The sequence below is a fragment of the Physella acuta genome, unplaced genomic scaffold, assembly GCF_028476545.2.
Source record: "Physella acuta isolate Inbredline_101_S28 unplaced genomic scaffold, ASM2847654v3 ptg001156l, whole genome shotgun sequence".
Lineage (NCBI taxonomy): Eukaryota > Metazoa > Mollusca > Gastropoda > Physidae > Physella > Physella acuta.
The window spans coordinates 14-72,102 of NW_026732673.1; the positions used below are offsets into that span (position 1 = coordinate 14).

Below are 72,089 nucleotides of genomic sequence, written 5' to 3' on the forward strand. Positions count from 1 at the left end.
CAATGTTGTCACAAAAATTGTAGCCAGTTTATTGGCATCTTCAATCATGTGTCCAAAACGCTTTGAACGACCCCCCCCCCCCCCTTCGCTTCCACCAGCGGTTTAATGAAACTAAAGAGCAGTCATTTTTGTTTATATATATATATATATATATATATATATATATATATATATATATATATATATATATATATATATATATATATATATATATATATATATATTTATATATAAGGCATGACTAGCTACTAGTCACATTTCTTTAAACACATTACCCATACAACAGCGCATACAGCCTTTTGTTTTGCACTGACCCTTTAGCGTGTCCACTATAGGGCAATTATCACAAAACATATCTTTTTTAAAACTTCGGAATAAAAATATAAGAGTAAGTGCATGCCACTTTGTCACAACACGTGTTTATGTAAGGGGGGGGGGGGTGGTCGGTCAACCTCAATGTTGCTAAACGGTAAAGTCCTTGACAGATGAGGCTCGATTGCTTTGGACAGCAACTTATGTAGGAGATATAACTCCAAGAAAAACCGCTGCAAATGCACGAAGAAAAACAAGCTGAAATCGGAGTAAACGGCCTATAGCGCGCTAAACAGGTTGACAAAAATACTTCACTGTGGTAAAGGAAATCCAGTTCAACGAAGAGGAAGAATAAAGATTGTTGCTGGTTTGGTTCGATGTTAGTTTCAGTTTTGGATTGAAATCTCGTGTGAATTTGGTGAAGACCACAATGACTCGATAATAATTATGTTATGTACCTCTTGGCTCGAAATAGCGTTCAGAGTTTCGTTCAGGATTCTCTTCAGGTGTGGGGGATGGGGGCAGAGCGCTCCAGATCTCTCACGGCCCTCCCTCTCACCCCCCTTCCCCCGAACGAAATAGAATTTAGTTCGCCCCAGCCGATCATACACTATTCTCAACGACACTGTCGTTGAGTGGCTTATCAACAGTGTCGGTATATAATAACGCTATAGATTTTTTCTCATTTGATTCTGTCGTTGAGACTCTAATTATAGTTATAAACTGTAAAAACTAGCTAACGGAATAAAACCATTTCGATTAATTAATCGCTTAAAATATTTAATATAAGAAAAATTAAACAACCATTCATTTTACAGAGCTAATAATAATTAATATTATAAAAATGCATCTTCTGTCTTTAAAATTGAAAATTAAATTATTTTTAGCAATATAAATTAATACAGTGGATTGCTGAATTTAATTGTGATCATAGTTATGATTAATTTTAGAGATTATATGATTAATTTATACACAATTAGAATTACAGAATATTGATTATTCGGTATAGAAAACATTAGGGTAGAGATTACTAAATGATATAATATAGGATTATGTAATATAGAATATATTAGTATATTATTATAGAATCTAGGCTATACAACAAGTAATACATGATATGATTGCAAAATAGAAAAAATACATAATATAAAGGCCCATTTTGTAATCGAATTTAAGACTCATTTCGTTTACAATATGTTATTACAAATATAAAATTGTAGAATACGTAATAGCTATTTTTATCGAATTTATACATAGAATGTGCTATATAATCTTAAGAACATGATTATGTAGTGGCGTTGGTACAAGGTGTGCCAAGGGGCTATACCCCCCGATTTATATATATATATATATATATATATATATATATATATATATATATATATATATATATATATATACATATTTACTGTACTCAGGTAGTACCCCTAACCAGAGGAGTCACAAGGTAGGGCGGGGCTGAGGACTGCGCAAGGTGGCAAAATTTCGGGGGTGACACCATGGCGAAAAATAGCAAAATATATAGAAGAAGTATGCATTTTGACAGTTCAATAAATGACTAATGAGAGTTAACTGTACTAATAACTGACTGCAGATTAAAAAAAATATACAATTAACTGTGCACGTTTAAAAACTATCACCCAGGGGGGGGGGGGTGAGGGGAGATGACACAAACGGCAAAATGTACAGGTGAATACATGCTTGTTGAATTTTTGGATAACAGATTTGCTAAGCGACGACCGGAGAGAGGCTGATACCAAAATCTAATAATTTATGATGAAAACGATGCTTTTTTTCACATGAATTAATAGGTGGATTAAGTGCAAAATTTGACGCCATTGGGGAAAATGGGAAGTCACCAAATGTAGCTATATATATATATATATATATATATATATATATATATATATATATATATATATATATATATATATATATATATATATATATGCATATGTAGAATCATATATATATATTTCTCTCTATGTATATATATAATGAAGTTTTGCTTGTTTGTTTGTGGGTTTGTTTATGTCCTCTATGCAGCACTACATCTTTCATCCTATGGCCATGCAACTTAAGTTAAGAATACCACTGGATATATTTCACAAGCACGCAGTGTTTCTTCCAGACTTTTTTCTCCGGGGGGGCACTTGAAATCTTCGGGGGGGGCGGTAAACTTTCTTCGGGGGGGCGGACACTGTTAAAAGTATATATTTTCTATATAAATTATATAAATTTCATTTCGTTCGGGGGGGGGGGCGGTAAAAATTTTTCGGGGGGGCTTCGCCCCCCCGAAGAGATGCCTGGAAGAAACTCTGCAAGCACGGTGCCCCAGCAGTGCGCGAATAGATTCTTCCCTATATAGGGTATATATACGAAAAAGTAGATTGCGGTTTAATCCCGTTTATCCGCTCGCCATAAAACTTCAGGGGAGGTTTCAGTAAGAAATTCTTTTTTTTTATTTTAACAGGGCGGCGCTCCTGGAGGGTGCAATTTTTCTCTACACAGTTTGTAAAAAACAAAACGGATGCTGTTTGACATCGTTCATCTGAGTGCCGTTAAACTTTCGAGAGTTAATGAAAACACTCACGAGAAGGTTTCTGCGAAAACAAAAATTAAAATTTGTTATGGGCGTTTCCCTGGAGGGTGCGATTTTTGTTAAGAAACGGCTTGGCGCCCGAAAATCCAGTGCGGCGATATTAAAACTTGAGCCTTCTGCATGGGGGCTAAGGTAAAAAAGCAACAACAGGCGCAGCCGCCGGCGCCCCGGATATTACGTAACCCGAAGCGCCCCGTGCTACCATGTGAACACTATGACGCCTACGTTCGTTTTTTTTTTAATGTAAACACTAAAGACACGATGATCAACAATAATTGTTGACTATATGGAATCAGGCGCGTCTGCCGGCGCCCCGGCAGGATGCGATTTGGCGCCCTGGGATATCCTAAGGTTGTGTTAAAGAGCACTCTACAATATTGACTCTGTGGCACACGACATTCGATGACAATTCGTTTGACCCGGTGCACCCCTGGCTTCGGGAGGAACACTATGAGTTTTAAAAGAGCGCCCTTTTGTCTACTGCACCACTGGCGTGTGGTCTAGCGCATCTGTGTGGGTCCCTCATAAACAGTATTGCGCATACGTTCGTTTTAAAGAGTGCGATACATTATGGATACAATGGGCTACTGTGTGCGGTAGAATTTGCGCCTCAACAACTATGATGAAAGCAATATAACACCGGCTTTGATTACATTTAAATTATTTAGATTTAGAAATCAATGTCAAGCGTAAAAAAATACGTGATTGCTAATGTAATTATGGAATCCTCTTAAAATATTGCGTCAGTCTGTCTTCTGAGACCGCAGCAACGCGCGGGACGGGTACGCTGGTTTAATATAAATTTCTTCTAAATAAATAATTCTCTTCATGGATACCATAGAAAACACCAAGCGGTAAGCGCCCCTAGCAGCCCCCTCTCTTTCTCTCTATCCCTACCACCCCGATCCCTACATGGTCTGGTGAGCTGTGGTTCAAGCTAAATATTTACAATCGTAGAGCCGGGTTTAGTGACAGCTATTTGGGGCAGATAATTTAGTTTGAAACGATTTTAAACTTAGTGGAGGTAACTCAGAGGGGGCTGCTTTCATTGGGGGGGGGGTGTAGGTTTTGTGGGAAAGGAGGGTGGGGAGGGGGATGTTATCGTCCTTAACGAGCTACTGATAGTGTTTTAAAGCAAATATTTTCAGTGGCAGCATTGTTACTGTCGAATTCACAAATTATGAATTACTGAAAAGTAGAACAAGTGAACGCCAAATAAAGATGTGCATAATAGTGCGCAACATTATTAGTACTTTATAAACTTACGTGCGTTTTTTGAGAAATCGGAAATAGCGTAAATTAGTACTTCCTGTCAACGGAAATTACTCAAAATTTGACAGAAGGCAGAGAATTAGATCTTTTACTTACATGTGAAATTTCATTTATATATCTGAAATAGTACTCAAGTTATAGGCTTTTGAAAAATTCAAAGTAGAAAAAGTACCACTTTCGGTTATCGGAAATCGCTCAAAAGTTTATACGGATCTACGATTTTGATAAAATACTTATATATGAAATTTCATCAACCTAGCTGTAACGGTACTCAAGTAATCGTGTTTACACACACACACACACACAGACACACAGACATACGGACAAGATTGCAAAATTATGTTTTTCTGTATCAGTGAGGTGTAAAACGTCGAGATTTGTAAAAAAAAAATCTCGATTTTTTTTGCACGATTACAAGACTTTCTCTATACTTCGTATATACGAGAAAGTAAAAATGCAGTTTCAGGGGAACGGCGGAGGGGGTTATGTGTTGAGGTGTGGTGTTTTTAAAGAGAGTGGTGGTGGGGGGGGGGGGGGGAGCGAAGATCTGGCTTTTTGTGAAAATGTGTTACAATTAGAGAAGGGGGGTTGGGTGCAAAATCGTCTGAAGAGTGAGTCGTCGTTAATGGGTGACCACTTTATGATTGTATATTGACGTCACCATCATTTTGGGCTGTGGCTTTATGTGACGATATGTAACGAGAAAAAAGAGGGTTGAGTTAATGGCGTAGCATTTATTTTGCATTTTTTAAGGATACAAATAATAAAAACACTGCTTATTTTGTTTTACATGTGTGACGACATTTCGTTAAACCAAATGTATTGAATAGTAGGACTTACAGATTATTAGTTCTCCCCCCCCCCCTGAAGCAATTATCCCCTGTCATTTACCCCCCGCCAAGGAGGACATCCCCCCCCCCCCTCACGGACACACCTCTTAAGGTACAGCTGGGGTTAGGAATAGGGTTATGGTTAGGGTTACGGCTAGGGTTAGGGTTAGCGTTAGGGCTAGGGTTAGAGTTAGGGTTAGCGTTCTGGCCAAGATTAGGATTATGGTTAGGGTTACGGCTAGGGTTAGCGTTAAGGCTAGGGTTAGAGTTAGGGCTAGAGTTAGAGTTTGGGCTAGGGCTAGCGTTCGTGCTAAGGTTAGGGTTATGGTTAGAGTTAGGGTTAGCGTTCGGGCTAAGGTTAGGGTTAGCGTTCGGGCTAAGGTTAGGGTTAGGTTCAGAATTAGAGTTAGTGTTATGGTCAGGGTTAGGATTAAGGCTAGGATTAGGGTTAGTGTTATGTCAAGGTTAGGCTGAGACCTAAGTCTAGAGTTGGTTTTGGTTATGTGTTGAGTTTTAGGCTGAGGTGAATGCTTAGGGTTTGGTAATTTTTTTATCGATTAGGAATAAGGAAATACATAGGTATAGAGTTTGAGTTAGGATCATAACTTGAGGCCGGGGGGGGGGGGGGGATTCTCCAGGGGGGTTATTGACAAGGGGTAATTGCCCCGGGGGGTAAATACGGGAGGGGGGTAATTGACGGGGTGGGGGTAATGTCATGTAGCCAGGTCCACTATTAGAAAGCCAAGATTCCAAACTTTGTAGCCTTATGTATAGGTAATCTAATCTCATACAAGTTCTTGAAAGCAACATCAAAGACGAGAAATAAGAATAGCCATCGTTGTCGGCTTATTTAACAGGGAAGCCTTAATCTAAATCAATCAACGACAATGTCTTTAAGACAATAAACCTTAACTTTGCTTGAAATAACAATATCGTTCTTCATTCAGTCAAACTCAACATTATGGCTTCACTGAACTTTGTCATTGAAATGCATGTGTAGTTTGAAATGTGTGTCTGTTAAAATTGTACAGTTGATACCGAATATATCCAGCCTTTTTCTTCTTCGTTCAGTTGCTTTTCTTTCTGGATTTCTTTTCTTATCTTTTGTCAATCCAAGAACAAGTGTTGTATCCCCAAGATAGGTTGCTATCCCCAACTATAGAGCCTCATCTACACGGGAGATTGAACTCAGGACTTCTCGGTTTAGCAACCACAAACTTTACAAGTTCTTGATTTTGGTATTGGCGTGTCAGTTTTCTTCTTTATTTAGTCGACATCTAAAGTTAAACAAAAACAGTTGCCTACCTCAGCAAAAGTCAATGTAGGCCAATTATGGCCAGTGTAGCAATTAGCAACATCAAAGTTGATTTGGATTCCATGCAACACTCATTCCATACTTCTCTAGTGTGGAGGTCTTTATTATTAATATTATCCTGTTTGTTTGATACTTTTCTTTGACTTAATAATAATAAACATAGGCACTTTTTGCCTGGAGTACAAACTGGGTCACAGTATTCTCTGGTAAACAATTAAGTTATTTTCCAAATATGTGCTCAGCTAATAGAAACAGCTTTCCTAGATTGTTTTATTTTTATTTATTTTTTGTTTTTTTTTAAAGGGCTTCAACTGTTTTAATGTCAAATTGTGCTGGGAATACTATAACTACATACTACACTTTTCAGCTTTCAATCACTCGCATCTTGTACACAGTAAGAAAACCAAATACATCAAATTTTGCTAAATAATTTATTTATGCATATAAAGCCAAAAATGAATATATCAGGATTATTGCAATTAACGCCATTTGCAGATTCTTGTTTAACTATGGTAGATGGAAGTATTAGTTGCCTTTCACATCACTTTTCACTTCCTGAAACAAAACAAAATGATTTTCTTAAAAATCCATCTGAAATAATAACATTAGCAAAAAAAAAATCTTTAGTTTAATACATAAAAACAAAACAAGAAAAAAGTGATTGAATGGGATAAATCATGGCATAGATATCTATAAAGTTTTGCTTTAGTGATAAAGGGGTAAAAATTTAAGGTCTTTTAAGTGAAACATAAGCTAGAGAAATAAACTATTTGGCCTAATTTAAATAATTTAATTCCTTTCTCCCAAAACACTACATGTATCCCTAAAAAAAGGAAAACTTAAAATGTATCAATATTTACCTTGTGTATAAACTCTTCTGTACATCTACTGTATCAGCTTGACGCTCATTAGGTATGCCTAGTTCCTGTTGAGCAGTTAAGACAAATTAAGTAAATAATTCAAATTTGTAAGACAAACCACTAAATGATAATGTAAGATATATATATATATATATATATATATATATATATATATATATATATATATATATATATATATATATATATATATATCCTGCTTGCAAATCAGCATATTTTGCAAAAAAAATATTTAAAAAGATATAGAATTATTTATAAAAATACATATTGTATCAATCATCACAAATGACTTGGTCTTACTAGGTAAAATATTTTTTAAATACAATATTTATACAAATAAAAATCTATCTCAATCAACTGTCATGTTCAAAATAAACCAAAGTAAACTTGTGATAACTTACCTGTTTCAAGTTTGAGAGGATTCACCCAGTTCTGGCCACTGAAGCAGATTAGATGATTGTATTGTAACACTTGTGATATACTGATTGCAAATTTTTTCAGTTTTAGTCCTGGAGATCCATGTTGTAGGCATAGACTGTTAAACCTGGATAGTAATATTATAGAAGTAAATTATATCTAGTATAAGTATAATATAAATATTTAAAAAATAAATGACACTAAATTATATTTATCATCATTGGAAATAAAAGTGGTAGAATTAAGTTATAAAAAAAACAAATTATAAAATTTAAAGCAGCTTATTAATAATTGTCATACCTTTTCCTGCTTTTATGTCAAATGTAAGAGGTAATAGAGAATAAACATCTTGTGTCATTTAGTATGCTGTAGTCTTATTACTGGTAAAAATGAAATCTTCCCTTTTTGGGTGAACCTGTAAAAGAGAAATTACAACATGGATAAAAACAATGAATTTCATATCTAATCCTCAACTAGTTATCACCCCAATCCTAACCTCATTTTTTAAAACCAATTTCTAAATATGTTTCAGAACAAATTTATGTTAAGTCTACCTATTTTAATGTTCAGAATACTAATAGTTATCAGAACTACCTCCAGTTGAAATTCAAGATACCTTTATATAAAGTTATTAGGCTGCTACATCTGAAAACTAAGGTCAATGCAAAGACTTCCAAATTAACGATAAGTAGGCTTGTATAGATATTGTATATAATTACTAGCCCAATAGTATTACTCTACGACCAATGTATAGGGCAATGTATCAGACCTAATTCCTATAATTAGGCCTACTAATTATTAAATAATTAATAGATCTAACCGTAGGATAATTACAATTATGGGCCTTAGCTGACATAGAGAGCTGAATACTTAACAAAACACTTTTAAAAATTATGGTAAGCTAAGTGAGTTGAATTATTTTATTTAGATAGGCCTAGGCTATAATATACTCTATAGTGATAACCGCAGAGTAGCATATAATCATAATTTAAAATTAAATCTATACGCAACATTAAGCCTCTGCCTTGTTGCCTAATTAAAAACTAAAGCCTATTAAGCCTTTTCCTAATAAGCCTTTGGCCTAATTTAATAACTTAGCCTAGGCCTATATAATATATAAATAAGCTAAACTACTTGTAAGACCTAATAGACTAATGACTAAGAGAGTGCAGGCCCCTATCCGATATTATATAATATATGCTCTCAATATCATAATATCGAACACTGATTACATTAATTTACATAAGGCTATAACATCTTAACTCTAATGGCTAATACTATTTCTACTAATAAAATAGGCTTGGTCTAGTTTTAACTTATGACAATTATAATATTTTTAGTAGATGGCTGAGCCTTAAATTTAAATACTAAAATAGATTTAGCCTACTATCATACTACTCTGCCTATTGTTGGTCTAATTAATAATTTATTTTTCATTTAGAATTTTAGATCTCCAATACATAACTGGCCTAGGTCCTAAATAAATTATTTTTATTTTATTGAGCCCTTAATGTATAAGATATGATCTGTTTTTTTTTATAAAAATAAGCCTATACAATACACACATGACATTTTTGTTCATTGCTCATGATTCTCAGTCTGAACTAGTGATTTATCTAATATCTAGTACTACTTTAGGCCTATTTAATTATTTATTAGTAGGCTGAATAAAATCTAAGCTATCCTTTATTACTATATTGGCCTATATTATAGGCCTATTATTCTATAATTAATTTATGTTTTCTTTCAATACATAGTAGATCCTGTGGTACCTCAACATTCTAGTGCCTCGACATACGAGATTTTTAAAATATGCGCAGTTGAGTGAGTAATCGCTTTGAGTTACAAGCAAAATTTGAGATACCATATTCTGTGGCTTTCACAGTTCATGGAAAAGAAATACCCCCCAAAAGATGCAAATGATTATTCATCGCAGCTATTTAATTTTAATAATATGCGTCTTACTCATATTTGCAGCATTATGAAAGGGAGAAAGAAATTAACTTCCTGAACAAGTTTTATTTTAAGCTACCAGCACATAAAGGTGACTTAAATAAAGCAGGGCAAAAAAAGAAAAAAAAGCTGTCACGAAAATTAGAGAATCTAGGTCTTACTTAAGCTAACGTAGACGTAATAATTTTATTTAGTATTAGTATTTAGGCCTTACGTTTAAGTCTTAAGCGCCAAGTGCAACAATGCTCAGTGAATTTTAGCCATGGTCCATTGAGTTTAGGAATAATGTATAGGCCTAATGTGTAGCTTTAGTAATTTTTAGACCTAAGCCTAAGCTTGTACATACAGATCTAGATCTACAAACAATTTGAAATAGAAGAGATTTAAAATTGAATAGATCCAAAAGGACAGCTATGCCACGGAAATGATTATCTTTCTATTCTAGATCTAGAATCTATTAGATCTAGATCTCTAGTGCTACTGAAAAATTACTAGATCTAGATTCTAGAATCTAGATCTAGATCTAGATCTAGATCTAGAAATCTAGCTAGATATCTATTATCTAGATCTATCATTTACTTACGAGGCACTAGGCATACTTTTAACTTTTCTCTCTAGTCAATAATGTAGATTTCTAGATTCTAGATCTAAATTTAAATCTAGATCTTGCAGATTTACGTAGGTTATACATCAGTGTAAATCGTTGATCAAGTAGATCTAGATCTAGAGGATCTAGAGATCTAGATCTGGACTAGCTCTCGTCAAAACAAAATGGCTGGAATCTTCAGCTACATTTCTCGTTTCGTTTCTTTTTTTTAACCATAAAATATAGAGTCTTCGGAGTTAAGAGTTTTTTATTAATTCTCTACGACAGTCTCATTTGAGAACGAATGGAAGGGTCTTATTCTCATCAACACTGTTGGAGAGAAACTCAACGTTTTTGTCGTTGAGACAATACGCATGGGGTGTTCGCCCTGTCCCCGAAAATGTCATGAAGGAAATAAGCTGATTCTGCATTTAAATCCTCTTTTATGTAGGAAATGCGATTTGTTTCCCACTGCTTCACACATGTTAATGAGCTGGATATAATGCTCGGCCAGAGGCGTAGCGAGACGGGGAGACGACATAATATGTCCCCGGGCGCCTACCTTAGGGGGCGCCAAAATGGGTTGGAAAAATAAATTGAAAGGTTGAGGGGAGGTGCAAATGGAAATCTTGAGTGGGGGGGGGGGGGTGCAAATCGAAAAAGTTTGAGGGGGGGAGGGTGCAAATCGAAATCTGGAGAGGGGGGTGCAAATCGAAAGTTTGTCCCCGGGTGCCGGGAGGGGTCGCTACGCCTCTGTGCTCGGCTTTTTACAATCCCTGGTAAAACAGCCCTTCCTACCTTATAAATCGGCCTTATTGGATATGGGAGGCAGTAGTATACACTTTCACCTAGGACTGATGTTGGCTATTCTTTATCATCAGATTACGCCCCCCCCCCCCCCCCGTAGAAGAGTTAGTAATCTCCTGGCGTATATTTACCTATTTCTTTTAGAGTTGTTTGTATGGTGCTTATATCGTGATTCCTACAAACAGAGCATGTGACGGAGTGGTCTAGCGGTAGAGAGCTGGACTTCTAACTCGTCAGTCTCGTGTTCTAATCCGAGTTCAAGTCAATAGGCCCCGCAGAGTCCATCCAACTCAGATGGGTACCTAACTCACGTTAGGGAAAGTAACGGCGGCTGGGCATAGCATATCTCTACTTCACTTGCCCTGAAAAGGGAACTTAACTTTAACAAACAGAGCACATATATATAAACGACTGTATCGTGATTCCTACAGAGCACATACATAGTACGAAGTAATGACGCTAGTTGATTTTTTAAAGAAATGCTTTAGCTTTTTAATACAACTTGAAAGAGTATATCTATAATATAAGCGGGCTGAGCGTGTGTCAGTCCTTCCTTCCTTCTGTCATCGCTATAGCTTTTGGAACCATAAAAGTAAACATTCGCACCATGCTGTGCTTTTCAGTGCACCGCAGTGTCTTATTATAAGTATTAGAGTAGGGTTTGTTTATATAGCGGCATAGAGCTATTTTATAATTGCCACGGTTTTTACTCTTTCGCATAACGTCAAGAAAATATTAAATACACGCAAACTGCAAAAACGTATTAAAAAGATTAATGTCAAATATCATTTTCGTTTAGGTTCCCAGAAAAAGTGGATACATTTCCATAAAAGTAGGTCGAAAAAACTAATTAATTCAACTTTTTTTTTTGTGGTAATTTTTTCAAGGGAGGTAATTTGAAAATATATTTAACTCAACAATAATTTAAGTTAATCTTTTTTTTTATTACTACCGCATTGATTAGTCTATGTTAAGGTTCATAATTAAAAGAGAAAAATGTTAAGATTATTTATACTATTTTCTAATTAGTCTATGATTTCTCAAAATCACTATTTTTTGTTTTTGTTTTTTGGTGTTAACAGATGGTGAAATTTTATAATTATAGTATAGATAATAGAGAATGCTGGAAAGACTCTCTCTAGGCGCGGACGCCTGGGAAAAGCGTGTTTTTCGGTGGTAATTCTAATTACATTGCCAATGTGTTTTCTTAGAACCATAAAAGTAAACACCACTTGCCGTACATTCATTTGCATCGCATTGTTTTATTGTAAGTTATGGAGTAGGATCTATTTATGTGACTTAAATTTTTAATGTTGGAAAGGCTGTCTTTGGGCGCGGACGCCTAAAAAAGCGTGTTGTTTGGTGGTGATTCTAATGTTGTGGTTGTGTTGTTGTTTTTTTTTTTGGTTGTGTTGTGGTTGTGTTGTGGTTGTTTTTTGGTTGTGTTGTGGTTGTTTTTTGGTTGTGTTGTGGTTGTGTTGTGGTTGTGTTGTGGTTGATTTTTGGTTGTGTTGTGGTGGTTTTGTGGTTGCGTTGTGGCTGTGTTGTGGTTGTGTTTTTGTTGTGGTTGTGGTTGTGTTGTAGTTGTGGTTGTGTTGTGGTTGTGTTGTGGTTGTGTTGTGGCTGTGTTGTGGTTGTGTTGAAGTTGTGGTTGTGTTGTGGTTGTGTTGTAGTTTTGTTGTGGTTGTGGTTGTGTTGTGGTTGTATTGTGGTTGTGTTGTAGTTTTGTTGTGGTTGTGTTGTGGTTGTGTTGTGGTTTTGTTGTGGTTGTGTTGTGGTTGTGTTGTGGTTGTGTTGTGGTTGTGTTGTGGTTGTGTTGTGGTTGTGTTGTGGTTGTGTTGTGTTTGTGGTTGTGTTTTTTGTGTTTGTGTTGTTTTTGTTTGTTTTGTTCTTTTCCAAAGTTGGTACATTTAAAAAAGATTTACCGTGGCGGAGCACGGGATGCAGCTAGTATATATATATATATATATATATATATATATATATATATATATATATATATATATATATATATATATATATATATCTGTAGTCTAAGTACGGTCGTTCGATATTGTATGGAAATTTCAAAATCATTTTTTTTTTTTGCATTGCTGTTTTTTTTTAGCCCCGTCTATTTCGTTCACATACATGTCGAGCCCACGAGCGTAAAATAGAATACATAAATCGAAAAGTTTGAAGAACATCAGCCAACACCACAACACCAAAGACCAGACACAGACACGAGATACAGATGACCTGGCCGAGAGTTTGGGAACTTGGGCTCGTGTTGTCCATGGAGTTTTTTCTTTGTAAAGTCGCTGTCAGATTGGTCTTTGGGACGTTGAGGCGTTCTTTTATTTGTACTGTGAGGGTTTCTTTAGTTTGTACATTCAATGTAATATTGGGCGTTGTCTGTTTATTTGCACATGTACAACGACATTGTTTTATTTCTGAGTTGACGGCAGCAAAAAGGTTGGTGTCTTCTGCGGGCAGTTGAGTTTCTGAAGATGGTGTTTGTGTTGTTGTTGTTGTTTGTCGTGCATCATTTGGCGTTGTCAATTTAGTTGATTCAAGTTGACTAGAAGGCGTGGTCATCAGCTGGCTAACAGGAGTAGGCGTGGTCATCAAATGACTGACAGGAGTAGGCGTGATTATTGGCTGGTCGACAGGTGTAGGCGTGGTCATCAGCTGGCTGAAAGGAGTAGATGTAGTGATCAGATAGCTGACAGTTGTAGGCGTAGTCATAAGTTGGCTGACTGGAGTAGACGTGGTAATTGGCTGGCTTACAAGAGGGGGCGTGGTCATCAACTGACTGGCAGAAGTAGGCGTGGTAATTAGCTTGCTAACATGAATAGACGTGGTCATCAGCTGACTTACAGAAGTAGGCGTGGTTATAAGCTTGCTGACAGTAGTAGGCGTGGTCATCAACTGGCTGACATAAGTAGGCGTGGTTAGCTTGCTGACAGGAGTAGACGTTGTCACCAGTTGACTTACAGAAAAAGGCTTGCTTATCAACTGGCTGTAAAGAGGAGGCGTGGTCAACAACTGGCTGATAAATGTAGGTGTGGTCATCAGCTGACTGACAGGTGGAGGCGTAGTTATCAACTGACTATAAAGGATATGTGAGCTCATTAACTGGGTGCCAGTGGTGGGCGTGGTGATACTCTTAGCTACAGGTGTAGTTACAGTAGTCACATTGATCATATGTGAAGTCGTACTACTCGACAATAGATTACTGACATGACTGGGCGTGGTCATTGACAAACTAGCATAGTGTGTTGACCAAGCGTTATGCTCTGATGGTGGTTGACTCGTGATGTCTGACCCAATTTCATCCATCGAATTCGTTTCAGTAAACGTTGATTTAATGTTATACACAGGAACGGTTTTCATTTCTTCATTCACCACAGAGGCAGTTGATATTGATTCAACTTCATTCACCAGAGATGTTGATGTTGACTCAACTTCATCCACCAAATATGTTGCTTTTGAGTTTGACTCAACTTCATCCACCACAGGGGCAGTTGATATTGAATCAAGTTCATCCACCACAGAGGCAGTTAATGTTGACTTAACTTCATTCACCAAATATGTTGCTGTTGAGTTTGACTCAACTTCAGCCACCACAGAGGCAGTAGATGTCGACTCAACTTCATCCACCAAATATGTTGCTGTTGAGTTTGACCCAACTTCATCCATCACAGAGGCAGTTGATGTTGACTTAACATCATCCATCAAATATGTTGCTGTTGAGTTTGACTCAACTTCATCCACCACAGAGGCAGTTGATGTTGACTCAACTGCATCCACCAAATATGTTGCTGTTGAGTTTGACTCAACTTCATCCACCAAATGTGTTGCTGTTGAGTTTGACTCAACTTCATCCACCAAATATGTTGCTGTTGAGTTTGATTCAACTTCATCTACCATAGAGGCAGTTAATGTTGGCTCAACTTCATTCACCAATGATGTTGCTGTTGATGTTGACCCAACTTCATTCACCAAAGATGTTGCTGTTGATGTTGATTCAATTTTATCCACTACAGAGGTAGTAGATGTTAATCCTACTTCAGTCAACACAGATGTTGCAGTTGATGTTGACTCGGCTTCATTCACCAAAGATGCAGAAGATATTGAATAAACGTAATACATTGAAGATACCGTAGGCAATTCAGGTAATGTTGACTCGATTGGAATTACTGACTGTGATTCAGAAGATGTTGGCCAAACATTATACTCTGAAGTTTTCACAATAGACAATGATCCAGCTTCAAATTCTGAAGGTAATTCAGTAAAAGTTAAGACTATCTTTGTTAAGTTTTCCCAAACTTCATACACTGAAGATTCCTCCGATAATGTTGACGTGACCTCCAAGGTATCGGATGGGACATTGTTGTCTGTAGACGCCACAGAAGCTGAACTCTCGCAGATGGCGTTGTTTGTCACGCTTGATACAGAGTTTTGGCGAGCCTGCTATAAAATAACAGGGTGTAAATTTAACTGTGTGAAAGTTAACGATGCTGATGGTCACACCCTCAGTGGCGTAGCGAGGTCACCCGGTGCGGCACTTAATGGTGTCACCCCCCCCCCCCCCAGAGGCGTTGCGACCCCTTAAACTTTCGATTTGCACCCCCCCCCCCCCGCCCCTCAAGTTTTTTATTTGCACCCCCCCCCCCCACCCTCAAACTTTCGATTTACACCCCCCTCAAGTTTTTCTCTATATATTTTGCTATTTTTTGCCTTGGTGTCACCCCCCTAAATGGTGTCACCCGGTGCGGTCCGCACCCCCCGCCCCCCCCCCCCCCTCGCTACGCCCCTGCACACCCTACTCTCACGCAAGCTGCAAGAAATTTAGGGGGAAAAAAGGATGCGTTGTGGGCCACCTCACAGCGCGTTAGTCCTACAGCAACCCATCTAGGAGAGAAAACTCTAAAATCAAGCAACTGTTTCCTTGTTGTTTGTTCTTGGTCGGACAAAGGCTATGGAAGCAAATCCAGAAAGAAAAGCAGGCTGAAGTCGGAGTCTACGGCCTCTATAGCGCTTAAGAAGTTGACACGTAATACTTAATCGAAATACCCTCTAACATTTTAATTAAGAACGAAGAAGAAGAAGACAGAAGCGAAAAGTCCAAAACGCCATGCATATTGGACCCGTAGTTGTCCAAGAGACAAGAACCGAACACTATCACTAACCAAACGCTCTAACAACCGACCACACCTTCTCTTTTAACTGCACGTAAAACAGCACAATATATACTCACCAACTCGCCAAATCCCAGAGGAATAGCGTTGCCAATATTAATCATCACATGAGCAGAGACAAAACCACCAAACAGGCATCCGTTGTTCTGTATGGTGTGGCGGGTCAGGTCAGGCAAAGGGACATCTAATGATTGAAATTGGCGATCGCTTTCATACTCCCACTTTGTTACGTTAACTGGTTCCCCGTCAAGCTAATTTGGAGGAAATAAAATGTAGCGTCAGTTCTGGAACATCAACGCTTTAGTTTGTGTAAAGTGTAAACGTTGCTGCAGAAAGCAGTGTTAAGCGTAAAGTTTTGTTTAATAAAGTAAATACTGGCAGCATTGGGGGGGGTGGTGGTGTGGCCTAACAGTAAAGCGCTAGACTGATAATCCGAAAGTCTCGCGTTCGAATCCGGGTTCAAATCAGTAAAACGTCCCTGACTCCACCCAGCTCTGATGGGCGCCTTACCCACGTTAGGGGAAAAAAGGCGGCTGGGCATAGTGCTGACCACACTATCCCTTCATATGTCGTGGTCAATAAATCAGATGAACTCTACTTCAACTGCGCCAAGTGTCATGATGACATTGGATTGTTTGTTTCAAGAGGAACACTGTGGAGTAAAACTATGCAATGTCATTGGAGATTGCTTTGGGGATTTTCTCTACGATCTCTAAACACATGAAACTCACCAAAAAACTCCTCCAAGCAACAATTCCTGTAAGTGACCAATGTCCTAGTTAACTCACCAAATACTCCGAGCAACAATTCCTGTAAGTGACCAATGTCCTAGTAAACTCACCAAATACTCCGAGCAACAATTCCTGTAAGTGACCAATGTCCTAGTTAACTCACCAAAAACTCCGAGCAACAATTCCTGTAAGTGACCAGTGTCCTAGTTAACTCACCAAATACTCCGAGCAACAATTCCTGTAAGTGACCAATGTCCTAGTAAACTCACCAAATACTCCGAGCAACAATTCCTGTAAGTGACCAATGTCCTAGTAAACTCACCAAATACTCCGAGCAACAATTCCTGTAAGTGACCAATGTCCTAGTAAACTCACCAAAAACTCCGAGCAATAATTCCTGTAAGTGACCAATGTCCTAGTAAACTCACCAAATACTCCGAGCAACAATTCCTGTAAGTGACCACTGTCCTAGTAAACTTACCAAAAAACTCCTCCGAGCTACAATTCCTGTAAGTGACCAATGTCCTAGTAAACTCACCAAATACTCCGAGCAACAATTCCTGTAAGTGACCACTGTCCTAGTAAATTCACCAAAAAACTCCTCCGAGCTACAATTCCTGTAAGTGACCAATGTCCTAGTAAACTCACCAAATACTCCGAGCAACAATTCCTGTAAGTGACCAATGTCCTAGTAAACTCACCAAATACTCCGAGCAACAATTCCTGTAAGTGACCAATGTCCTAGTAAACTCACCAAAAACTCCGAGCAACAATTCCTGTAAGTGACCAGTGTCCTAGTTAACTCACCAAAAAGTCCGAGCTACAATTCCTGTAAGTGACCAATGTCCTAGTAAACTCACCAAATACTCCGAGCAACAATTCCTGTAAGTGACCAATGTCCTAGTAAACTCACCAAATACTCCGAGCAACAATTCCTGTAAGTGACCAATGTCCTAGTAAACTCACCAAAAACTCCGAGCTACAATTCCTGTAAGTGACCAATGTCCTAGTAAACTCACCAAATACTCCGAGCAACAATTCCTGTAAGTGACCAGTGTCCTAGTAAACTCACCAAAAACTCCGAGCAACAATTCCTGTAAGTGACCAATGTCCTAGTAAACTCACCAAAAACTGTAAGTGACCACTGTCCTAGTAAACTCACCAAAAACTCCGAGCAACAATTCCTATAAGTGACCAATGTCCTAGTAAACTCACCAAAAACTCCGAGCAACAATTCCTGTAAGTGACCAGTGTCCTAGTTAACTCACCAAAAAGTCCGAGCTACAATTCCTGTAAGTGACCAATGTCCTAGTAAACTCACCAAAAACTCCGAGCAACAATTCCTGTAAGTGACCAGTGTCCTAGTTAACTCACCAAAAAGTCCGAGCTACAATTCCTGTAAGTGACCAGTGTCCTAGTTAACTCACCAAAAACTCCGAGCAACAATTCCTATAAGTGACCACTGTCCTAGTAAATTCACCAAAAACTCCGAGCAACAATTCCTATAAGTGACCACTGTCCTAGTAAATTCACCAAAAACTCCGAGCAACAATTCCTATAAGTGACCAATGTCCTAGTAAATTCACCAAAAACTCCGAGCAACAATTCCTGTAAGTGACCAGTGTCGCGACCAACGTTTCCCCACCAGTAGAGACGTAAGCCAGAGTGTAGCTCATGGACCAGCTGTCTACTGGATGTATCAGGACAAACGCTCCGTCAAAGTCTAAACCGTGAAGAATTGAAATAGCCTTTTCATCTTTTCATAAACAAAAAATACTTCCTAGGTTTAAGATTTGAATTTTACAAGCTTTTAACGAAAATTTTACGAATGTCATTCAAACGACAAATGCTTACCTACACTCCCCTTTGACAAAAGGACTACAAGAATCTGTTTATCAGAAGATATAACGACAACCGTCCCAGTTTTGAGTTCATACTCTACAAAAAATGCGTTCAGTGTTTGTAGTTTGAGAAGTGACGTGTCAAAGGTCAGGTCGGTCTTTTGTTCCGTGAAGACAATCTTAACGATGGAATTTAAATTACTCATTGGGTAGGTGCCGATGACAAAACTTGTACCGTAGGAATCTGATGGTACCATTTGTTCCACAACTTGGTCCTTGAATGCAAATTTGATTAACATTACTAATATCTACAGCAACATTGAGAAAAGGTAATTTCAGTATAGAGAGGTAATCTTCAGTATATATATAGAGAGTGATTCTAATTTAAAACAGACTCTAGTGCGAACAATATTTTTAAATAGAATACCTAGATTACATTTATTACAAACAATTGACACAAAAGCAAATAAACAAAACAAATACAATATATTTACTAAATTGATATTATGGGGACATTCACAACTAAATAAATAAATACTCTTAATTGAATTCTTTTTAGAGACTTGCACGCAATTTAATATATAAAATAAACCGGGAGTGATCTCCCCTAAACTTTCTCGAATATTCTTATATAACTTGGAATATAGACATGATTTTTAATTACTTAAACTTTTAAAAATAGAATAGAATCTCATAGAAAAAAGAATTGCGCACCAAGCGAAAGCCAAAACAAAATGTGCATAATAGTGCGCAATATAATTAGTCTAATATATAAAGCTCAATTCTGTATGTAATAAGTTTGTTTTTCGTTGACATACTTCTATGGATTTAAGTGTTAGATAATTAAAGTCCTTATGGTCTAAATTTATGAGTTAAAAAATTAATATTGAAAGTTTTGGGAAATAATTTTCATTTATCATACTGAAAGTAATAATTTTCGGCATGTTCATTAAACACAAGTTTTAAAAAAATATCATCTTTTACAAAAATTCTAATTATGTCTTTATTTAGTCCTATAGCACTTACTTCCCTTTGATAAATTAGGAAAACACAATTACTTCCCTTTATAAAACCATTGCATTAGTGGAAAAGAATTTACTTTTTATTACTTTGTTTTGGTGTTGGGAAAAAAATAATTACATAATTAGCGGGGATTGATCAAGTGCAAATATTGTAGGTATTTTACGGATAAGCTTGGAGTATTATAATTGTTCATTAAATTGAAACAGGCGCGTTCGTTTAAGTGAGTGCAAAAGACCATGAATAAGTTGGGGTACTATAGTCGTTTATTAAGCTAAAACAGGCGATTCCGCCCCGGGCTAGACTGTGAGCACTTCGCGTTTATGTTCGCGTTAGTGTTTTCTTTGTGTTTAGGTTGGGTTTGCGTTAGTGGTTGCGGATTGATTTGGTTCGTTTTTGTTCTTTCTTTTTTCGTTTTTGTTTGTGTATTTTTAGCGCAATTTCCATTCTGGAGAATTGCGTTTATTAACTCGTCATTTCTGGGAATGGATGGATGAATGAATGTATGAATGTATGGATGTATGGATGAATGTGTGTCCGGGCTTTAAGTCGTATCTCCTCCTCAACGAAGCAATATCGATGACTAGGTACAAAAGCAATTATGTTTAGCAAGTTACGAGGATGAACATAGGCCATAAAAATTACGGGTTTCTTTCATGTATTTCCCGGAAAAGCCAAAAAACCTCGAAGAAATTCAGTTTTTGGCCCATATCTCTGCAACCAGACCACTTAGCGACGTGAAACATGTATCAATCGATTCCTGCCATAATTTAGAACAATATTGCCGAAGAAAGTTTTCAAAAATATCCTTTCGTTCGGTCACAAATAAATTTTGAATTAATTAAAATTTTGAACCGAATTAGTAGGCATTTTTTCCAACCACACCACACGCGTCATCACGTTCAATAGCTGCGCCATCGCGTTCCATGGCTGCGCCATCACGTTCAGTAGGCGCGCAATGGTTTTTAGTCATGTAACTCTATTGTAAATAAAACATGTAAAATACTGAAAAAAATTAATAAAAAACGTTTTAATAACTAACCAATGGTTTTACTAACCCTGCTCTTGATTTACGCTACGACAGAGCTATTTTTAGATAACATAAGGAAATTGCGCTAAAATTGTCACTAGACTTTTTAATTACCTTGTTTTGGGTTTGTATTTGTGTTTTTGGTTGGTTTTGCGTTTTGATTTGGTTTGTTTTCGTTTGCTTTTTCGTTGTTTTTTGTGTGTTGTTATTGGTTGGTATTGGTGTTTGTGGTTGTGGTTGGGTTTGTTGTTAGGTTTTTGTTTTCGTTTGTATTTCTAATTGTGTTAGCGTTATGTTAGCGTTATGTTTGCGTTTTGTTGTTTTGGTTTTTGTTGGTTGTGGTTTGGGTGGGCAATGCCGGGTTTATGATGATTACTAAACACACAGGTGATGGTCTTTAACAGAAAGGTTTTTCACAGAAGCCAGAGCAGGGCCTGGCCGGGACGGCTAGTACTTTATAAATTTACATGCGTTTTGTGAGAAATTTGACAGAAGGTAGAGAATTAGATCTTTTACTTACATGTGAAATTTCATTGATCTATCTGAAATAGTACTCAAGTTATAGGCTTTTGAAAATTTCAAAGTAGAAAAAGTACCTCTTCCGGTTATCGGAAATCACTCAATAGTTGATCAGGATCTACGGTTTTGACAAAATACTTATATATGAAATTTCATCAACCTAGCTGTAACGGTACTCAAGTTATCGTGTTTACACACAGACAGACACACAGAAAGACACACAGACAGACACACAGACATACGGACAAGATTGCAAAATTATGTTTTTCCGTATCAGTGAGGTGTAAAACGTCGAGATTTGTAAAAATCTCATTTTTTTGCACGATTACAATACTTTCTCTATACTTCGTATATACGAGAAAGTAAAAACATGTTTCTTATGAGAACTACTATAGTAATCACACCATCTTCAAAAATCCTCCTACCTTCACAAAAAAATCAAGCTAATATATATATATATATATATATATATATATATATATATATATATATATATATATATATATATATATATATATATATATATATATATATATATATATATATATATTCTGTTACGACCCCCTTCTCTAATCCTTTCGAATTAGTCAGGGAATCGTAAACAAGAAGAAGAAAATAAAAAATTAAATAAACGCCAACTTCAGTGATCTCTATTTATTTCCACAAATTACAACACTTAAAGTTAACCCGCCACCAAAGTACAACAATCAGAAATATACACAACTAGCTAAAACAACTACAGTCCTTAGTACGACTACCCTACTTGTCCCTAACTGTCTAGCCTAGCCTAGGTCTAATACATGTCGTGGCTTTCCACTAGCTCACAGAGACGACCCATGTCCGTCTCCTCTAGACCTAGCTATCCGAGACGAGTCCGTCCGTCTCCGAGTGTGTGCCCGAGTGTCTGACTCGTGAGTTCTGAGTTCTGACTTCTGTCCCCCAGTCTACCCCTCCTTAAATAACGGTCTCCTTTCTTTGTCTTCTCCATCCAGCCTAACCTAATTCGTACGTCGCCACAGTTCTGTGGTATCTAATTAAAAGGTCAGACCCTACTGATAACTTCCTAGATTTTTCTCCAATCCGCCCGCCATACTGTCTCCCCTAGGCTGTCACCAGTAATTAGAATCTAACACAATTATCGTCACCCCTACCCCTCAGGTAGAGATCCCCTGGGATCGTAACAATATATATATATATATATATATATATATATATATATATATATATATATATATATATATATATATATATATATATATAATTACTACCTCGATGGCAATTTTATTTTATTTAGTTACCTGTGTAATAGGCTTAATAGATTATTGCTAAACGTTTATTATCGGTACCGTTACCTGTGTGCTAGAGTTGACAACTGTGAAAGATCCCCCAGCTACAACAGCAACAACACCATCAGCTACAACAACACTCCCCGACATGTCAACAGTAGACCCTAGAACCTGCATGCTGCTGAACGCTGAGATATCAAATTTACATTTGTGTTCGAGATCATTTATATATGTTTTATATTGTATAAAAGAATGTTTTTAAAGGGCACTGTCTGTAGGTATAAATGGTTCGATATATATTTATCTCCCCACGAATAAAAATCTACATTTGTTCATTATGTTTTCATGTTTGGCACACATAAACATCCACGGATTATAATTATACATGGTGTTTTTAAAATAAATCACTGTTTTGGATATTTACGTTGTTTAATAATTTATACCATTAAGGGGAAAATATCACACAGACTAAGGGAGAAAAAAAACATTCGAGCAAAAAAAAAAAAAAAAAAACCTAAAAAACTATCAAACATACGTCAAAAATTTACAGTTGTAATAACGATTTTACAGCATGTTATTTTAGGTTAATGTATAAAGCAAAATATTCAGAAAAAAAATATATTTCTTAAATTTTTCTTACTCTTTTTATAAAAAAAATGTAACGCATTAGCCAGTGTTTTTAAATTTGGCGTAGAGTATCCGCACGTTATAACTAACCGCCAGAACTACAACCATAATAAGCTAATGCTAATTGAGGTTTTTATTAATTTAAAAAAAAAAATGAAAAAAAAAAACTATTAATTTTTTATTTTAAAAAAAATTGAAATTTTTAAAAAGGTTCACCTTTTGGTCATACATAGATCTAGATCCGATTTTAAAATTTCTAAACATTTTCCAATTTCATCACAATTTCTTTCTTTTAATTTTGGGTATAGTTTAAATTGTTTATAAAGTTTCTTAACAATTATCAGAAACTCTGTATTTAGCAAAACTGCGATTGTAACACTAAAATGAGAAACATATTTTTTAAAATATATTTGTTACTCTTTTATAAACAATTTATAAACTTTAGGTATTTGGAATTTGGCATAAAGCTTTCGAATATCATTATCAACCATTTGAATTTTTAAGAAACTTTTAAATTTAAAGCAAAATATCATTTCTTTTACGAGTCAGATTTTTAAAATCCGAAAATTTTCAATTTTAATTATGATAAAATGGGGCGGGGGGGGGGGGGGGGGGGGGTGGAGACAATGGAAATGGCGGGTTTGATGGGGTATCTTTTACCCTTACCTGTAAGATGTTGCGTAATGACGTCACCGTGTCCATACATCCTGGTGCCGAAACTAACTTCAGGTTTCGAGGCACTCGAATACTTTACCAAGGCCAAGGTCACTCGGACTGTGACCCCGGCGTGAGCCGTCACGACCACGATGAAACAGTCGTTGGTCTGGCAGTAGGTGATCACGTGATATCGTGTGGAGAGTTGAGTCAGGGGCAGGACCAGAAAGGTTCCACGGGATTTGGTCTTAGAACTGAAATGTAAGTAACATTGTCATCAAATAAACAAATATAACAACAGATTTTCAAAAAATTCTTTAAACTATCAAACATTATGAAACGGGACGGAGTGGCCTAGCTGGACTGCTAACCCAAGTTCAAGTCAGTAGAAACTGCCTGAGTCCACCCAACTCTGATGGGTACCTAATTCATGTTAGGGTAAGTAAAGGCGGCTGGGCATTGTGCTGACCACACTATTTCTTCACATGCCGAGGTCACAGAAACAAGTGAACTCTACTTCACTTGCCCCGTCGACCATCAGGTCTGAAAGGGAACTTTACGTACTTATATTATGAAACATGTCGTAACATGTCGTATAAAAACATCTTTATAATGACTTTTAAACAACTAAAAACATACCTTTACTTGTTATATTATACATTTACTTTTACTAAGGTTTTGTCAACGCATTACCAATCGTGTATTTTTTTTTTTAGACGCGGCTTTTTTTTCTGGTAGAGCTTTTTGAGGTTAACAAGAGAAGAAATAAGCAAAGAGACAAACGAACGGGCGGACATAGTATGGCTTATTTTAATAATAATTAAAAAGAAGAAATCGGGTTTTAATTTGTTTAGTACAAACATTGTTTAAATGGACTTTATTGGCACCCCTATTAGAATATTTAAAGAAAGGAAATAAGTCATGGAAGTGGTTTGAACATTTGCCAATATATTTCTTATAATAACACATGCAGTTTGTTTTTTTTCCTTTCTCGTATATACGAAGTATAGAGAAAGTATTGTAATCGTGCACAAAAATCACTTGAAATTTTAACAATTTTCACCGTATTACACCTCAGTCCTTCATCACATCCGAAGTATAGAGGACTTATTTTAATCGGGCAAAAATTATCAATCCAGATGTATCAAAATTAAGAGGTTTTGTGTGTAATCCAGTCTGAAAAACTGGGCTTTGCAACTCTGTCCGTATGTCTGTGTGTCTGTGTGTGTGTGTGTGTGTCCGTGTGTAAACACGATTACTTGAGTACCGTTACAGCTAGGTTGATGAAATTTCATATATAAGTATTTTATCAAAATCGTAGATCCGTATCAACTTTTGAGCGATTTCCGATAACCGGAAGTGGTACTTTTTCTACTTTGAATTTTTAAAAAGCCTATAACTTGAGTATTATTTCACATAGATAAATGAAATTTCACATGTAAGTAAAAGATCTAATTCTCTACCTTCTGTTAAATTTTGAGTAATTTCCGTTGACCGGAAGTAGTAATTTACGCTACTTCCGATTTCTCAAAAAAATAATGTAAATTTTAAAAGTACTAATAATATTGCGCACTATTAAACACTCATTTATTTAGCGTTCACTTGGTGTGCAATTCATTTGTCTACGAGATTTTATTCTATTTTTAAAACTTTAAGTATTTAAAATTGATTAAAAATCATGTCTATAGCCCGAGTTCCCATCCCCTGTTGTTTTATATAAGAATATTCGAGAAAGTTTAGGGGAGATCACTCCCGGTTTATTCTTCTAAGTAACAGCCTGTGTTAGTTACTGTAGAACAATCACTGCTGAGGTAGATTTTTTTTTTACAAAATCACTATCAAACTGCAAGAAAAAAAACTATTTTTGGACTGATTTTGGACCCTCTAATTGGCAAGCCCACCTCCCCCCACCCACCCCCACCCCACCCCGCCGCATTGCAGGGTCTGACGCTATGGTAGTTCCTTCCCTTTTTCCGTTATCTTTTGAGTAGCAATATGCGTGTTCTTCTTTTAGCTAAGGGATTTTATAAAAATAGAAATAGTATATAAAACGATTTTTGTTTATTAATAAACTGATTTTAAGATTTATTCATTTATATTAACACCGTAATTTTATTACAATCTTTAGTAACCCTTAAACCTTGTAAAGTCCCTGTATGTAACATTATTGAAGAAAACAAACCTGAAAACAAGTTCTGTAGCAGACACAACTATGTCGCCGTCAGCTTTCACGTACACGGTGCTGTTGGACACACCAGATGCTGACAACATCAGACTATAAGGTAAACTGTGGACAGACAAGTTGACAACATCAGACTATAAGGTAAACTGTGGACAGACAAGTTGACAACATCAGACTATAAGGTAAACTGTGGACAGACAAGTTGAAAACATCAGACTATAAGGTAAACTGTGGACAGACAAGTTGACAACATCAGACTATAAGGTAAACTGTGGACAGACAAGTTGACAACATCAGACTATAAGGTAAACTGTGGACAGACAAGTTGACAACATCAGACTATAAGGTAAACTGTGGACAGACAAGTTGACAACATCAGACTATAAGGTAAACTGTGGACAGACAAGTTGACAACATCAGACTATAAGGTAAACTGTGGACAGACAAGTTGACAACATCAGACTATAAGGTAAACTGTGGACAGACAAGTTGACAACATCAGACTATAAGGTAAACTGTGGACAGACAAGTTGACAACATCAGACTATAAGGTAAACTGTGGACAGACAAGTTGACAACATCAGACTATAAGGTAAACTGTGGACAGACAAGTTGACAACATCAGACTATAAGGTAAACTGTGGACTGACAAGTTACATCAGACTTTAAGGTAAACTGTGGACAGACAAGTTACATCAGACTATAAGGTAAACTGTGGACAGACAAGTTGACAACATCAGACTATAAGGTAAACTGTGGACAGACAAGTTACATCAGACTATAAGGTAAACTGTGGACAGACAAGTTGACAACATCAGACTATAAGGTAAACTGTGGACAGACAAGCTAACAAAATCAGATTTTACAAGTTCTTATCTACTTAGGGATATGTAAATTTTAAACACAAAAATATGTGAAGAAGAATGAATTCAACACTTACTCTATCACCATAAACTCCGATAACGGTCCACATATTTTGTAGTCGGTGGCTGGCAAAATATTTTCAGCTTGTGGGGCGGATACTGGAAATATAAACAAAAATAATTACAACAAGCGCACTATTTTTTTCATTATTAGAATAATTAAAATTCTCTTAAAACATAGATCAGATATAATGTAAAAACAGATTCAAAATAAAATATTCAGAATGCGATATTATCTCATATCAACACAGTGTCTACAATAAAATAGAGGTGTCTGCCGTTAGTATCATGCCGTGCCATTAAGCATAATTTAAACACAACCATCATGAATCTGTTTAACCAGTTAACCTTAACCATAATCACAACAAGTCTGTTAAACCAGTTAACCTTAACCATAACCAGCACCAGTTTGTTAAACCAGTTAACCTTAACCATAACCAGCACCAGTCTGTTAAACCAGTTAACCTTAACCATAACCAGCACCAGTCTGTTAAACCTAACCTGTGAAGGTCACCAACTGATCTCCCACACAGACCACCGTCAAACTTGTTGTGTTGTAGTTGAATTGAGATTTTGGGAAGGCCAACACGAATTCTCTCCCCTCATTGAGGGCACACTCTGGAGATTAAATTAATGCAGTAAAATAATTAGGACTTCAAGTCATTAACATACATCGTATGTCGGTGTAATGACTATAATACATAATCACGGCGTATGTCAGTGTAATAACTATAATACATGATCACGATTACCGAATTTTCTGAGTAAATACATTGTTTTGTTTTTGTTTATCATAATTTATATATAGTAAACTTCCCTTTTAAGCCTTACGGCCCAAGGGACATGTGAAGTAGAGTTCACCTGTGTATGTGATCTCGGCATATGAAAGGATAGTGCTCATCCACCTTTACTTTCCCTAACGTGAGTTAGATACCCCTCCGAGCTTGGTAGATTCGGGGACGTTCTGGTGATTCAAAGCCGGATTCGAACTCGACACTTTCGAGACTAGCAGTCTAGCGCTCTACTGCTAGGCCGCACCGTCCCCTACACAATTTATGAAAAGTATTTCAATTTTTCGTTAAATATGCGGTTTAATTTTCAGTCTTTCTGAGATTTTAGAGTAGGCGAATTTCAAAATCTTCGCGGTCACTGGCTATGTCTGACTTCATGTATGGATACGAGGCATGAACCCTCAAAGCAGACTTCCAAAGAAGAATCTAGCCCTGAAAATGAAATGTTTATGCAGACTACTAGGGCAGAGGCGTAGCGACCCTTCCCGGCGCCCAGGGACAAACTTTCAATTTGGCGCCCCCCCCCCCCCCCCCTATATATTTTTTATAATGCAAAACTGTAGCTAAAATGAACTTTTAATTTTTTTAAACCCATTTTAACGCCCCCTATGGTCGGCGCATGGGGACATATGTACCACCGCCCCCCCCCTCGCTACGCCTCTGGTTACTAGGGATTTCATACCGAGATCACGTAACTAATGACGGAGTCTGTGAAAGGATCACTAACGCGATTGGTGCCTTTGAGCATAGTCAAAACAAGAAACTGTGATGGTGCAGGTCTATCCAATACAATAATGCAAGGCTTTGTACCAGGCTGGGGAGGGGGGGGGGGGGGTGGAGGAGAAAGGGAAGCCAAAGACGTCAGTGGATGGAAGACATCAAAGATTGGACAGGGCTGTCTGTTGCAGAACTAACTCACAGCAGCAGAGTACCGAGACCCGGAGTTTCTTCCAGGCATATTTTTTTTCGGGGGGGGGGGGGGGGGGGCTCTGCCTACCGCTCCCCCGAACGAAATGGAATTTATATAGAAAACATATACTTTTACCAGTGGTCGACCCCCCGGAAAATGTTGTCCGCCCCCCCCCCCCCGAAAATGTCAAATGCCTCCGGAGAAAAAAAGTCTGGAAGAAACACTGCCGAGACAGATGACGGAAAATCATGAGAAAAATATGTGCAGTGCCCACACTACCACAGTAAAAAGGTTGAGGGATAATTGGTTGAAGTTCAAACTTTTTTTTCTCTACGCTCGTCTTTAGATATTGATGAAAATTGATTTTAAACATCCGCGCACCATAGTAGCTTCTGATGGGGGGGGGGGGTGGGGAGATGCCGTGTCTGTCTCGTAGCGATGCATGTAAAGTAGGCTTGGCATGGTGCTGATGTCCTGATCTATTTATATCTCTGCCGTGACAGAAACAGAATTTCTCTACTTCATCCGCTGTGTAAAGCATCTCAAATAGTAGGCCTACTCTTAAAACTACAAATATATACATATCTAAATAAACCGGGAGTGATCTCCCCTAAACTTTCTCGAATATTCTTATATAAAACAAAAGGGGATGGGAACTCGGGATATAGACATGATTTTTAATCCATTTTAAATACTTAAACTTTTAAAAATAGAACAAAATCTCGTAGAAAAAAGAAATGCACACCAAGTGAACGCTAAATAAAATGCGCATAATAGTGTGGAATATTATTAGTACTTTTATATCAATTTACATTCGTTTTTTAAGAAATCGGAAATAGCGTAAATTACTAATACCGGTCAACGGAAATTACTCAAAATTTGACAGAAGGTAGAGAATTAGATCTTTTACTTACAATTGAAATTTCATTTATCTATCTGAAATAGTACTCAAGTTATAGGCTTTTGAATAATTCAAAGTAGAAAAAGTTTCACTTCCGGTTATCGGAAATCGCTCAAAAATTGATACGCATCTACGATTTTGATATCATACTTATATATGAAATTTCATCAACCTAGCTTTAACGGCACTCAAGTTATTGTCTTTACAGACACACAGACACACAGACACACACAGACATACGGACACTATTGCAAAACTATGTTTTTCCGACTCAGGGAGATGTAAAACGTCGAGATCTGCAAAAATCTCTTTTTTTTGCACGATTACAAGACTTTCTCTATATTTTGTACATACGAGAAAGTAAAAATACAAATAAAGCTAAAAGTCTTATTTCAATTTTATTTTTAGCGCAATTTCCATTCTGGAGAACTGCGTTTATTAACCCGTCATTTCTGGATGTATGAATGGATGAATGGATGTGTGTCCGCAGCTTTAAGTCGTATCTCCTCCTCAACGAAGCAATATCGATGACTAGTTCCACAAGCAATTATGTTAAGCAAGTTACAAGGATGAGCATAGGCCATAAAAATTCCGGGTTTCTTTCATGGATTTCCCGGAAAAAATTCAGTTTTTGGCCCATATCTCGGCAACCAGACCACTTAGCGACTTGAAACATGTACCAATCGGTTCCTGCCATAATTTAGAACAATATTACCGAAGAAAGTTTTCAAAAATATCCTTTCGTTCGGTCCCAAACATTTTTTGAATTAATTAAAATTTGGACCGAATTAGTAGGCATGTTTATCCAACCACACCACACGCGTCATCACGTTCAATAGCTGCGCCATCAGGTTCAATGGCTGCGACATCACGTTCGGTAGCTAGGCGCGCAATGGTTTTTAGTCATGTAACTCTATTGTAAATAAAACATGTAAAATACTGAAAAAAAATTTAATAAAAAACGTTTTAATAACTAACCAATGGTTTTACTAACCCTGCTCTTGATTTACGCTACGACAGAGCTATTTTTAGATAACATAAGGAAATTGCGCTTAAATGTCACTAGACTTTTTAATTAACTTGTTTTATCATCGAGACGCTATTTTTTTTCCTTATAGCATACTTTCTATTTATTTTTCCCACGATATTACTAAAAGATTTATTCTACCGTGTATAGGTTCATCATCATCTTTTCCCGTTCGTGCCCAAGATATGTGAGGCAAAGGTAGTAGAGTTCATCTGTTTCAATGATCTCGGCATACAAGGGAATACCGTGTTGGCACTCTATACCCAACCGCCAGCTATCCGATCCCAAACACGAGCCGGGTACCCATTAGTGCTGGGTGGACTCCAAACTCGGGATTCGATCTTTCGTGTTTAAGCCAAACTTCCTCAAATATTTTTTTAAAATCTATTATATTATTTTAATAAGCGATTCGATTTGCATGTTAAAGGATGGGATATATTTTTCCCAATAAAATAAAATCGTTTTACCTGTATAAGCCACAGCCAGAAGTATCAGCCAACACACCTGCATTGTAAACATCAACACTGAAACCAGTAGGTTTGTTAGATTCAGATCATTCTGGCACATTTAAGTTTAACCCTTCCCAATAACCTAGTGAGTTTAGAGCTTAACTATTCCAACGCAATCATCCAGCACATTGGAATAAAAAAAATTTCTGTGTTCAAAACGTATTTTTAACAGCGCATTGTATCACCAACAGCACAAACCCATTGTTGTGAACTGTGGTCTTTAGAAATAACAACCGATAGTTAGCAACTAGCCCGTGACAAACTGTTAGATAAATACTGCAAGTCTTCTGTGATCTGAGTATTTGTTGTCATGAATAATATACCGGACTTGCTTATACGTGAAAAACTTAAATAAATAAAGACTTAACATTTTTAAGCATGGGCCTTCACTCGGCAACCACCAGAGCAGAGAGTTGTCCACTCTTAGATCTTAAGTAAAGCTTTCGGCGTTCTCTGTGAATTAATGAATTAAAAAATCGGAAACAAAAGAAACGTTGGAATTAGAACTACAATTGAACGTTAACTACACTCTTCAAATAGCCTTAAAAGTTCCCTTTCAAACCTGACGGTCCATAGGGCAAGTGAAGTAGAGTTCACTTGTTTCTGTGATCTCGGCATATAGCTTTGGTGCAGTTTTTTGTTGTGGAACGACGTAAACGATATTTTTTTTTCCTTTTCTTAAAGGCATTTAAGAAAAAAAACTAGCTTGTTTTGCCCGTTGATGAAAAAAATGTACGAATGGCTCTTAGCAACTGTAAATTGATCGTGTAATATAGTTAGCCTAGAGGTACTTGAATCTAATTAACATTTAACTGCTATATTATTAATTTAGTTTGGTGTATTGAACACCATAAAATATAAAGCTTTTTTTAAAATATGGTTTCACTTCATTTTTTAGGGTAATGTTTGTCAGATCATTCGTTTTAAGGTTGTATGTTCTTAATTGAATTTTGATAGACTTTCGTTAGCCAACGCTAGAGATTTGTTAGGCTATGGATAGAAACTCCTTTACTTCTAATTTTTCAACACTTTGAGCAATTTATGTATAAACTCAGTTTAAAAAAAAGAAATCTTTATAATTTTGTAAATCGGACTTAATTTATAAAGAAACATTAAAATAAACTATATATATATATATATATATATATATATATATATATATATATATATATATATATATATATATATATATATATATATATATATGTACTTATATATATTTATATATGTACTTATATATATACATATATATATGTATATATATACACACACACATATATATATATATATATATATATATATATATATATATATATATATATATATATATATATATATATATATATATATATATATACATATATATATATATATATATATATATGTGTGTATATATATACATATATATATGTATATATATAAGTACATATATATATATATAAGTACATATATATATATATATATATATATGTATATATATAAGTACATATATATATATATAAGTACATATATATATATATATATATATATATATATATATATATATATATATATATATACCAACACGAGCCATTAGGTGTACGTTTATGTGAGGCAATTTTTACTTTGAGGATTCATGTGGGGGCACTCTCATCTCCCTAATTCCCCCTTGCCTAAATCACTCTTCCCACCCCCTCCCCCTACATGTTTTTCTTTACCTCAGTCACTGCTTCCGGTTATTTAATCTCTCAGTTAGTCGTTGAGGCCTGTGCTCTTCAATTCCAACGACACCTGAGAACAGCATTCTTCTTAAAAAATATTTGACCAACAAAGAGTGAAAAGAACGTAACTAACGTTTACGAATGAAGTCAAGATTAGCCGCCCCTTTTTTACGATTATGACGCTTTTCGTCTCCATAAAACTTGGTTACGCTTGTATGAAAACGATATCCTTTTCGGCATATAGAATAAAAGTGTTGACATATTCTTGTTATTCAAAAGCGGGTTAAGAAACTAAGGGAAGGGGGTAGGAGTAGTGGTAAAGTCGGCTAAAGCCACGTGATATTACGTATGGCCGAGTGCATAATTTATGTATTCAACAGTCACGCAATCAGAACACCTTGGGGGTGCAGTTATGCCAGTGTGGCTTTTATGCTCTAGTGTTGGTTTCTGGCTAAGGTTTAGCTTCTAGCCAGAGCAACGACGGCCTAACATTACCAGGTTTTGAAAAGAGCTCTGACGTGTAGAAAATGAAAGCCATGATGTTGGTTTATTCAGCCGTACTTAAGAAGCAGCGAGGCACTAGTTCGATGTTTCCTGTTTTATAAATTAATTTTCTAGAGTTTCCTGTCCCCCACACACACAATTCTGTAATTTCTCCCCACACATTTCTGTAGTTTCCAGTCTCCCCACACAATTCTGTTTTTTCCCCTCACCCAATTCTGTAGTTTCTCCCCACACAATGCAATAGTTTCCTGTCTCCCCCCCCCATACAATTATGTAATTTTCCCCCACACAGTTCTGTAATTTCTCCCCACACAGTTCTGTAATTTCTCCCCACACAATTCTGTAGCTTCTCCTCACACAATTCTGTAGTTTCCTGTCTCCCCACACTATTCTGTACTTTCTCCCCACACAGTTCTGTAATTTCTCCCCACACAATTCTGTAATTTCTCCCCACACAATTCTGTAGCTTTCTGTCTCCCCACACAATTCTGTAGTTTCCTGTATCCCCACACAATTCTGTAATTTCTCCCCACACAATTCTGTAATTTCTCCCCACACAATTCTGTAGCTTTCTGTCTCCCCACACAATTCTATAGTTTCCTGTATCCCCACACAATTCTGTAATTTCTCCCCACACAATTCTGTAGTTTCCTGTCTCCCCACACAATTCTTTAGTATCTCCCCCCACAATTCTGTAGTTTTCTGTCTCCCCACACAATTCTGTAATTTCTCCCCACACAATTCTGTAGTTTCCTGTCTCCCCACACAATTCTGTTATTTCTCCCCACACAATTCTGTAGTTCCCTGTCTCCACACTCATTTTGTAGTATCTCCCCCCACAATTCTGTAGTTTCCTGTCTTCCCACACAATTATGTAGTTTCTCCCCACACAATTCTGTAGTATCTCCCCCCACAATTCTGTAGTTTCCTGTCTTCCCACACAATTCTATAGTTTCCTGTCTTCCCACACAATTATGTAGTTTCTCCCCACACAATTCTGTAGTATCTCCCCACACAATTCTGTAGTTTCATGTCTCCCCACACAACTCTCTAGTTTCCTGTCTTCACACACAATTCTGTAGTTTCTCCCCACACAATTTTGTAGTTTCTCCTCACACAATTATGTAGTTTCCTGTCCCCCACACAATTCTGTATTTTGCTGTCTCCCCACACAATTCTGTAGTTTCCTGTCTTCCCATACAATTCTGTAGTTTCCTGTCTCCCCACACAATTCTGTAGTTTCCTGTCTCCCCACACAATTCTGTAGTTTCCTGTCTCCCCACACAATTCTTTTGTTTCTCCCCACACAATTCTGTAGTTTCCTGTATCCCCACACAATTCTCTAGTTTCCTGTCTCCCCACACAATTCTGTAGTTTCCTGTCTCCCCACACAATTCTGTTGTTTCTTGTCCCCTCACAAATTCTGTAGTTTCCTGTCTCCTCACACAATTCTGTACGTTCTCCCCACACAATTCTGTAGTTTCCTGTCTCCTCACAAATTCTGTAGTTTCCTGTCTCCTCACAAATTCTGTAGTTTCCTGTCTCCTCACACAATTCTTTTGTTTCTTCCCACACAATTCTTTTGTTTCTTCCCACACAATTCTGTAGTTTCCTACCGTCTCAAACTTTTTCTGTGACATTTCCTGCCTGCCTACACAAATCACTCTACTACACACCAATCAGTCAATTTCACGCACAATGGTCCATTTCAGTTGATGTGTAATAAGTTGAATACAATCAATTCAGGGCGTGGGGGGGGGGGGGGGGCGGACACGGGTAAAAGTAAATATTTACTATAACAATTCAATCTCGTTCGAGAAAGGGTGCAGTAGACGTGTTTAGGGGTAGACCGTACCACCGCCTACACCCCCCTCCCAACCACGTAAGAGATGCCTGAAAGAAGCACCGTGTTTGGTACAGGGGAAGATAAAGAAAAATGTGTTATACAAGAATGCGTATAACAATAATACAGGGGGGGGGATAATTAAAACCGGATTAGCCCCAGCTTTAGCGAGATTAGAATTAACACTACGGATTAGTATTGAACGGCTGAAGGTGCTGGGTTATTGTGTGAGAGACGGTGTGAGGGGGGGGGGGTCTGGAGGGGGTCGAGGTCGGGATAAGAAAAAAATACGATTTGAAGTAATCACCGGGTGAAATGAGAGGTGGGGCGTAAGACCGAAGTCTTGTATTCAGAAAACATTGAGTTATGTGTATTGTACGCTTGTATGAAATGAGAGGTGGGGCGTAAGGCTTAGGTCTTGTATTAAGATTAAGTTATGTGTCTTGTGTGAATTGCGAGGTGAGACGTAAGGCTGAGGTCTGGTGTTCAGAAAGCGTTGCGTTCTGTGTCTTGTGAGACGTGATGTGCGACCAGGGTCTGGGTAAAAACAAACCAAGCGTAACCGGCTAGGCAACTGTAACCTGATACGTCATCTCCCCCCCCTCCCTACACACCCACCACTCCCTTGAAAAAGGTTTCTAACACAATATTTGATTTGCCAGTTCGGTCAATATTGAAAACCAGCCTAAACCTAGAACCCTAGGTCTTAAGTGTGGTTTTTTTCATACTTGTAGAGACAAGTTTTTTTTTTTTATGTTGACTCTGCTAAATCTTACTCGGTTTTTAGCGATCTTTACAAGAAAGCAATATTGACATTACCTGTCAATAGATTTACGGGTGCATTGACTGCATATGTCAAGGGTTTTTTTTTTCAATACAGGAACACTCTACTTCTGTTTGACCTTAGAAATGCCAGACGTCACATGATTGCTGCTAACTCTTTAGCGCTCCGGGTTGCCATCCAGGTTTGGGTGTTGATCGAACTTGAGTTCACTCAGTTTTACTGGGGTACCTGTCTCGAGTTGGGGAATTTAATTAAAGGGAGCTGCATTTTTTCTTCTTCTTCGTTTTTAATTGTGATATTGAGAGAATTTAAAACTATTCGGTACAACTTGTGAACATGTTATCCGGGATGTAGTTATGTTACCCGCTGACTCCGATTTCAGCCTGCTTTTCTTTATGGGATTATCCCCATAGCCGTTGTCTAGCCAGGAACAAACTACAAGGCAGCAGTTGTTAATTTTTGAAGTTTTCTTTCCTGGGTGGGTCGCAGTCCCCATCTAACGAGCCTCATCTACCCGGGGTTCAAACTCGGGACCTCTGGAGTTAGCACTCTTACGCTCTCTCACCCGCTGTTCCTATCTTCCGTCCTAACTGATTATAAGTATAACGTGACAAGAACATGTTCCTGGATACAAGTTCAAGTCTCAGTGTATATGGAACATGTTCAAGTCCTAGTGTATGGGGGATATGTTCTAATGAAAGATTTACAAGTTTCGATGTATATAAAACATGTCGCAGTTTCAGCATTAAGAGGAACCTTCCTGTCATAGTGTATAAGGCACATGTTCCAAAATAAAAAACATGTGCCCGTCGCTTTGTATATAAAATATGTTCCGATCTTCACTAGCAATTTAACTGTGTTCTCTACGGCTCCAGATACATTCCCAGTAATATTTAACCTGTAAGCTAAAAAACCGAATTGAAATCATATACCCAACCGCTTGATTCAAAACTATAAAAAAAAACAACCTTCATATGTATGAACGAACGTCAACATAGATAGAAGGACGGTCGATGTCTAGGGTCGCCATGTACCGTGACAACACAGGTCTGAATAGGAAAAGAAATAGATATCTCAAGGAACGTCGCAATAGCCGGAATGTTGTTTTTTCACAGCCTTCTACATTGGCGTAACCCTGGGTATGCCTGTCATCCTAGCCGTTTAGGCTAGGCGTTGCTTCGGCTCTATTTCGACATGTCTAAATTTTAAACGTCATCTCAAATTACTAATTACGTTTCTAAAATAGAAGTGCATAAAGCTACGCCCAAAACACGTACAGGTGGTTTTAAAACTAACCTACACATAGCCTGCCATTCCTCGATAACAAAATTCGATACGCAAGTATGTCAGATTTTTAAAAATAATATTCTTAGGAGTCATCGATTCTTGGCCTACATGAAATATTTGAAAAAAATCAGTCCGGTGGAAGTGATAGTGATATATTTTAGGAAATCGGAAAAGTAAAATACCACTTCCAAACACTGGTAATCACTCAAAATTTTAACAAATCAAGACAATAAGATCGTATACCAATCATTCTAGATAGCAGGAATTCAGTGAATCAAAATTTATGAAAAACAAAAGTATCGCTCTATACCACCCAAAACTATTCACAAAAATATTTTTTTAAAAAGTTTTATGAAAATTTATTATTCCAACAACGTATCCAAACAACAAAGATCTTTTGGCCAAGGTGGTTGCGTTTCTCTTTTACTTAACGCCCTGTATTATATGACTACTTTAACTTTTAACTATTCAAAACCTGTTTAAAAATAACTTTGCAATGAGCTATTTAAAAGTAAACAGCCGCGAGACTCAGAGAATGCACACCTTTTCGCACTGCTGGACGCACCGTTCAAAACTGATGCAATACTAATGTTTACTAGACCGTCAAGCAAGTTGTCAGTATCAGTCTTTATTTATTTATTTATTTTCTCACTTGTTTAAAAAAAAACTTAGTCAAAGATATATAGCAAGTTATCTTTTATCTAATTGTTTATATCGTTTCTTTACTGACGCCCGAGTTAATTTATTGTTGACATGGATCAAAACGTGTTTTTGTCGATTTCAGCCGTAAGAAAAAAAAAACTAAAACCGGAAAAACATAAAATCTTTAACATTTAAAGAATCAATTAAACAGCAGCTGCAAAGGGAAAAAAATACTTTGAAAATACGTTTCAGTAAACAAATAAATTCATTTCATTGTAAAATTTTGGCAATATTTTAAGTATTTTTGTATCAAAATGTTTTTGAATTATCGCCTCAGCTACAGCTAATATTATAATTATAAAAATATTACTTCGCCTCATTTCTCCTATAGTTTTATGCTAGCATTTTGCAGAGCAAGATATTTTGGTTTATCTCTTTTCCCAATATTTTTTTTTACTTGCTATTTTTTTTTCTTTTATTGCGTTTTGTTAACGACAATACTAGAGAAGTCAAAGACGTCTAATGTTGTGTAAAGTCTGACAAAAACCAAACAATATCGTGTTCATAACCGCATACCTTTCAATAAAATGTTTACTTTTGGGGTGCTTTTTATTTCCTTCTTGATAACGTGAACTTTTTTCTCCCTTTCTCCCTTGAAAGAATTTGTTTTAACCCAATTTAGGTGAAAGGTCACTTATTGTGCCCCTACCCCCTACTACGCTGATTTTCCGCCGCCGATGTTAGTTACATATTTGCAGTGTGTATTCGTCTAAATCTTCCTAAAATTGCAATATAACACAAATTAAATGTATTTTTTATTATAACATAATTTTTTTTAAAAATCTTTGACGGGTTAGTTGAAATTACATACAACACACTGGGAAGTGTGGAAAGGCACAGGGGATTGATAAGAATGTCAGATTCTTTTTTGCTTCGGCGGGCACACGTTTCCGGGAGGTACTTGAAATTTCCGGGGGCTGGGGGGGGGGGGGGAAGGTAGGGTGAAACTTCAGAGGAATGGGATAAAGACGGTTAATAAAAGTATACATTTATTTTTAATTAATTTTTTTCTTTCTTATTTTATCCTCGGTTGGTTTACGTATTCCGCCGGTGGGGTGTTACCAACCCCCCCCCCCCCCATGAAATTCACGAAGGAAACACTAAATGACGTTATTTACATAAGACATATACAGTTTGGGGTTATAACCTTACAGACTACATGATCTTTCTGGACGAGATTGTTGGTGGTTAACCAAATGTTAAAAGCATACGTTGTGTATTAATTAGGAATAATTATGAGCATGGACCGAAGCAGAAGTGGTTTCCCCGAACGGCCGCCTGCTATGAAGAGTCAATATTAAGAAATCCATAACGAACACCCGCGATAGCGTTATGTAAGACTGGAATAATTGAATTTTTTTTTGGCAATGTTAATCTGAAAATCAACTCTGCCCCTTCCACCCTCCCCCTCCCTTACCCAATAATAACCCGCCTTCTTCCAATTCCCCCCCTCCCTACCCAATAATAACCCGCCCTCTTCCAATCCCCCCTCCCTACCCAATAATAACTCGCCCTTTTCCAATCCCCCCTCCCTTACCCAATAATAACCCGCCCTCTTCCACCCTCCTCCACCCCACCCATTTTGAAATGGCGCAGCAACGCATTCTAAAACAGAGTACGACGGGCTGGTGTCCCTTTGTTCTACGCGTGCAGTTGGTTATCGGGAATGCAGTTGGTGTGTGTGGAGAGGAGGGGGGGGGGACACGGACGGATTGTTACCCGCTATCGTTCAATTCGGCCTACTTTCTAAAATATTTATCTGGCTAACGATTGACACTAGAACGCGGTTTTAGAGATATTTTTTTTTTCTCTTTCTCTCTCGTTTTCAAGCAAGCCGTGCTTGTGTTACCGTTAGTCTCGATAGCAGAATATTGATTTAGGGTGTTTTTTTTTCACTACTTGGAAGTGAACTGCGTACATGAGATAGCAGGACTTGGTGAAACCGGCTGTGTTGTGATGGGATGTATTTTTCTCTGAGCAGAGTGTTGACCGTCAAAACGATGTCCAAGGGGTTGAGTGTCAAAGTCGGTGGGATTGTGATTGTGGTGTCTATGTTCGTGCTGGGTTTGATGTGGAATTTATCGAGACCAAAGCCGAGGGAGCTGTATAACAATCTGATTGTGGATACGGATCAGGGTAGGTGGATTGTGATTTTTTTTTGGGGGGGGGGGGGATTAGCGAATGTTGTATAGGTTGTTATAAAAAATTGGTGTTGGATGTTTTAAATGTTGAGAGAGAACTGATTGTTGAATGTTGTAAACGTCGTAGAACAGGGTGTTGAATTTTGTTAATGTTGTTATAGAAACAAAATGGTGAATGTTGTAAATGTTGATACAGAAAAGAAAGTTGAATGATTTTAATGTTGGCATAGAAAAGAGTGTTGAATGATGTAGATGTCGATAGAACGAAGAAAAATTGTTGAATGTAGTTAATGTTTATAGAGAAAAGAGAGTTGAATTTTGTACTTTTTAAAAAAAACAGAATGTTGAATACTATACATGTCTATACAACACATAATTTTGAATGATGTAAACGTCACAGCTCATGACGTTAAATGATGTAAAAGTCGATACAACAAACAAATGTTGAATGTAAATGTTGACAGGGAAAAGAAAGTTGAATATTGTAATTGTTGTTATAGAACAGAATGTTATAGAATGTTGAATGATGTAAATGTTGATGCAACGAAAAATTGTTGAATAATGTTACTATGATAAACAACAGAAAGTTGAATGCTGTACATGTTAAAGAACAGGGTGTCGAATGTTGTAGTTGCTGATACAGAACATGAACTTAAGTGATGTAAAAATGATACAGAAAGTTGAATATTGTATGAATATATATATATATATATATATATATATATATATATATATATATATATATATATATATATATATATATATATATATATATATATATATATATATATATATATATATATATATATATATATATATATATATATATTGTATGAATATGAGAAATAAAAAGTTGTAAAAACATATAATTACATATAATTTTTCAGATAAATCTATCCCATTCTACCAAAATATAATTTATTTGCTTGTGATTGAGTTTAGAAATAAATGAATGGTCTCTGTATTTTCTTCATTTTTTAAAATATTCTTTTTTAAAGTATGAATCTGTTAAGCAACTGTTCCCTTTATATTTGTATAAAAGTATAAAATTATGTTTCTATGTAAAAGATATTTGCCTTCATTTGTTTACCTTTCAAACGTGTGCCTGTATGAAACAAATGTTCCCTTCACCGATTAAAAAAAAAGAGAACATGTTCCCTTGGTAATACTGTGTCAATACAAAAACAATGTGGCTCAAAAAATTATTTTTTTACAATATTTTTCTTTGGTCACACTGTAAGTAAACGAGTAGCCTATATGGTCAAATCTTGTACCTCTATTTTAACCATTTCAAAAAGACCGATTTATTTTTTCAATCTTTCCTGATAAAAACATTTCCGATGAAAAGATAAGAATATCTAATATTCGATCTATTTAGAGATGAAAATCATTCTCTACAAATACATTTATTTAAATATTGTTATAGTCAGCACACAAGGTGAGGTAACTAGGAATAAGCCATCATTTTATCAGATAAGATTATGTGTTCACAGATATTCTTTACATATTATTGTCTTCAAGCCGATGTGGACACCATGGTTCAGATAACTGTCAATTAGAGTTAATATATCTATGTAGAAATCTGCAGATCTGAAAATTCAAAAACATTTTTTTAAAATCTTGTGCAGGGTCAGCAATTCTATTTTTACAATTATAACAAGCTGAAAAGTAGATTCTTTTTTATAAGTGTGAATAAAAAAAGTAAAATAAAAAAAAGTAAATAAAACATTTTTATTTTTTTTAATAAATTTTATAATTTTGAAATAATTGTCGATAAAATGTGCTAAAGATATTACAAAAGAGACCAATACTTTTACTGTTAAATCTATAACAGAATAATTTGTGTATGTTCTTAGTTTTTGATTGCGCATTTAAAAGCCTGTTATAATAAAGGCATTTTTTTTTAAACATGTGTATCTATAAGATATTTCACATGTGCCCGTATATATAAAAAAACTTTCAACTTCTACAGAGCAGCTTCGTTTCATCAGGACCAACAGCTTTGTGGGCAATCTCTCAAGCGTGAATGTAGAGAACCTGACGTACGAACAACTGCTCACCACGTTTCACAGCTATCCCGACAACACGCAAGTAAGTGTGTACTCAAACAAGAGACAAATCGATTGAGTATGGATCACTGCGGGATGCGCGATGTCATGCGCGGTAGCGTTTTTTTTTTATATGAATAAAAAATAATTCGCGCTTCGCTGAGTCAATAGCTTTTCAGTGTGTTGGGTTTTATTGGTTTTCTTTTCAATTTTTAATCAGGGGGGGGGGGGGTAAGGAGAAGAGGTATTTTTAAAAGAATTAATGTGAAGGGTATTTTTTTTTTTAAAAAAGGAAATTTTTTAAATAGGCCTACTGTATTATTTATATTGTACGAGCCGACCCGCAGCATATCATACGCCGCTATTTAGTTGTTTTATTTTCTGCTTTTCAGTAATACACACATACATACACACACACGCTTACACACATGTAATATGACTCATAAGGTTCAGTGGCGTAGCGAGGTCGGGTGTCACCCGGTGCGGCACTTAATGGTGTCATCTCTCAGAGGCGTAGCGACCCTTCCCGGGGACAAACTTTCAATTTTCGATTTGCACCTCTTAAAAGACTATTTAACACTCGAATTAATCACTTAATTAAGTGGAATTATCATTTTTCTCTATATATTTTGCTATTTTTTGCCTTGGTGTCACCCCCCTAAATGGTGTCAGCCGGTGCGGTCCGCACCCCCCCCCCCCCTCGCTACGCCTCTGGTAAGGTTCTAACTCTCACAAAAATAAACATAATTCTAAGGCAACTAACACGCTTTTTAAATATGTATGTATATAATTCTCTTCGTGAAGGGACCATGCAGGACACCACGTACGAACGCCGAATCGTCCCGTCCCTCGCTTTCTAGGCCTATCGCTACCAGCCCCACCCCACCAGTCTGGTGAGCTGTGGTTAACACTGATTGTTTACAATCGTAGAGCCGGGTCGAATTAGTGACGGCTATTAGGGACAGATAATTTAGTTTTTAAACGATTTGAAACTAAGGGGAGGTAATTTCAAGTTCTGCTTGATCTTTTCGTTGTCTTCTGTAAACTGTCGCCACGGGCGACTGCTTTCACTGAGTTGGCAAGGGGAGGGGGGGGGGGGGTAATCGTCCTTCACTAGCTACTGATAGTGTTTTGAAGCAAAAAAATTTCAGTCGCTGCATTGTTAGTGTTGAATTCACAAATGATAAATTACTGAAAAGTAGAAAATAAAACAACTAAATAGCGGCGTATGCTTACGGCGCGGGTCAGCTCGTATTTTTTAAAATTCCGTTATAATTAAAATCGTTGATCACAAAATGTATTTCCTTTGACTATTTTTAGACTAATAACTAAAATATTATATTTAATTTCTTTTGACTTGGGCAATTAGAATCTTGACGTTTGTTATAATTTTATTCTTTTTTTCTGTTAATTTTCTTGTTGTTGTAAATACAATCTATAAAGTTTATATGTTTAAATTATTATATGCAGCCCACAAATGGGTGAAGCCCACAAATGGTGCAACCTACTCGTGGTTCCACCCAAAAATGTTGCAGGCCACACGTGGTTCCACCCTAAAATGTTGCCGCCCACACACGGTGCCGCCCACACTTAGTGCCACCCACAAATGGTGCCGCCCACACACGGTTCCCCCCCACAAATGATGCGTCCCACAAATGGTCCCGCGTACTCGTTGTTCCGCTCACAAATGGTGACGCCCACTCGTTGTTCCGCCCACAAATAGTGCCGCCCACTCGTGGTTCCGCCCACAAATGGAGCCGCCCACTGGTGGTTCAGCCCGCAAAAGGTGCCGGCTAAAAATCGAGCTCACGGCTTGCCCTAAGACTGCGACTCTTTAAGTTTGTATTAAAACTAAAACAAAGCCTACAAGACTTTACATCTGTTTTGTTATCTCTGCCAGGTTTTATGTCAGAGAAAGATGCGGATGGGAAAGATCGGGGACGGGGGGTGGGAGATCTGTGACGACCCAGAGGTTCGCCCCGTCCCACCCTGCATCGTCTACTCCTTCGGAATCAACTACGACTTCTCTTTTGACGACGACACGGCCAAGAGCTACGGGTGTCACGTGTACTCGTTTGACCCCAGCATGGACGAAGCCCCGGATGTGTATGACAGGTAAAGTAGCCCCCCACCCCCCCCCCCCCACCCCCCCCCCCCACCCCGATCTCTAAAATATATTCAAAAAATAGACTGGAAATTATGTGCCTGTTGTAATACCCCACTCCTTCACGTTGTTTGCCATTATTTAAATTTTTTGTGTTTGTGAGGGGGGGGGGGGACACTTGACAGAATGTATATTTTTTAATTTAATTTAATTTTTTTTTTTTCTATTCCTTAGGAGGCAGGGGGTGGGTAAAAAAAATTTTGGGGGGGGGGGGGGTAAGGGCACTAAAAGAATATCTGCTAGGTTTAGGCGTGGCCTAAGCAGTAGAGCGCTAGGCTGCTAACCCGAAAGTATCGAGTTTAAATCCAGGCCCAAGTCAGTAGAACGTCCCTGAGTCCACCCAGCTCTAATGGGTACCTAACTCCTAAGTGGGGAAAGTAAATGTGGCCGGGCAAAGTGCTGACCACACCTTCATTTCATATGCCGAGGTCAAGCAACACACTAACTCTACCTTATCTGCTTAATGGATCGCTAGGTCTTAAGAGGATTCTTCACTATTTTTTTACTAGTAAAAACAAAAAAAAAAACCTGTATCCTCAAGAATGAAGTATCAATATCGGTGACATAAACGAGACATGCCGATTGTAGTGTCTGATAGATGTATAGACAAGCTCACGATATGTAATGACCAGTGTTTCTTCCAGAATTTTTTTTTCTCCGGGAGGGGGGGGGGGGGGATAACTTTATATTTTCGGAGTAAATTTTCCGGCCGACGAGGTGCCTGGAAGAATCTCTGGTAATGACGGAATCAATTTGTGTTCATCAGGGGCGGAACTACAGTGCCGCCAGATCCAGCAATGCGGAGGGGGGGGGGGGCGTTTAGGGGCCCACAGCCGACCAAAATCAATTTTTTTATAGTTAAAAAATAATTTTCTTGTAAAAAAACAACAGATCTACTACATTAGTGATGTTTACAGTAGCTAACACACGCTGTTTCGTAAAGGAAAAAAGTATATAGGCTACATAAGTTGTAGTGTGAAAGATAGGCGAACGTTCAAACCACTTCCATTTCCATTTTTTAAATAGTCAAATATGTGTGTTCTTAAGAAACTTAAAATAGATTCGCACTCAACAAATTAAAAAGCAATTACTTCTCTTAATTATTATTTAAAAAAAATACAAAATAAAGAATGACATAGTTTAAAAATGAAATGTATTAAAAACTAATAATATAAATACAAAAAAACTTTGAAAATAAACATAAGGCGAGAAACCATTACACATACAAATCTGTCATGCTTCATATTCTTTTGACCGACTTGCAATTAATCAAACATAATGTCAGACATTAAAACAGAGAATTTCAATACAGACTTATGGCACTCACACAAATGATGTGTTGTTGTATCATGTTTTAATTAAAAATAAAAACTAAGAATTTTTTATTTTTTCAAATTTCGAACAAGCCCGTATTGAGTGTTCTATGTTCGTATTTTCGTATTTTGTTTATATATATATATATATATATATATATATATATATATATATATATATATATATATATATATATATATATATATATATATATATATATATATATATATATATAATTTTTTTGCGGGATGGTCCAATTTTTCTTATTCCGCCACTGGTGTTCACCCCCCAACAGGTCTAGTCACGTCCACTTCTACAAGATCGGCATCGACGGGCAGACGTACACGAACCAGAACAAGTGGAAGCTGCGCACCCTCGCGGATATCCGCCGGATGCTGGGACACGAGAACAAGGTCATCGACGTCATCAAGATGGACGTCGAGAGCTCCGAGTGGCCGGCCATACCGGACATGACGTCATCGGGGGCCATGCGCGACGTCCGGCAGTTTCTGGTGGAGTACCACATTGTGAACATCACCCAGGAGTCTTTGGTGACGAAGGTCAAGGCCATGCAGAGTATAGAGAAGGCCGGGTTTAAGATTTTTTACACGCATAAGAATGAGTACAATAGGATTCTAGTCAAAGGGTTCCCAGCCGAGAGAACACAATGTTATGAAGTGCATTATATTCGCAGATAGTGTTTTTTTTTTAATTTTTATTTAATTTAAATATTTAATTTGTGGCATTTTTTTTAATGAACGAAGGGAAGTAATCAGAATAATTCTTGTTTGTTTTCTAAAATCGTTGGATTCTGGCTGGAGTTATCTACTATGTTTTTTATCTTAATTAAGTAAATTGAGAATTAAACAGACAAGTCGCATATAATAATGAGCAAGATCTTACAAGGGAAGCTACTCTGTTGGTCGAGACAAAAATTATGTAATACTTTTATAAAAATCATGAGATATTGCCTGAGCTTAATTGGGCGCTTTGTAAGGGCTCAACCAAAGGCTGTTTTCTGTGTGTGTTTTTGTATGCTATAGTGTAGCTTAAGAAACGCAAAGGGAAATAACTAGCAGTATGTAGATTTCTATTTTTATATTATTTTTAACAAAATCTGCCTTCTTGTTTTTCTAATTTTTTTTTTTACAAAAACTAAATTTTATAATTCTTTCCGTGACATTTAGCTGATTTTTAACCTCTTGAATCACCTTTGGTTTATAACTATACTATTAGTGTACAGTTAAAAACTAGTTTTTAACGTGAGCAATGTTTTAATTTAAAAAAAAAAACCCTCATTTCACAATTGTAACAAGAAAGCCATTTTGGTACGAAACTGCTTATAATCCCCATCGTTTTTTTTCCTTTCTTTTGTTTTTCTTTTTTCCTTTTTTTCCCTCTTTTTTTTAAAAAAAGGAAAAAAAAAGTAATCCCCATCTTTTTGTTTGTTGTTATACCACAGCTCAATCAGACTTAAATGTGAAATACTCTATTCTCTAATCGACTCTATTTTTTAAAATACTTACCATCATGGTAATACTTCAAGATAAAATACTCTGTTTCGCGTTTTGTTTTGTTTGCCACAATGTGATTTTAAGTTTAATTAAAAAGATCCGTCCAAACATGTAATCTCATCATGTAAGCAACCATCCATCTAACCATCCGGCCAACCATGTAACCAACCATCCATCTAACCATCCGGCCAACCATGTAACCAACCATCCATCTAACCACCCGACCAACCACCTGACCAACCACCTACTCAAAGCATGCGCCCATCGGTCAACCATAAGTCCAACCATTTCAATAACCTCAAGTTAACACAGAATTTGTCATCTAACATTTACTTGTGAGTTTCAGATAATCATAAAACTTAATTTATTCTCACTACAAATTTTGTTCTAAATTTCTGTTCTAAATTTCTGTTCTAAATTTCTGTTCTAAATCTTAGTACAACATTATTGTTATTCTAAATCTAAAGTTACCTTCTTAGCAGTGGTTAGCTTTAGTCTTAGGTTTAGTCTAAATGTTATATTTGGGATTAATTTAAGATTTACACAGTATAAGGTCAGTTTTAGACCCTCGTTCACCTAGTCACAATTTCTAAACTTCTCTTCGTCGTGTTCTCTATTTCACGCTAACTTTCAAACAACTTTTAATTCCTGTCACTCTCTCATACTCTTTCTTACACTCCCTCGTTATCTCCCCATTATCTTACGAGTATTATCTTTCTATCGATAACAAAAGTAAACATAGAGTATTATCTCAATGCTTAAGGTTGGCATAGGCACGTAATAAAAATCCCTGTAAAGGGGTCGTCCATAAATGACGTCACACTCGTACGTGGGAGGGGGGGGTCAGTAATTATGTGATAAGGGGGGGGGGGGTAGAAAACGAATTTTAGCCGTTTTTTTCACGTTTTAGAAAACTGTTTTAATAAATTGTAATAGGAATTGATTAAAATAATCTATAGTGACAGAGTTCAGACAAGATTTTGGAAAAATATAGTATTTTTAATAAAAAAGAAACATTTAACTGCAATTTTGAGGGGGGTTGTAGGCTGAGGTGTGACGTCATTTTAGGGGGACGGGTGTGTCTGGAGTTTTGTGACGATGTGTGATGGAGGGGTGGTTAAAATCGTCAAAAAAGCGTGACGTCAATTATGGATGACACCCCCCCCCCCCCCCCCCCCCAAAGTTAAGAGCAGAATACAACCAAACGAGATTCGTGCCGTGGGGGATGGCGGGTTCAAATCTCGTCTGGCCGAAGACTGCTCTGGGACTTTATTACGTACCAGTGTCTACCTTCAACACTGTAATAATACTCTATGCTTACATTTGTTTATTTTCATCAAAAGTGCCTGCGTCCAAACCTCTTTTCTTTATATCCATGTCTCCAGTTTCTGAGTACAAAAATTATACGATAAATTTAGTAGTAGAGTTAAATTATTGAGCCTTGCATTCATTTTATACCATAATTCAAACATCTTATAATTCATATAATCAAGTCTGAGTCAACTCACCCGAAATTGTTCACTTACGAAGTGCTGTATATTTTACTTTCAATATGCTTGTGATTTGTTTATGTCAGGAAGATGTGTTTTCACTAATGTTCCTTTTTTTGGTAACATGGTGAGCATTGTATTATTGCCAGTAAAGATATTAAGACAGACTTACTTGGAATTTGGCTTTGTTTATTGTCTATTATGTAGACACTAGTTGTACATCACAAGGCACTGACATTTTGTCCTTACTAGGAGTCATCAAGGACTGACCAACATTAGTTTATAATTTTTAAATGTTGTGTGTTGTTATGTTGCGAGTGGATGTATAGGTGATAGTTTGAGTTTAAGCACTTTGTTTACCTAGTGCGACTAAAACATAATAACTAAATTTGTAAGGTTGTTGTATGTATGTATTACTTTTTTTATATAAACAAAATATCAATTTTAATTTTTTTAAATATCATTTTTATCAAAATATCACTTTATCAAAAAATAAAAATTTTCATTTTTATAAAATTATCCTTTAATTTTTATCAAAAATAATATTTATAAAAAACTTTCAAATTATATATAAGTCAAAACGTTAGGAGACGTTGCTCTATAATTTCAACATTTTATTTAAAAAGATAATATGTATAAGTTATTGTATAGGAACTTTATTTCTTGACTGGGTGTGAGAAGTTAAGAGGGATTCATCTATACAATGTAGTTGAACAGCTGACATCTAATTGGTTTATTTTTGGAGTTGATCGCCTGGATAGTCTATAGGTCAAGGTCGCCTGAACATTATAGGAAGGAGACAATATCCAGAATAATTATCCGAGATCTGGAGGATGATGTCTGATCAGCTTTGGGACAGCGTGGATGGGCGGTAGAGTGCTTGACTGCTAACCCGAAAGTCTCGTGATCGAATCCAGGTTCAAGTCAGTAGAACGTCTTTGCGTCCACCCAGCTCTGATGTGTACCTAACGCACGTTAGGGAAAGTAATGAAGGATGGGCCTAGTGCGCATAACACTATCCTTTCATATGCCGAGGTCACAGAAACAGGTGAACACTACTTGCCCCATTGACCGTCAGGTTTGAAAAGAGAACTTTAGTGGGACGGTATGGTTGGGTGATAGAGCGCTTTAATGCTAACCCGAATGTCTGAAGCCCTGTTCGTGGGCTTCACCCCCCTTGATCGCAACTTCAGAACAATCTCGAAACTACAGTTAGGTTAAACAAGTAACAGGGCATAAGCAGTCTTTGTTTTGTACCCTTCTCAGAAGTTGTACCTCGTTTTAACAGAGTTTCAACTAGAGTATTTCGCGGTATTTGGGGCCTTGATACATGTTTTTGGAAATAATTGTTGGTGTGTTTTTCTGCTACAATAAGAAATGCATAGATATGAATAAATCGGATAAAACACTAAGGTACCAAAAAACATAATCATGAATACAATTGTAAGTATAAATATATTTCCATAAGAACAAACACGATGATGAGAAAGTGCATTTTGTGACAGCCATAATAAATATTGCCGGAGCTAGCACTGAGCAAAGACAGACATTTTGACCTGAGAAAATTCTGTATGACCTCTGAACTTGCGTTGTAGGTCAAGGCGTCATTGCACTCTAGAAATAACAAAACAGGGGCAGGGTGTAACTGTAACCTAACTGTCGGCTCAATCCCGGAGAAACAGGAAGTGATGTGACTAAGGTTTGTGGGCGGGGCCTGTAGACTGGTATGATCATGAGAAACGATGACGTCTTTTGGTCTACGGATCAACACATCCTGTGCGGATCGATTTTTTTGGAATTCATACAAAGCCGCCGCCATATTTGATATATATTCACTTACTCCCTCAATAATCAAGGCGTTAAATTGTGTGTGGGTAAGATATACAAAGATATCGGTAACCGTCAAGGTTCGATTAGTCCTGACATCAAATACTAACCGGGGATCCAAGACCTTCTCCATCGTCTTCCCCAGCGTGTTTTGGAGCCAACACGAGTAGAGAGCCGGCAGCCGGAAAATGTCCGGCTCCGACAGACGCATCTCCGTGTTGACAACCCCGAACCTGAGCAGGTACAGCTCCTGGCACTGTCCGTCTTGTCGCAGGCTGAAGCCGGACAGGCACCGCAGGACGGTACATCCGTGGCCCAGAACAGCGTCGTTTAGACTCGCGTTGTGAATCGGGCAGACGGCTTCGGTCCACCCCCCGGGGTGGTAGCGCGGGGCGAGTAGAAAAAACTTCACCGTATGTGGACTGCTGACTCTGAACAAAACGTTAAATTCTGAATTTGTTCTCGGGTAAATATTGTGCACGTGAGTCGCTCTGTTATGACCTGCGTGGCAGAAGTGACAATACCGGTTTTTGTACATCCCTTGACTAGTCTGCACGTACGAGGTGAGCGTGAGGCATTTTCGCTGGACGTCTGGGTGGGTGAATGTCCCATGTTCTGGGCAGCTGGACACGGCATGCGGCATACACGTCTGTACATATTCCCCCTGGGTGGGGGGTATGTATACGGTCGAGTCAAAGGTCACGGGTTCGTCTGCTGGTCGGTTGCCTGCGGGAGATACGGGTAGCCAGAGCTCAGGGTTGGAACTGGTCATGTTGTTACAGCGCAGGGTCTGGAGATTTTGGAACACGAGTCTCGTCACCGTGTCAGTGACTGGACGCTGCTTCTCCACGGCCTGGAGATAGTCCAGGCTGTTGGCATGGTAACGTTTTTGGAAGGATTCATAGTGACTAGGGTCAGGGTTATCGTTGTTTGGGACATTGACGCTAGGCATATTAGCTTTATGGCTATTGACGCCAGTACTGTTAGCTGTTGGCCCATTGACGCCATGACTGTTAGCTGTTGGCCCATTGACGCCAGACCTGTTAGCTGTTGACCCATTGACGCTTGGCTTGTTAGCTGTTGGCACATTGACGCCATGACTGTTAGCTGTTGGCCCATTGACGCCAGACCTGTTAGCTGTTGGCCCATTGACGCCAGACCTGTTAGCTGTTGACCCATTGACGCCAGACCTGTTAGCTGTTGACCCATTGACGCCAGTACTGTTAGCTGTTGGCCCATTGACGCCAGTACTGTTAGCTGTTGGCCCATTGACGCCATGACTGTTAGCTGTTGGCCCATTGACGCCAGACCTGTTAGCTGTTGGCCCATTGACGCCATGACTGTTAGCTGTTGACCCATTGACGCCAGTACTGTTAGCTGTTGGCCCATTGACACCAGGCCTGTTAGCCGTTGGCCCATTGACACCAGGCCTGTTAGCTGTTGGGCCATTGACACCAGGCCTGTTAGCTGTTGGCCTACTGACACCAGGCCTGTTAGCTGTTGGCCCATTGACACCAGGCCTGTTAGCTGTTGGCCCATTGACGCCATGACTGTTATCTGTTGGCCCATTGACGCTTGGCTTGTTAGCTGTTGGCCCATTGACACCAGGCCTGTTAGCTGTTGTCCCATTGACACCTGGCATGTTAGCAGTTGGCCTACTGACACCAGGCCTGTTAGCTGTTGGCCCATTGACACCAGGCCTGTTAGCTGTTGGCCCATTGACGCCATGACTGTTATCTGTTGGCCCATTGACGCTTGGCTTGTTAGCTGTTGGCCCATTGACGCCTGGCCTGTTAGCTGTCGGCTCATTGACGCCAGGCCTGTTAGCTGTTGTCCCATTGACGCTTGGTTTGTTAGCTTTTACACCATTGAAGTCAGTACTGCTAACATTAGGGCTATTATCGTAAGGGCCGTAACCATGACGACTTGTCTGTGTAAGGCCAACCACAGCCTTACTGTCCACAGCCCTGTCTGACCCTGGACATGACGAGATGACCAGGACGCCATAGTGTGTGCACGTGACCTCCCTTAGGACCAGGTCCTTGTAGCGAGCCAGCCCCTCCAGGTAGACATGCGGGCAGTCCGTCTGGAAATGTTCGCAGCAGTTCTTGTAGACTAGACACATGGCCTGGCAGGAACAGGGTAGGTGTAGGCGTGGATCACCACAGAACCTCTGGCAGCTGAAACTAGTAGCAGCGACCTGCTGATCGACGAGCCACCTGATCAGATACACACAAATCATTGCCAAGAATACATTCATAATTTCAGTTCGTGAGAACTCGTTTCGGAGCATTGAGCATACGGACGTACTAGAAAACCTTCATTCGCAGTTTGATGCTTCGTTTCGGCGAATTGAGCATACGGACGAACTAGAAAACCTTCATTCGCAGTTTGATGCTTCTTACAGTTAGTGTTGAAATATCGGTCGTAAAATAATTTATAGCTGGGATTTTAGGTTAAAAATGGAAGAAATTAATTAGGAAAATATTACATTGTAAAATTAATCGTTAATCAACCCAATTAATGCTTAGATTTTTGTCTAATTAATTCGGCCTTGAGAGATTCACATATTTCTGAATAAAAAAAGTGTTTAATTACACGCTCATTAATTTCCGGGTGTTATTTTTTAAACGCACACCTGCTAATTACGCCTTATTAGAAATTAAAACGTATATGTATTGTTCTATGTTCCCCAAGACATTGATTTACCATTCGTCCCCTAACTTTAGCTCTTACTGGCTAATATTTACCTTTTTTTTCCCTTAACTTTAGCTCCAACTGATTAAGATTTATCTTTCCTTTATTCCCTAACTTTATCTTTCACTGATTAAGATTTATTTTTCCTTTATCCACTAATTTATCACTCAATGATTAAGATTTATCATTCCTCAGTCAACTAACATTAGCTCAAATGATTAAGATTTATCTTTCCTTTATTCACTAACTTTATCTTTCAATGATTATGATTTATCTTTCCTTTTTCTCCTTACCTGCATTCCTAGTCCCTTTTGGGTTCCCTCTTTATTTGGACCAGAGTTTCTTCCAGGCATCTCTTCGGGGGGGCGAAGCCCCCCCGAAAAATTTTTACCGCCCCCCCCCGAACGAAATGAAATTTATATAATTTATATAGAAAATATATACTTTTAACAGTGTCCGCCCCCCCGAAGAAAGTTTACCGCCCCCCCGAAGATTTCAAGTGCCCCCCCGGAGAAAAAAGTCTGGAAGAAACACTGATTTGGACCAATGTGTCGGTGGTTGCTTTAAGATAATATTACCCTAAGACTGTGCTGATGTCCAGATTGAATCTATGCTGGGATGTGTTTTCAGTGGTTTGACCAGCCGGCATGTGGCAACCAGCCCACAAGATGTGACAACCAGCCAGAGTTTCTTCCAGGCATCTCTTCCCCCCCCCCCCCCGAAAATTTTTTACCCCCCCCCCCCCCCCACCCCGAACGAAATGAAAATTATAATTTGTATAGAAAATATAAACTTTTAACAGTGTCCGCCCCCCGAAGAAAGTCTACCGCCCCCCCCCCCCCTCCCCGAAAATTTCAAGTGCCCCCCGGAGAAAAAAGTCTGGAAGAAACACTGCAACCAGCCCACAACATCTGACAACCAACCCACAACATGTGACAACCAGCCCACATGGTGTGACAACCGTTAAAATTTTAATTGTGTTTCACATATTTTACTTGAGCTCTTATTGCTTTAACAAATCATATCGATTATGTTTGCGCTTATGCGCATTGTTAGACCTCATTTTCTCCATGCGACAGAACAAAAATGTCTTCAAAAAAATTATTTTAATAGGCGTTTTATATCATGTTTGTATCATGTCTCTAATTAATGGATTTTGGATCATGTGAGATATTGGTCACTTTTTCAAAGCGTCACGTTATAATAGGCACCGAAATAGATCAATAAATAATCATCTAAAACATGTAAGCTACTGCTAAACTGAGCAAAGTGCACAGCAATAATTTAAAGCAGTAATGTATTATAGTGACTATCAATATAAGTGTCAAGTTTTAAAAAATCGGTCCAGTGGAAATGGTCGAAATTTCGCTCGTAAATTTCGTCCCATGTTATCAAAAGCAATTCGAACGAACGAGAGGTCTAGTTAAATAAATAATTTTCAACATTGGCCATCCTTGATTCCAATCAGAGATACGAATTAGCAACAATTTTATGTCAAATGTTAGCCATATCTAATAAGTATTTGATTAAGCTTGAAATAAAATTTCATTTGTTTTTATTATGAATTATTGTTTTAAATTTCTGCGCAGTGCTGGAAAACCAGGTTAGGCTTGGTGTTAACCTTGCGTAAAAATGTTTTATAAACAGTTTAAAATGTGTGAATGTGTGCTGTAACTGCTACTCGTTCTTTTTTTTTTTAAGTAAATAGAAATCGTGTGGACGTTCAATTGGTCGAAACGAATACATTATCCTCTCCTCCGCGTGGAAGTTATAAATAGATGACCCCTTAACAGCCAGGCGCTGTAGTGTAAACATGTTGATGCGCGCACCACGCACCATACGGCCATGAGTCCGTGACACCAAAGGTTATTGATCTATTTAACTTAGAGGCAGATCATTATAAATTGTATTATTGTAAAGTATATCCATGTTCGAATAATTCATCGAGTAATTGTGTTATTTTTTAAAATTATGTTTTTCTACACGTCGATTACATTATATATATATATATATATATATATATATATATATATATATATATATATATATATATATATATATATATATGTAGCCCTAATTTTTAAAATTATGTTTTATTACAAGTAGATTACATTTTATATATATATATATATATATATATATATATATATATATATATATATATATATATATATATATACATATATAGGCTCCTATATGATATAACCTAGGGTATTAAAAATAAAACTAACATTACTAACAAGCCTATATTGAATTTTGATGGTACAATTTTTCTACTTTATTTCAGTACTTTTTATATACAACATTCATTTTTTTTTTCGTTTCTTTGTACAAAGTGTTTTGTGTACGTTTTTGACAGTATTTACACTGTTGAGTATATTACACACAAACATATCAAACAGACAAAACCTAAGCACACCTCAATGGGGGGTGTGGATCAATATGTACCCTCATTCACCCGGCGAAATCAATTTACTTTTTAAGTAACGCCGGAAGGTACACCTTTACAAACACGTAATTTTTTAAATTTCAACTTTCTCATTTACTTGCTTTCGCTTAGGTTCTAAAATCTATATTTAACTTACTTCTCAATTTCAAAAACATTGGTAAATAAAGCATGGTTAGGCCTAATAAACAAGGAATTCGTTCCGCCTATTATTGTTTTTTTTAGGACGCGATCACGCACTAGTAAATATAGACACATTTTGTATTTCACGGACTGAATACACACTAATTGTTTAGGCAGAAAGTCAAGCAGGAAACCGGGTTAGTGCAAGCAGGAAATCGGGTTAGTGCAAGCAGGAAATCGGGTTAGTGTAAGAATCGTTATGACGCCGTTGAATTATTTTTAAGTTTCTCGTCTCGAAGGTAAGATATTTATTTTAACCATTAAAAATTACATGTATATAAGTATGAGACCCCTTCAAACATGGCCCCCCGTAGAAAAGATGAAGTAGGGTTTATCTGTTTCTGTGACCTCGGCATATGTAGTGATACTGCGGTCAGTTCTATGCCCAGCCACCTTTACTCTCCTTAACGTGAGTTAGGTACCAAACAAAGTTGGATAGACTCGGGTTTCGCGCTAGCTGTCGTGCGTTCTACACGTGTACAAATTCCTTGAAATATTTTCCATCAATTCCAGTTATCAAAAACTTGAATAAAGTTCGATTTTAATAAAAAAAAAATTCAATTTTGCTGTTAGCACCTAATATTAAAGACTTTGGCAATTCATTTTTTGGAACGCAACAATCAACAGTTAAGATAAAGTTGAGTGTATATGTGGTTTTGACTTTGGAATTAGAAGAATAGTGTACATAGCACTATACCCAGTCAGATTTACTCACGTTTCAATTAGGTTTACCAGAAGATGTCCTACGGTCTTGAAACTGAGAACTGAACTCGAGACCTTCAGGTTAGAGAGCGTTCTAACTTTCGTGCGGGAGGGTTTTATTCTACTTTTATAAACGTGTACGGGGTCGAGTCCTTCATTTTACTACCTGTACGATTCCCCTAGAGTTAAAATACAATAACTGACACAAGTTCTAATAAAATTACAATGTATTTACTATACACACAAACACCAATTTGTTCCTAACCCTACCTCTACTGTCATATACTATCGTAGTTCTAAAACCTATTCCAGTATATCTCCACTCGGTACTATAACAACTTCCGTCTATAACTTCTACCACTTATGTACCTAATCTACTCCTCAACTGTACCGCCCAGGACTAATCTACGATCTCCTGGTCAACTGACTTCTAACACTCGACTCTGTTCAACAGCCCGTGACTCGTGACGGGTCATCTCGCCTTTCATTGGCTAACTTTTCTATTGATTCTTACTACTAAAGTAAAGATTCCTCTTTACACATAGCGCTCCTTTGGGCAGATGAAGTAGAATTCAAATGTTTTTTTTACCTTGGCATATGAAGGGAAGGTGTGGTCAACACTTTGCCCAGCCGCCTTTAATTTCCTTAACATGAGTTAGGTACCCACCAGCACTACGTGGAATAAGCGGTGTTCTTCTGACTTGAACTCGGTTAGCAGCCAATCATTCTACCGCTTAGGCCACACCGTCAAATACTTTACCTCTGGCTCTCTACTTAAATTCAACATCTGTCCTTTCATCTATCTATTTCTAATGTTGCCTACTCTAACGTCACCACAATGTTTACCACACGTCCATGACTTACCAAAATAACAAAGTGAAAAGATTAAAATATTTCAACACGTTTCAAAACTTTTGAAATATTTCTTTTTTATTTTTAGATTTCGGAATGGCAATAGCAAGAAATTTAGAGAATGTCTTTAGGGTTATTCCAAACGTAATCAAAAGCCAACCAATTAGATGGACATCAGTGGCCAGTAGTGCCAACAAAGATGAGGTGAAACCATTTGAAGAGATCCCAGGTCCTAAAGGACTTTACAATGTGCCCTTCATCGGATCAGTCTTTCACTTCAATCCGTTCGGTGAGCATAGTGTAACACTGCAGATTTTATTTTAAAAGATTATATGCAGTTTTGACTTTTATTGCAGAGAAGAATTAGGACGGACGGCGTGGAATATTGCCAAAAGTGACGTCACTAGCTCAGGTGTATTCCGGTCACTTCCAAAAGTTTAGCAACTAAATAAATCTAGCATCAAGAATTCGGGACTGCATTATGATGGGGTCTAACCAGGGGATAGCTTGGTCATAAATTCTGATCACGGGCTCAAAAGTGTTAAAATGGTGTTTTGAAACAGCGCAGTTGGTGGCGGAGCATTGTGGTGTACTTTCCAATTTTGATTTTTCATAATCCTTTGCGACTCCTGAGGAGCCAAGGAGCCAACATCACACTACTTCACCGAATTTGGTTTTGTGTGGCTCTCTTTACTTGCAACCACAAAATACCGTCAGCCCATGCCTCTTCTTCCAGTCCTTCTAGTAATTGCAGAAATTTCTAGCCTTTTTGTGATGACGCGACGTTTAAAAACTTTAACACGACAACTTTATCTACTGATAGGATGGCCATCAGATACTAAAACCATATGCATGCTTCTATTACAGGAAACTTTACACCGCAAACGTTACATAAGCTCATTGACAGCTTACACGAAAAGTATGGGCCTGTGGTTCGAGTCCAGCTTGGAAGGAAATGTGTCTTGTTGGAGGATATAAAAGACATTGAGACGGTCTTCAGAAATGATGGCAACTATCCCATGAAACCTGGGCTGGATATTTTTACAATTGTTTATGAAAGAAATGGATTCAAAAAAGCTCTAAACCAAGTGTAATACTTGTTTTATTTTGAAGAATCTAATTAGGATTACTCAAATTTATTTAATTTAATTTTAGATATAATTCTACATGTATTCTTATTATTTTTAACAATATTTAGAAATTAAATCACTTATGTTTTATTTCGTTTTAGTATTGTATTTTAATATGTAAAAGATTTGAAATCGATAACTTGTATTTAATATGGTCGAAATTCTCGAATTGTGTGTATTGAGGCTTTTATGACCATCCAAATTAACTCAATTAAAATTAGGGATTTTGTTTTGTTTTCCTTAGTACTCGAAATCTTTTAATACTAAAATATAAAGTCTCGAACACAATAATAAAACGGTACTTCACTAGTCAATGCATATTATTTATGTTTATATTTGCGTTTAGGACACTATCCCATCCCCCTGTGCTCTCGTATTTAGTAACACAATTTTTAATTTAATCCCTGCAAACAGTCATGGAGAAGAATGGTATGCCCTTAGGACGCCGGCTAACAAAAAACTAATGAAAGCTGACTCGGCCTATCATTACCTGGTCCCACAGAACGCCGTAGCTGATGATTTTGTCAACATTTTGGCCACACAAAATTTAACACCGGAGGAAATGAAAGATCTTTTTTTTCGCTATACTTCTGAGAGTAAGTTGTTCTAAATATATAGAAAAGAGAACCTTTTTATCGAGCGGGAACACCTGAATAAAAATATTTTGATACACAATGATACACAATGATACATAATGATACACAATGATACACAATGATACACAATGATACACAATGATACACAATGATACACAATGATACACAATGATACACAATGATACTCTTAATAAACAAACAAAAATATCGAAACATCTAATAGCTATGAGGCATAGCAAATGTCTTGCCTTTTACCTTATTTACCAACGACTCCAGAATTGGAGCAGTAAGTTACATATAGAAGGTTGTAAAAACTTAACCCAAACGAGATCAGGCGGGAAAATTTAAAAACCTGTCGTTTCCGCATAAACGTTTGCCTTCCGACCTTCCTTTACCAAGAAATTGTAATCGTCAGGCGAATGACCAAAAACATTCTGTAGGTATAAAAAATTATTTAGTGTTTAACTTATACAAAATCTATATATTTAAATTATAAAGCTGTTCCTTCTTTATTCCTTTGAAAAAATATTTTTAAAATTTATAAAATTGTGAAGGTTTCAATTTGTAATTTTTGCAACCGTTAGGCTCTCTCTAATAACCAAAAGAGTAAAGCGTTTTCACACATCTTTTTTTTTTAACTGGATGATAATAGCATAGTTAAACAAAAATTATTTGACATGGTAGGTAAAATAAAATTCATGTTAGCGTTCTCCATATTCGCCCTGTTGGATCCAGTTTTCTGAAATTCTACCTTCAGGTATAGCCTTGGTGACATTTAACACTAGACTGGGGTTCCTGGATTACTCTGCAGATCAAGAAGCATCAGAGTTTCTTGAAGCCACTAAAAGATTTTTCGACATCATCGCTGCTACTCTCAGCGGAAAAAATGTCTCATATAAATGGTACAAAAGCAAGGTCTATCTTGATATGGAGAAAGCTATTTTTGCCATTCGAAAGTAAGAAAAACTTGTATATGTTGTAATTTTTGTTTTTTATAACTGATGAATATTTTTCTACATTGTTTAGAATGTTATAGGCGTGTTCTCTAAGTAAGTAGGCGGCAATTGATATACAGATTAATAATTAATTTGTTATGTTTTAAAAACCTGCATTGTTAGAAGAAATATAACATCAAGGTGGTCTATGAATACGTTTTGTTATCTAATCTTGCATTTTATAAGTTGCTGGTCAGATAGGTTAGTTTTTGTGTATATCCCTTGTAGTTTTTAACTTACATGAGAAATGTATCGACAGAATATCACAATACATAGCCCCGCTTGTGAGATCAGACTGGTTATAAATGTACTGGAAGTGTTTTGTTTTTAAATTTTTCAAAAAATATAAAAATCATCGTCTAAAATTATTATTGTTTATTTTCTTCAAAATCTAATTTATTTTTTTCTTAAGAAATTCTCAAAAACATGCTTTAAAAGCACGAGAAATAATTGAACAACAAAAGAAAGATGGAACGTTAAACCCAGAAGAACCAAACTTACTTCTATCCCTTGTATCAGAAAAAGGACTACAAGATGAAGACGTCAGTAATTTACTGGACTCACTTTATATGGCTGGTACTGACTCTGTAAGTTCACCTAAATATTATTAGAATTTGAACTTGCACCTAAAAGAGTTTAATATAAACATAATCATAACACGAATGCACAAATATAAATACTTTCACAATACCAATTATTCAGATCAGAGCCTAAATTTTTAATTGAAACTAATACATTTTATACATTATCCGTTAGCAATTTAAGTGTGATGTTTTGTTTACTATGCTTTATCAAAGATTTACAATTTACAATTAATTGTCAGTGTATTTTTAATTGTAAACAATTTGTGTCAAGCTTATAAATACTTGCTAAATATTCTTTTTACAAAATTTCTAACATCAACATACAAAAGCTCCACATAATCTTAGCGTATTCAAATTGACAAAAACCGAATGATAACAGTTATATAAAGTTCACAGCGGTCGCTTTGACTATTCTAGCTATTCTTTTATGGCTGTGATACTATATTGACGACCTTTGCAATTCTTATTGGCCTGATATTGATCATAGTTGAAGAGGAGGGAATATTTTTTGTCGTTTCTAACTGTCCACAGACAGCAAAGAACCTGCAAGTTTTCTTCTACAACTTGGCTAAAAACCCAGACAAACAGGAAATTCTTAGAAAAGAAATTCTGGAAGCTGTTGGAGAATCCGGTGTTGTGGATGTTAAAGCCCTGTCAAAGATGTCTTACTTAAAATACTGTCTTAAGGAATCTTTCAGGTAAGATTAAAAAAAAACAGTAATTAAGTAGTGATAATAAACGCTTGCTAGCTGCGTGATATAGAGGATGACAAGAAAGATGTGTTACTGCAAAGGCAGTTGTAGAATCAATCACTTGATCGAGTTTTATAGACAAAAATGAGAAGGAAGTCAGTATAAATGCACTTGCTAACCTAAGTGTTATGGTCGAAACATGGTTTGAGATCGTTGGTCGTTCCATGTTCGAATTGCATTCATGTCAAACCCTTGGGTGCGACACACTGCATGCATGTATGTTGTGGAGTGAAGGGGAGGAAGCAAAAACGCTGGTGAGAGACCGTGGGTCACACAATGCCTTCACGTCCAACCCATTCGGGGTGGGGGGTGGGGGTGGGGGGAAGGACGTAAAAACCGGACTCAAGACTATAAACCGTCCCCTCTTCAATCCAGGGGATGCGACACTCTTGGGAGGGGGTGTGGAGGAAGAGAAACCAAGCGAAAACCCACGGCTGGTAACATGGGTGAGAGAAATGCTTGGTTGCCCATCATGTTCGAATGAGCGACGTAAAGCCGGTAGTGTTTAAGAGAGTGAAATCACTTGTTAAGATCCAACAAGGTAGACTACTTACGTTACATATATTTTAAATGTGATTTGAAAATTCCACAGACTGAACTACCCAACCGTGGTGGGTGTTTCGAGAATTCTGACCAAAGATATCGTTGCTAGCGGCTACAACATTCCCGCTGGGGTAATTTTTTTTCGTAACATTTTTCTATCAGTACCAAAATTACAGTTCTTATTTTTCATGATAGTTTTTTACATATTTATCTTTAACTAAAAGATACTAATTTACTCCAAATATCATGAACTTATTATCGCGATGGCACGTTGTGGTCGAATGGTAGAGCTTACGACTGCTAACCCGAAACGCGTGAGTTCGGATCTCGCGTTTAGGGACATTTAGAGAGCTAGACATAGTGTTGACTACACTATCGTATACCGATGTCACTGAAACAGATGAACTCTACGTCATCTGCCCCATGTGTTTAACACACTGTACCTAATATATTTATCTATCGCTGCTTTATTAATTTATAACAATACTCACTCTACGGAATAAATGAGAACCATACGTATTGTAAAAAGTATTTTATATCACACTTTTAACTGTTAATTTCCCCAATACTCGTAGCACGTGTTAATATAAATCATTGTTCAAACAGACGGTAGTGATACTCGGCAACCAAAGAGCCTCCAAAAAATGCTTTGAAGACCCAGACAAGTTTATCCCAGAGAGATGGATGAGAGCAGACGATGGTCGTAAACAGGACAACACAAACAGCATGGCGGTTTTACCGTTTGGTCACGGACCGCGTAACTGCATTGGCAGACGTTTTGCTGTTCAGGAAATTTATCTGGCCACATCTAAAGTGAGGTTTTATTTTTTCTATATTTACCTAAAATGTAGTAAAACAGTCATTTTAAAGTGCTTGAAGCGTGAAAAAAAATATTTGTCTCTGTTCATTTCTGTACAGGTTCTCCAGAAGCTGAAGATAGAAGTAGAACCGGAATCCTGGAATACAGACTTTATCTACACGACATTCGTTGACACGGAGAAACCAATCAGATTTAAGTTTACAAAGATTGAGTAGGTTGGATTGTGCAAAAGCATAATTTACTTAAACCTTAAGGTTTTAGAAAATTATTGTTTTTGAAATTGAAAAAAAAGAAAATAGTTAGTCTTAGGCGCTTGTTGTTGCTAATTTTTAAACACAAATTGTATAGTATTTTGCCAAAGATTACATTTTGTATGATTCTATATTATCAATGTAATAAATTTACTCAATGTTGAATGTTTGAGTGTTAATTATCACCGTACATCTGTTTTTTAAATTAGAATAGATTGTGGTATTCTTTGCAAATGCAAATGCTAATTGTAAAAAAAATTTAAACAATTATGAATTTTATAAATGCATTGTAGTAAGTGTAACATATGCTTATGAGTGATGCATAGTATTATTATTGTGGGTTTTTTCTTCTATCGAGAGGATGAACAAATTCTTTCATTTTCCAACTTTATTTACAGTAATAAAATAGATCCATAAGAAATAATGATTAAAAAATCCATCGTAGGATAAAAATAATACAAGTACAATCCAGAAACATAGTGACATGGTGAAGGCTTACATTCTTCTATACATCTACGCTTAGTTCCCCTTACGCTTCCCCTTTTATACCCTTCATTCTCTCCCCTAACGCCAGTGAGCGAAATTTAAAAAAAAGCATGGAAAAACATTATTAGTCGCTCACACAGTCCTTCAGTTGGCCATGTACTCTACTTTCATATAAGTTCATGCTAAATACAATATAAATAAACTATTCCCTAGTGAAAAAAAAATCATGATAGACTAAACATTTGTAGTCACAAGTTTATTGTGCAGAACATGCAATAGTATGTGGTGATTATATCACTCACTTGATAATTTCTAGATCATAAAATTAAAAAAAATTAATGACAATATGTTTAGATCAATAAGTGTGTAGAAGATGTTGAGAAATTTTAATATACAGTGACACAAATTACAATCAGCTTATTCATACACAGAACCTTAACAAAATCGATAAAGATTAAAACCTGATAATTAAAATGTGTGTTTGAAAAAAAACTTTAAAATGCACAAGCACAATATGTAATAGTTAATACATAAATTTTGTTCAAATAGAAAAAAAACATTTCAATCACCCAGTGACTGTAGTTTAAACCACTCTACATCAGTAAGCCAAAATATACCAGTAAACATATTTGGTAGGACATATCTGCAACTTGATATCACAGAGTTTTAATACTCAAGCTTCAATTACACTCATAAATTAAAATAATTATATCATATTCATATCATCATATCATATTATCAACAATGCATTTTATTACCACGCTTGAGTAATTTTCTTGTTGTCTCCCCTAATTAACCCATTAAGTCACATCTAGGTCACGTCAATAACATTGCTGCCCTCAGTAGTCTCTGACCAATATACTGAGTTATCATTTAGACCCGACTAATAGTTATGTGATATAGCAAGTCCTCACATTTTATTTGATTATCTTAGACGTTGTTCAATAAAACGTATTGAACATGTTAACATAATATACTTTACATTCTGTTTGATTTAACCTTTGTGTAATTGATGACCTGTTTGCCATCTCTCCCTTAAATTGTGTGTGTAGCTTCTAACTTTGCTACTATAATAGTTCACTTTATTTCTTTTAACTAGTCTGACTTTATTTATATTGTTGCTAATAGTTTCATTTTCACAGTTTTCTTTCTTCTCTTTGGGTATCAGTATTATTTCTTTCTTCTCTTTGTGTATCTGGTTTATTTCTTTCTTCTCTTTGGGTATCTGGTTTATTTCTTTCTTCTCTAGTTCCTGATCTACGTCAGTAGTTTTCTTACTTTGGGTTCGTTCGCTTGGTTTATCAACCAACTTGATACAAATATTATGGCTTTGCTTTGGCCTCTCATAAATTTGTTTGATTAGATACTCTGTTCACCTTATAATAGTTCTTATCGGAATAAGATTCATTCCTTCTTCATTTTCACAGTTTTCTTTCTTCTCTTTGGGTATCAGTATTAATTCTTTCTTCTCTTTTTGTATCTGGTTTATTTATTTCTTCTCTAGTTTCTGATCTACGTCAGTAGTTTTCTTACTTTGTGTTCGTTCGCTTGGTTTATCAACCAACTTGATACAAATATTATGGCATTGCCTTGGCCTCTCATAAATTTGTTTGATTAGATATCATTCTAGCCCTTTCCTTGTCATCTGCTTCCTTTTTAGCAGCTTTCTCTTTTTTTTTCTTCAAACGCCCATATGTCTTCCTTCTTAATGCCTAGCTCTTTCAATAGTTCTAGACATTTTGCCAGAACTGACATATTGATCCGTTACAATACTTGTCACATAAAATATAAAGAAATAATAATTATTAGTTAACAAATAGTAGTGTAAACTTTATTTTCTACTTTTTAGTGCATCTTACATGTTTGAATATTTTTTTGTTTTTTTTTTTTGTTTGTCTGATTGGCTACTGGAGAGAATCTGCACTATGTAAAGAGCTGTAAAATAGTATGTAGGTAGAGAACAATTTTTGTTTTCAGACAGACTGTTAATCACAAACTTATTTAAAGACGTTAATTAATTTATTGATTTGTTCATTGGTAGATTAACCACTTTAATTATAAAAGTTTCAAACAGTAGCTTTACTTTGACTGAATAGTGTTGTCACATGATTGGTTTGCTTTTTACATCAACAATGGCGGCTTCTATCGAAGAAGATTTTGTTCCCACTCCAATGTTTAACGCGTTCTAAAGCTAATTTTCTGTCGGCTATAAATTTAGCAATACGTCCGTTAACTGTATTTATTACGATCCAACACTTATATCAATTTTCAACTCTCTTTTTCATTTAGTTTTACAGTAAATTTTTCTAGATCTACAGATCAGCTGTGGAAGGAAGAAAAAGTTTTCTAGATCTAGATCTAGGTCACTAGACGTAAATTCTAGATCTAGACTTAATGTAAATTTTACCTCTAGAATCTATTTTAGACCTTCATTATTTTATATAAATCTTTCTTTGTTTAGCTATGCAATTGGCTAATTTAAGATAAAATTTAATTTGAAAGTTACTAGACTTAGATCTAGATCTAGATAGGGACTATGCGCGTAAATCAAGTTGCATAATTAGACTCATAGTATTAACATATAGCACAAAAACACATTAGTGACGTCACGAGTCTAGACTGCCAAGTTGTTAGTGTAACAGGCTTTAATGCGGTTGGCACGGGTTCTAGACATATCACGTCAATGATAATTTTTTTTTAGATGTGAATGATAAGTTTGACTATCTGAACTTGGTGGGATACAAGGCAGGTGAAGTGGAGTTCATCTGTTTCTTTGTCCTAAGCATATGAAGGGATAGTGTGGTCAGAGACATGCTCGGACGGAATAGTTTTTTTAAACGATAAAAACATGTTGTCTGAGACTTGGCGGGACACTGGGCAGGTGAAGTAGATTTGAGTAGGTCACCTGTGACGTCAGTATATGAAGGGATAGTGTGGTCAGACCTATGCTCAGCCGAAATCGGTGTTTTTAAAAGATAAAAAAAAATGTCTTTTTGAATGTGGGGTCTGGTTTTTTTGTGACGATAAGTGACAGACGTGATGTTTTTTATGGATGACCCCCGAAACCCACAGTTATCCAAGGGATTACGGGTAAGTCTAGTTATTACATAAAAGCTTGTTATTAAAAAGTTTTTGTGAAAAACAATTTTTAATATTAGTAGCAATAATTTTTACAAGCGAAAGTATATTTGTAAGAAAAGAAAGATTATTAGTTCTACCGAATGTTATATAGGTTTGTAAAGTTATTTTATATTTCTTTTATTAAATGTGTTTTTAATATTTCATATTATGAATGTTCAATTAATGTCATACATAATTCAGTTGATGTGATTTAATGTGTCAAAATACGAACTATATCTGCACAATTTTAATTGCACATTTTCTGGTCAGTTTTGTTAGCACTGTGTTAATGATAATATTAATATTAATACTATATTACAATTAATAATATATTATAATTAATAATATATTATATTAAGTTTTAATTAATAAAGCTAAATACAGTTTTAATTATTTTTTTTAATGAAACAAAATATTTGTTAACAGTGCCTCCTTTTAAAAAAGGAGAATCAATTTGTTTTTGTTGATTTTCTATCAGCCTACCAGAATACATCATATTGGAAAGAATGCAACTTTTCATAGCATTATATTTAGTTAATATTATGTACTGGGTATGTATCCGAATTGTTTGAGGATAAGATTTTAAGTGTCTCTAATATGCAAACTATAAATTAAAAAGCTTTGGTATAAATCTATTCAACCAGTTTACCGCTCTATATAAATTCATCTATCATCTTTTTTCGTGCACAAGACACATGGATCCAAAAATATAAACTGGAGGAATTTCCTTTCACTTGTTTTAGAAGCTTTGCTGTTTGCTGTTTTGGTCTCTTAATAAGGTACAATTTTTTTACAAAAAATTAGGTTGTTGACCTTATGCTGAACTCCCAACCTCCATTATTTGGTGTGTTTTTTTCCTCTTCAAAATATATTCAAATATCTAAGACCCTTGCATTTATGTACTCTTGTTGTCACCAATACCTCAACAGCTGGCTTTTATCCAGCATCCAAAATGTGCCACTAACCTCCCTTGGCGAACATGGCGTCCTGCCAATGTTTTTGTTACAGTTCGGCATAGGCGGATACTATAATGTAACACAAAACCGACAAAGCAAAGTCCGACAGTGGCGTTGCGACACATTCTAGTACCCGGGGCGAACTATCAATTTTTCAAGTTTCGTTTTCTAAGATTTTCGAAGTGAAAGGTTCATGAGGCAGGTGGAGTGGAGTTTACATGTTGCTGTGCTCTCAGTAAGTGGTATGTGAAGGGATAGTGTGGTCATCAAAAGAACCACCTTTTCTTTACAGAACGGTTAAAAGAAAAAAAAAAAATGAACCACATTTCAGACGCGCCGCTGCGTGTTGAATGTTAAGATTCGTCCGTCATGTGGTCAACCCTAATTTGTTACAGGTGCTAGCAGAGTACGGCTGTAAAATGGGTCAGTGTTTGACAGACTCGCTTAACATCTATATGGTAAGAAATTTGATCAGCTAGTTGTTTTTGTAAATAGACGCTTGTTATATAAACCATGATAGATCAGAGTGAAGACATTTTTAAAAACATTTTTTAATGAAATTTTAAATGATTGAATGAATGACGATAAAAGATAAACTTAAAACGAGCTGGTATTATAGATTTTATTAAAAGTCTTTTACATAGTGTATAGAAAGTAATTTTTTTTCAAAACAGATGTTCCAAGTGGTAGGTAAAGTATAGCTTCTCTGGTCTCCGTATATAAAGCGCTTTGCCCAGCCGTCTTTTATTTTCTATTTGCGGTATGTGGAGTGAAAACCCATTAATTGAACCTGAGATTTTCGGCTAGTGATCGAGTGCTCAACCACTAAACAAGGTGTTTATCCAACGATTTGATGGTAAGAATAAATTTTGATTAACATATGATTTCAATACGATTGCAATCGTTTTTTATTTATTTTTTTTATTTCATTTCAGTAAACATAATCTAAAACAATGATGATAAGATATGCCATCGTACCAAGGGTTATTCCAAACTTAATCAAAAACCAACCAATTAGATGGACGTCAGTGGCCAGTAGTGCCAACAAAGATGAGGTGAAACCTTTTGAAGAGATCCCAGGTCCTAAAGGACTGTACAATGTGCCCTTCATTGGATCTGTCCTTCATTTCAAGCCTTTCGGTAAACACATATAAAATTATATTTTGTAGCCGTCACTATACAATCATTGGATGGGTGTCATCAAGCGCGGTAACTCATCATGTTTTATATATATATATATATATATATATATATATATATATATATATATATATATATATATATATATATATATATATATATATATATATATATATATTGCATGTGTGTGTTAACTGAGCATGAATAAGGTATGCTATTTAGACATTTACTCTCTTACAAATTATTCATTCTTTGCTGTTTTAAATTATTGGAAATTGCAATGATAAAATACTACTGAGAAAAAAAAATCTAGTGAGTAACAAAATTATATGTGTAAGTGGCATCAGCATTTAAAAATGTGAAGTCAAAGCTGATTTGGGACTGAATAGGCCATCATTTGATGACGTGATTGCTAATATGTAGGTCACGAGTTAGGGTTCAGGGTCCTCAATGAAATTTAGGTTTGTTTCGCATCGTAGATTGTTGGATGTCATTTTGCGAATGTCAGGCTTTTTAATGATGGCAGTTAACGAAAATGATATTAAATGCCCTACATTATTTACGATTGACACCAAATTTGAAAAGAAAACTTTGTACAACATACACTTTAACGTCTGTTCAGGTCAATTTACACCTCAGACTACACACAAGCTTTTTGACAGTTTACACGACAAGTACGGGCCTGTGGTTCGAGTCCAACTTGGAGGAGAGACAGTTCTGGTGGAGGACTTAAAAGACATTGAGACGGTCTTTAGTAATGAAGGCAAATATCCAAATAGACCTGGAGTTGATATTGCTAAGATTTTTTTTGAGAGGAATGGATTTAAGCTAGGACTTAGCCAAATGTAATAATATTATTGACTTTCATTACCTAACTAGCTAAATTGACATTTATTATTATAACATGAAAATGTATCTGTCCATCGGGATAGCTAAGTGTAATTATTCAGTAAAGTTTATCTGAGTTTCTGAATCAATCTTGATTGTATATGTACATGAATAGACTTGGTGAAATTAATTCTCAGTTTTTTATATACTAGAGCTTATCTTTCCCTGTGGATTGTTATGTCAATATCAATGCATAATTCGTATGTAAGTGTTACTCATTTATACCGTTGACCTTGATTGCGACACATATAATGGTTTCTTATTTATTCTCTGCCATCAGCCAAGGAGAAGAATGGCATGTATTTCGCTATCATTTAATTTTTTGTTCTTTTCCATCAGCCAAGGAGAAGAGTGGCAAAAATTGAGAACTCCAGTCAACAAAAGACTAATGAAAGCTGACTCGGCCCATCATTACCTGGTCCCACAAAACGCTGTAGCTGATAAATTTGTCAACATTTTGGCCACACAAAAGTTAACGCCAGAGGAAATGAAAGATCTTTTCTTTCGATTTGCTACTGAAAGTAAGTATTAGCTTTGACAATAAAAGTATACTTTGAAAGTATTGAGAATTTTATTTTTTAATCATTAAAGTAGGCTAGGATAGTTAATTTAATATTTAAATGTTAGTGGTTGCCAATTTTTTTCTTATGGCAAAGTAAGGCAATAATATTTTTTTAAATTTAGATATTTGTATAAGAAAGATAAGAAAGACTATTCAACAGCCGGATTTTATTGATATTAAATGGAGACAGAAATTAAAAAAAGGTTTTTAAGAATATATTTGTATTATATTCAGTACGATTACGATTTTTTGTATATTTTATTTATACATTGAATACTATTTACATAATGTAATATTAAAAGAAATTTGAATTTCGAAATATTGTTTTAGTTGTACTGCTTACCCATGTATACATATTTAAAACCAATAATTAAATTTTAATTTTTAATTTTTTAATTTTATGAATTACATTCAGGTATCGCAGTGGTGACATTTAACACCAGACTGGGGTTACTGGATCAATCATGCGATATAGAATCATCAGAGTTTCTTGAAGCAACTAAAAGAGTTTTCTCTATAATCTCTGATACTTTGAGCGGTAAAGTATTCGCCCATAAGTTTTACAAGAGCAAGATCTACCTGGATTTTGAGAAATCTTATTTTGCCATACGAAAGTAAGCGGACTTTAAGTGGATGATCTATCTATGTATATACTACTAAAACTCAAGTTTGTTTACATTTTAAATATTTATTTGTTTGTTGCTTTTTATTTATTTTTTATTTTTTTATTTTTTTTGTTTGTCCGATTCGTTACAGTAGAGAATCTGCACTATGTGTAGAGCTGTAAAATAGTAATTAGGTAGAGAACAATTATTGTTTTTAGACGACTGTTAATCACAAATTTATTTAAAGACGTTAATTAATTTATTGATTTATTCATTGGTAGATTAACCGCATTAATTATAAAAGTTCAGAACAATGACTTTACTTAGAATGAATGGTGACGTCACATAATTTATTTACTTCTTACATCAAAAATGGCGGCTTTCATCGAAGATTTTGTTGCCTTTATTCAGATGTATAACGCATTATAGAGCTAATTTTCTGTCGGCTATAGCTTTAATGATACGTCCGATTGCTATTTTCATTACGTTCCAACACTTATATTAATTTTCAACAGTCCTTTTACAATAAATTTCTCTAGACATCTAGATCTAGAATCTAAATATTAGCTGTCGAATGGAGTTATTTATATATCTAGAATCTAGGTCAAACCACAATTAATTAGTTTTATAATTAAAAAGCCTTTAAAAATCAGAATACATTATTGAGTTTCTTTATTAAACTATTTTAGTTCTTAAATATTTGATATAAATCTTTGCATTTTAGTTTCACTGATCATCTAATTCAAGAATACAAGTGATTTATCTATCTAGATCTAGATTTAGATCTAGAGTTACGGCAAAAACTCGGCTTAACCAAACCAGTCGTAGAATCTAGAAGGATGCATCTATTCGGACCCTGGTCCCAATAGCCAAGGCCGCTATTGGGACCCGGGTCCTAAATAGGATCCCCGAAACCCACAGTTACCTAACTAGGTAACGGGTAGTCTACTAATTACTAAAAACGTTTATAAAATTATTAGTCACATAATATATATGGATAATGTTTTTAATTTATATTTAATTTTAATCCGTGTTTCTGGTTTCTCTGGACCTAGTATATAAATCCGAAGCAAAAAGAACATTGAACTTGTCAAAACAATATTAGTTTATCATAAATAAAAAACGAACTTTTAACCTACAATATTATTTTCCAAAGAAATGCGAGGAAACATGCTTTGAAAGCACGTGAAATAATTGAACAGCAGCAGAAAGATGGAACATTGAATACAGAAGAACCAAACTTACTTCTCTCCCTTGCATCAGAAAAAGGTTTGGAGAATGAAGACATCAGTAACTTGCTCGACTCACTCTACGTGGCTGGAACAGAGTCTGTAAGTCTAAAAGGTTAATCTTAGTA

General features: G+C 36.5%; 4 protein-coding genes and 1 long non-coding RNA gene across 6 annotated transcripts in view; 3 read left to right on the forward strand and 2 right to left on the reverse strand.

The window, feature by feature from the left end:
- Nucleotides 1–6,754: 6,754 nt before the first annotated feature.
- On the reverse strand, nucleotides 6,755–10,532 carry LOC131956502 (uncharacterized). Its single transcript, XR_009388968.1, has 5 exons — nucleotides 10,163–10,532; nucleotides 7,927–8,041; nucleotides 7,611–7,753; nucleotides 7,192–7,256; nucleotides 6,755–6,886 (listed from the first exon to the last, which is right to left on the reverse strand). It is a non-coding gene; the product is annotated as an uncharacterized LOC131956502 (long non-coding RNA).
- Nucleotides 10,533–13,075: 2,543 nt separating this feature from the next.
- On the reverse strand, nucleotides 13,076–16,774 carry LOC131956496 (mucin-2-like). The gene is made up of 3 exons (XM_059320970.1): nucleotides 16,754–16,774; nucleotides 16,215–16,406; nucleotides 13,076–15,427 (listed from the first exon to the last, which is right to left on the reverse strand). Exons 1-3 carry the CDS (start codon nucleotides 16,772–16,774, stop codon nucleotides 13,076–13,078), a joined length of 2,565 nt encoding a protein of 854 aa, XP_059176953.1.
- A 22,889-nt stretch (nucleotides 16,775–39,663) lies between these two features.
- LOC131956507 (putative methyltransferase-like protein 24) lies at nucleotides 39,664–47,966 on the forward strand. Its single transcript, XM_059320985.1, has 4 exons — nucleotides 39,664–40,062; nucleotides 42,040–42,158; nucleotides 44,016–44,230; nucleotides 45,889–47,966. The coding sequence occupies exons 1-4, from the start codon at nucleotides 39,888–39,890 to the stop codon at nucleotides 46,289–46,291; spliced, it is 912 nt and encodes a 303-aa protein (XP_059176968.1). The 5' UTR covers nucleotides 39,664–39,887; the 3' UTR covers nucleotides 46,292–47,966.
- A 7,910-nt stretch (nucleotides 47,967–55,876) lies between these two features.
- LOC131956503 (putative cytochrome P450 12a5, mitochondrial) lies at nucleotides 55,877–63,066 on the forward strand. The gene is made up of 10 exons (XM_059320977.1): nucleotides 55,877–55,989; nucleotides 57,393–57,593; nucleotides 58,172–58,394; nucleotides 58,849–59,030; nucleotides 59,788–59,986; nucleotides 60,438–60,612; nucleotides 61,141–61,307; nucleotides 61,954–62,035; nucleotides 62,511–62,717; nucleotides 62,823–63,066. The coding sequence occupies exons 2-10, from the start codon at nucleotides 57,401–57,403 to the stop codon at nucleotides 62,937–62,939; spliced, it is 1,545 nt and encodes a 514-aa protein (XP_059176960.1). The 5' UTR covers nucleotides 55,877–55,989; nucleotides 57,393–57,400; the 3' UTR covers nucleotides 62,940–63,066.
- A 5,035-nt stretch (nucleotides 63,067–68,101) lies between these two features.
- LOC131956493 (cytochrome P450 10-like) overlaps nucleotides 68,102–72,089 on the forward strand; it is a 5,451-nt gene continuing 1,463 nt past the window's right edge. Inside the window, exons 1-6 of one of the 2 annotated variants that reach the window (XM_059320967.1) lie at nucleotides 68,102–68,147; nucleotides 68,473–68,677; nucleotides 69,300–69,522; nucleotides 69,905–70,086; nucleotides 70,543–70,741; nucleotides 71,889–72,063. In XM_059320967.1, the coding sequence (XP_059176950.1) occupies nucleotides 68,491–68,677; nucleotides 69,300–69,522; nucleotides 69,905–70,086; nucleotides 70,543–70,741; nucleotides 71,889–72,063 (966 nt within the window). In that variant the 5' untranslated portion in view covers nucleotides 68,102–68,147; nucleotides 68,473–68,490. Of the gene's footprint in view, nucleotides 68,148–68,171; nucleotides 68,394–68,472; nucleotides 68,678–69,299; nucleotides 69,523–69,904; nucleotides 70,087–70,542; nucleotides 70,742–71,888; nucleotides 72,064–72,089 lie in introns of those variants that run through there. The other variant, XM_059320966.1, reaches the window with a different exon arrangement.

Excerpts from the sequence above, each read along its gene's own strand:
- LOC131956496 (XM_059320970.1), bottom strand. The coding sequence starts at position 16,774 with ATGACACTTGGCGCAGTTGAA. Across the intron at positions 16,407-16,753 it reads TGACACTTGGCGCAGTTGAA|CTTGACGGGGAACCAGTTAA; the intron begins GTAGAGTTCATC and ends CCTCCAAATTAG. Across the intron at positions 15,428-16,214 it reads CTCTGGGATTTGGCGAGTTG|CAGGCTCGCCAAAACTCTGT; the intron begins GTGAGTATATAT and ends GTTATTTTATAG.
- LOC131956507 (XM_059320985.1), top strand. The coding sequence starts at position 39,888 with ATGTATTTTTCTCTGAGCAGAGTGTTGACCGTCAAAACGATGTCCAAG. Across the intron at positions 40,063-42,039 it reads GATTGTGGATACGGATCAGG|AGCAGCTTCGTTTCATCAGG; the intron begins GTAGGTGGATTG and ends CAACTTCTACAG. Across the intron at positions 42,159-44,015 it reads GCTATCCCGACAACACGCAA|GTTTTATGTCAGAGAAAGAT; the intron begins GTAAGTGTGTAC and ends TATCTCTGCCAG.
- LOC131956503 (XM_059320977.1), top strand. The coding sequence starts at position 57,401 with ATGGCAATAGCAAGAAATTTAGAGAATGTCTTTAGGGTTATTCCAAAC. Across the intron at positions 58,395-58,848 it reads AAAAAAGCTCTAAACCAAGT|TCATGGAGAAGAATGGTATG; the intron begins GTAATACTTGTT and ends CCCTGCAAACAG. Across the intron at positions 61,308-61,953 it reads TGTCTTAAGGAATCTTTCAG|ACTGAACTACCCAACCGTGG; the intron begins GTAAGATTAAAA and ends AAAATTCCACAG.